The 72089-nt window shown below is 41.3% G+C and overlaps 1 protein-coding gene and 1 pseudogene across 2 annotated transcripts; both read left to right on the top strand.

Moving 5' to 3' along the window:
• Positions 1-40357: 40357 nt before the first annotated feature.
• Positions 40358-48137, top strand: Pmaip1 (phorbol-12-myristate-13-acetate-induced protein 1). Of its 2 annotated transcripts, none has more exons than XM_021239267.2 (3): positions 40358-40602; positions 42783-42935; positions 45221-48137. In XM_021239267.2, exons 1-3 carry the CDS (start codon positions 40548-40550, stop codon positions 45325-45327), a joined length of 315 nt encoding a protein of 104 aa, XP_021094926.1. In that variant the 5' UTR covers positions 40358-40547; the 3' UTR covers positions 45328-48137. The 2 variants fall into 2 exon arrangements, with proteins under 2 accessions (XP_021094926.1, XP_012932685.1); XM_013077231.3 differs by having other exon boundaries at positions 40360-40559.
• A 23885-nt stretch (positions 48138-72022) lies between these two features.
• The window catches only part of LOC101714575 (uncharacterized), a 13000-nt pseudogene continuing 12933 nt past the window's right edge, over positions 72023-72089 (top strand).

Here is a 72089-nt window from a genome sequence, read left to right as displayed (position 1 = left end):
TCCCTGGCCCTGAGATAATTTTTTTTTTAAATAGCTCATGGGTTGAATCAGTGACAAAATGATACTATTATTTGCTTTTGGACTAATAAACTTTGGGATTAATCAGGCCAACAGACAATAACAAAGGAAATATTTAATTGTAACCTGGTGTTCGAGCATTGGCATGACATTTTGTTTTGTTTTGGGACAGGGTCTAGGCTGGTTTCAGACTCTTGCTTCCAAGAGCTGGAACTAGGTGTACGCTACCACAACCAACTTGGCAGTACATTTTTTTTGGTGCCAGGGATTGAACTCAGGACCTTTTGCTTGCGAGGCAGGCATGGCACAGCTGAGCTAAATCCCTGGCCCTTGGCATTACTTTTTTTTTTTTTGGTTCTGGGGATCGAACTCTGAACCTTGCGCCTTCGAGGCAGGTGGTGGAACCACTGAACTAAATTTCCAGCCCAGTCCAGACTCTTGATTAGGTCACTATGATAGTTTGTTATTTTGGGGGGTTTTTTGGTACCAGGGATCGAAACTATGATAGTGTTTGAGACTCCAGTCTCATCAGTCTCATGCTTGACCTCTTCCTGAATGGGTGACAATTTTTTTCTTTTTCTCTAAACTATGTCTTGTCACTTCTACCATAAGCACAATATTCCTGCTGACGTTACTGAGTGGATGAAATCTGCAACACAAATTGAAGATCTTCTGTTAACTAAATTTTAGCTGGAAAAAAATTATTGTTGGTACAACTGCAATAATCCTCAGGGAACTGAGATTATAGGCACTCACCAGCATGCCTGGCTTTTTTCAAGTTCTCATTATAAGCTAATTATCATTTTCTAGGGCACAGCAGTAGACATGCTAAACAATCACACTCACTTTTATTGGCGGGGGGGGGCTGGAGATTGGAGATTAAACCCAGGGCCTTAAGCATGTCAAGCCTTTGCTGTATTCCTAAGTATACCTCCAGCCCCTACACTTGCCTTTTCAAAAGATTTGGGAATACTTAAATAACATTCCTACAGAAAAGCAGAGAAATTGAATGGTAGCAACCAGTAATAAAAAAGGAAGTATCCTTTTAAAAATGTTACTTCCAAGTTACCAAACCTAAAGTGGCAACAAAAACTATAATATAAACAATAGCAACAATAAGAGACCAAGCAACCAGAAAATCTGTGGAAGTATATCATTTACAAAAATTGTACATTGAGACAAGGACATTTCACTGTGTTCAGTGAGAAAACGATTTCTATTTGGATGGGCTAACCTCAGCCCACCAACAAACATATGGAATCAAGGTAGGGTTGGGTGATTTAGCTGACCTTAATGGCTGCTAAGGGAAAATTTTGTCCAGTACAAAGCCCTACTCTAAAAGTCAGCTGTTAAAGAAAACCATAAAACTTTACAGTTCCTTTTGGAGACCTGGCTAAGCCACTAGATAATAAAAGCCAGGTTTATAAGCCAAGTGCCTGTTGGCACCTCAGTAATTCTGAGTTAAGCAGCTTGGATAAGTTCCTAGATCATTATTGGTCTGAGTTATCCTTAGTGGGCCAATCAAAAATAATGAAGGGGTAGGCAGGAAAGCTCTCCATCCTGTGCCTGACCACCTGGGCTATGTCAGCAGCAGCTCTGGTTACAGTGCCTTCCACTTCACTGAAGTGCCTCATTAAACATTTTTGTTTCTTATGTTCTCAAAAATTCTCTTTGAAGCTCCCACAGAACTTTCTACATTTAGTGAAAACAGTAGTAGACACAGAAAGAAACACTGCTTACTGCTTCCCTTCCAGTTAAATGCCAGCTAGTTACAAACTAGAAATTCAGACAGCTGCTGAGCCTGTTTCTTCATCTACAAAATGAAGCAGAGTATTTGTTTATTCACATGACAAAATATCCTTAAAGATATTTAAGGACCCCTCCTTCTCTATCTTCCTAGGGCTCTAGGTCTAGCTCTGAAAACTCACCTGTGGGCTCCCACACCCACCCAGGCAAAACTGAGTTCCTTCCTCATTCCCCAAACGTGGTCTCTTTTTTTTCTTTAGTCCATAGCAACTGGCTGGCTTTCTCCCTATCTTAACTATCTGATCATTTCTCAGTCTCTAAAATTCCCTGTTTCACTCTGCTAGCTTCCATCTAAGGATGGAAGCCCAGTTGCTGACATTTGGATGGTGGCTGCACATTCCAGGTGTCACCCATCTGCCCTTTGGCCTCTAACAGTTCTCCAGCCATCTCTACACTTGGCTAAGCCCTCTGGATATCTTTAGGCTAGATCATCCTGACAGTGGCTGTTACAACCCACCATCTCCTGCCATCTGTGGCACTGACATTTCACCATGATGGTCGCAACAGGAGCTGAGCAAACATTTCAAGATGACGAGGTGGCAAGCTCCTCCACTAGAGGAACTGAGTCCCTGAGTCCTCCAGGTAGCCATGCATAGTCAGGACCTTGGGTGCCAGGAATAGTCATCCAGGTGCTAATGACATTCACTTTTTTTTTTTTGGTACCAGGGATCGAACTCGGGACCTTGTGCTTAAGAGGCAGGTGCCATGCCACTAAGCTAAATCCCCAGCCTGACATTCACTCATTTTATAAGTATTTGCTGAGTGTTTACTGTGTGTCACGTTGTGCTAGGTGCAGTCTATGTAAAATTTCAAGGTCCGTGGTAGAGGAATTTACTGTCAGGAGCTGGGCAAGGCTTTTCCTACCTTGACCTGAACTCCAATCAGCCCGGGGCCGGGGGCCGGTTTCTAAAAATCAGATTCTGTTCTGTAGCTCTGGAATAGGGGCAATTTTGCATTTCTAACCAAATCCCTGAGGATACTGGAGCTAACTAGAGCAGAAAGGGTCCCCTGTAGTCTTCACAGTGCCATCTCTGGACCCAGTAGCTACTAGGACCGCCTGAGACCATGTTAGACAAGAAAATCAGAAAGTCTGGATCTGGAGCTCAGCGCCCTCGCTCTCTGGGAGATTCTGCTGCCTGTAGGGCTGGAACCAGGCTGCACTCCAGGCTGCACATTAGCATCGCCTGGGGGAGCTTTTAAGTGAGCTGGGTTCCAACAAGGACAAATTCAATGAAATCTCAGTAGGTGGGGTCTGGCATCCGGAATTTTTTTTTTTTTAAACCCTTTAGGTGATGTTAAAGAACAGCCAAATTGAAAGTCCCTGAACTAGAAGAAAGCTCCCACGTCTGCAGCCAAATCCAATCCAGATTGTCAGGGCTGCTACGGCCGCCATCAAAACAAGCTGTCTCGGGAAGCAGGGGGCTTTCTCAGAAGAGAAAACACATTTGAGTCTCCCTTGAGTTTAGCCAAATTGTTCGCCTAATATACAATTAGGGACAAAGCATTCTGCAGAGAGCTGTGTAAAAGCAAAGGGGGAAGGGCAGTGGAGGCCGGCAGGAGAAGGGAAGGAATGGGGAGGGTGGGCAGCAGCATTCTGTGTCTTAGGTGCTGAGACTGAAGGCACACTTAGCCTGATGCAAGAGGAGAGAAGGGAACACTTTCCAGAAGTCCAAGAATGTTCTCATTCGTCATAGCCCAGATGGTGGCAAAACCTTCTCACCAGCGCATCCTCTTCCGGCCCCCACCCCATCTTCCACACTGTGGCCCAGCCAGGGACTCTGACCTCATTCCTCCCAGATCTGAAGCATTTGCGCCTCCTAGGAGGGAATGGAGGCTGCGGGAGGTGCAGGCCCTGCTTTCCTCTTCCAGGTCCCTTCTTCCCCTTTCAGCCCGTAGGTCTCTGTAATCAAAAGCTGACAGTTCCCAAAGTGTTCCCACAGGCGTCCTCTTTCATCCCAAATAGGCTCACTCCTTTCTGTCAGGGTTGGCCATTGTTCTAACCCCTTAAAAAGATGGGTCAAAGTGCTAACCTCCAGGACGCCTAATTTGGAAAATGGGTCTTTGCAGAGGTAATCAAGTTAAAATGGGGTCATTAGGATGGCCCCTCATAGGAGATGACGATGTTTTTATTTTAAAAAGGGAGGGATCTGTATACAAAGAGAACAGGGAGAACTCCTTGGGTCAGGATAGAGGCAAAGATCCTGGGTGACTCAGCAGAAGCCATGAAACACCAAAAATGCCAGCAGGTGGTAGGCAGGAGGCCTGGAGCAGATCCTCCCTTGCAGTCCTCAGAGGGAGCCAGCCCTGCCTCGATTGGACTGACACCCTCCAGAACTAGGGGAGGTGAATTTTTATTGTTTAAGCCACCCTCTTTGTGATACTTTACACGGCAGCCCTGGGAAACTAATCTAGCACCCCTGAGTTATTGCTCTGGGTTAGAACCTGTGCTTTTGTCTGTTTCTCCCACCCTTTCTTGTTCCACCCCCGGCACCCAGCTTAGAGCCAGCACAGGAGAAGCAGCCGATGGGCAGCTAAGGATGGAGGAGGGAACAGGTGCCATCTGGCAGGAGAGACGGGATTTCTGTGCCACTTCAACACAGAAACCGTCAGAACTGGGCTGGATGCTGGAGGGGTGGGGCAGTGGAGCCTGGCTGACAAGCTGAGCTGGCAAGTCTCCAGCTGACCAAGTCCTGGGTCTGCTTACTGAGCCTGAGACTCGAGGCTCAGTCTTGGTTTCCTCACCTGTAACATGAAGTGGAGTATTCTTTGCTTGGCCTGGCTCCCCTAAACTTAGTGCTAAAGGAGTATAAGCAGACAGACACATCCTGCATTGGAGGCTGGACAAATCTATATGTGCAGGTCCCTTTAGGATGTTTCAGTGGCCCAGATGTGAAGATTGACTGAAAGGAACAAGTAGAGATCATTGACTGAAGTATGCATATGCATTTGTACCTGTTCTTTTACTTTTTGTCAGTTTGTTAAGTGTTTGTTTGAAGTACCGAGGATTAAACACAGAGTCTCTACACTGAACTACATCCCAGCCCCTCACCTCACCTTTTTTTTAAAAACACAAGTTCTTTGTAAATCACTAAGTTTCCCAGGCTGAGCTTGAACTTGCAATCTTTCTGCCTCAACTTCCCAAAGCTCTGGGATTATAAGCATGGGCCACCACGCCTGGTTAGGGTTTTGTTGTTGTTGTTTCTTTTCAAAATTGAGATACAATTCACATACCGTGAAACTTTTTTTTGTGCTATGGTTTGGCCCAAGGGCCTCCCACATGCTAGCCAAACACTCTACCACTTAGCTACATCTGCAGTGTGAAATTTAGCCTTTTAAACTGTATTGTTTACTTTGTTGCTTTGCTGTTGGTAAACACACACACACAGAAAGTATCCATGAGCATGTGCCCTAAATTGTAATAATAACAATCTGAGTGATCAGTGGTCTTATTTTTAAATTTATGTCTCTGTTTTCCAATTTTCTGATGTAAATGTTCTCTCTGTAATTTAAAAAAAATTCTAAAAAGTAACACATTATGACTTAGAGAAATACTCTTCTGTTCTAAGACTTAAAGACAAGTAATATCTAAACATAATATATAAAACAGTATATTAAGAATGAGATCAATTTGTAAAACAGAGAGAGAGAAGGAAAATGTGCATTTGGTAAACAGATCAGAAAAGTTGGAGCACAGAATTCTTAAAAGGAAAATATCACTTTCCTCTAAAGTCAAATGGCTACAGTTTATGAACAATTTTCTGCCAGGTGTAGTGGCACAAATCTGTAATCCCAGCAAGGTCTAGGCCAGCCTGGACTACATAGTGAGTTCAAGGCCAGCCTGAACTACATAGTGAGACCCTGTCTCTTAAAAAAAAAAAAAAGTAATTTTTGTATAACATGTTTTTTCATATAAAAAAAGGACAGCAACAAATTTTATTTTGTTTACTATGGTGTGGCCGGGCTAAAAGGGGGACTTATTTTCTTTTGCTTTCTTTTTGTATTTTCTAGCTCTTCAGTGAAGGTCTTTACCTTTTCATAATCAGAAAAGGCCAGAGCCAGGCTAGGAGTTGTAATAGAACCTGTGCCTAGCATGTGTGAGGCCTTGGGTTACATCCTCAGCAGGGCAGGAAAAAGTACAGCCAATTATATGGGCGGGGTCTATTCAGATTAGGACGTCTGCCATCCTCCCGAATTGCTAGCATCTCCCCAGGGCTCTTCCCGGCTTCCAGGCCCCTCTGCAGTCAGAAGGAAGCTCTTCTTTAGTACCCCTCTGGCACTCGCAGAAGTTTAGCTCTCACTAGTTTATGTCTCGGTCATCATCAGCCTCTTCCTCTCTTCAAAGCCCCATTTCTTTCCCTTTGAATGGGCCACTTTTCTCCAAATGGCCACCAATGACAATGAATTAGATGTAAACCAAGAATATACCTAGACTCCCTGATTGCAGCCCTTGGGCCTCATCAAGGTAGGGGCTGAAGTTCTCTCCTTTTCCGTCACCAAATCAGACCATGGCATTCCACCCTGAGGGAAGAAATCCCCCCATGGAAAAGAGTCTGGTACACCAAGTCAGAGCAAAATGTCCCTATCTGGAGACCAGGGAATGTGTGAGGCGAATGGGATTCCAGCTTCCTTTACAGCCTCTCCTTTGGGTGAGGTGAGCCAGTTTAGACTTCGCAGCAAAACAGTTGTGATATATTGTTGCTGCCCAGCACAATCTTCTTCAAAGAAGCAATAGTTGATAGTTAATATGCAACCATGGCGGGTAGCTGAGTGAAAGGTACAGGGAATCTCTGTGTACTGTCTTTGCAATTTCCAGTGCATCTGCAAGTATTCAAAACAAAAAGTTAAAGGAAAACAAATATAAAAACAGGTGGCTAGCTGCAGTTTGCAATCCTTAATGTAGGTCATTATTTTGGATTCTATCTTCAATGGCTCGTGTCTGTAATCCCAGCACTTGGGAGGCTGAGGCAGGGGGATTGCCATAAATTCCAGGCCAGCCTGCCCTACAAAATGAGTTCAAGGTCAGCCTGAACTACATAACAAAACCCTGTAAACAACAACAACAAAACAGGAGAGAGACACAAAAGTGCCTGTGTGCATTAGGAAATTGGGTGGTGCATATTATACTTATTTTGGTCTTATTTTTTGCTAGTAGATCTTTTACACAATAAGGGGCCAATAAACAATTCTGCTAAGTCCTGAAAAATGTAGCCTTGCCACAGAAATAAAAAATTACCAGTTGCTTGGGAAGCTAAGGCAGGAAGATCGTAAATTGAAGGCCACCCTGAGCAACTGAGACCCTGTCTCAGAAAAAATCTGGAAATGTAGCTCAGAGGCTGAGAGTCCCCTGGGTTCAAACCCCCGTACAAAACAAACTGGTGTTGCTGATGTCAACATTGCATCATGATGGAAATTTTTTTCTTTTTTTTTTGGTGCTAGGGATCGAACTTGGTTCCTTGTGCTTGCAAGGCAGGCAGTGGAACCACTGAGCTAAATCCCCAGCCCTCCATGATGGAAATATTGATAGAGACACCTTCACAAAATGGAAGCCTGAGAGGGCTGGGGATTTAGCTTGTTGGCACTGTGCCTGCTTCGTAACCTCAAAGTCCTGAATGGAATCCCTGGTACCAAAAAAAAAAAAAAAAAAAAAGGAAGCCTGAGATGGTAACTTTTTCCAACAAAACCAGATGTTGGACCAGGGATTTAGCTAAGTGGCACTGTGCCTACCTTGCAAGCACAAAATCCTGAGTTTGATCCTCAGTACCAAAAACAAAACAAAACTAGATGTTGTCATGAGTTATGGAGCAACTGTGTCACTCAAATCACAAAGCATTGGTCAATGGTTACATTTTACTCAATTCTAAACAAGTGTGGCATGAATAGTTTACAAAGAAAATAACAAGTGCAAAATACCACGGGGAAATTTTCTTAGAGGATTGGGACTGGAACTCATAAATGATTATTTACAGCAGAGGAAAAACAAGACATTTTCTGTCAGAAACTATGCAAAAAAAATGTGGTGCACACTGGTGAGCTGACAGGTGAACAGGCGGGCACAGCATCACAGAGACCTACTACAACAGCAGGAGAACCAAAAAAGATATCAACCGTGCTCTACACAAAAGGACAGGAGGGGCTGGGGATTTACCTCAGTGGTTCCATGGCCTGCCTCACAAGTGCAAGGTCCTGAGTTCGATCCCCAGTACCAAAAAAAAAAAAGGACAGGAAAGCAAAACATACGTGTTACCAGTGTAAGCGATTCCTGTGTATGGAACATGCAGTTTTCATGTGTGAAGATTGTATGGGGTGTGACAGTTGAAGCAAAGATTACTTCCATGATGACTTTTGTTTGTATGTATATTGTAGTTCACATACCATAGGATTGTACTGTAGGATTGTGTTGTAGGATTTTATTTCTGATGCTGTCTTTTAGGTTTTCTAAGCAAGTAAACAGCTGATGTGAAAATGTTGATGTCTATTCTAAGCATTCATTACATATGTGATATTTTATTTTATTGATGTCTTATTTTCCTGCTAAGTGCACATTGTACAATATAGTAGGAAGCTCCTGACAAAACAGGAAGACGAGAGAGGTGACAAGAATGGCCCTCCACACAGGAAAAGAAAGTAAGAACAAATCCTGTCGGTGTGAGACATGGGCATGGAACATTCAGTTGTCATGTGTGAAGACTCCCTTGGGTGTGACGAAACAAAGATTATTTCTGTTGTAGAGTTCTACTGGTATTTTCATTGTAGTTTGTATAGGAATTTTTTTCTGATCTTACCTTTTGGGTTTTATAAACAAGGACATAGCTGATATGAAAATGTTGATGTTTATTCTAAATGTGCAGTACATATTAAGAATTGAATACTTTAATTTATGTTCTCCTTAATTACACATTGTATAATATAATAAGAACCTCCTGACAAAACAGCCAGACCAGTGAGACGTCAAATATGCCCTATGATGGGCTGGGGATTTAGCTCAATGGTTTCACCACCTGCTGCACAAGCGCAAGGACCAGAGTTCGATTCCCGGTACCAAAAAAAAAAAAAAAAGCCCTACAAAGGCTTTCAGAGCAAAACACATGTGCTGTCAGTGTAAGCGATACGTATGTATGGAACAAGATGTTGTCATGTATGAAGACTGCCTTAGGTGTGATAATTGAAGTAAAGTTTTCTTTTTTGCAGAGTTCTATTGGTATTTTCATTGTAGTTCATATAGGAATTTATTTCTGTTGTTATTTCTTAGACTTTGTACACCAAACAACAGTCGATGTTGAAAATTTTGATGCTTTTTTATAACTCAATAAATATTAAAAATTCAATACTTTATTTTCTTCCTTGTAAGTACTCATGTTTAATTTAATAAAACTCATAAAATTAACAATTCATCAATAGAAATATTCTAAAAAATAAATATGGGTATTATACACTCACAATATCCTTTTATGACAAAATTGGTGTTATGCTCCATAATGAGGTGAATCATTTCCAACTTAAAGATGTTGAATTCCTAATCCCCAAGCCCTCTGAATGTGACCTTATTTGGAAATAGATCTTGTAAGTCACTAGGGTGGGATGGAATCCATCGTGATTGGTGTCCTCATGAAAAGGGAGCAGGCATGTACTCACAGAGAATACCCAGTGAAGATGAAGGTAGAGGTTGGAGAATCTAAGCACATCAAGGCTTGCCAGAAAGACTGCAGGAGCTAGGAAAGAGCCTGGAACAGTTCTTGCTCAGAGCCCTCAGAAGGAATAAGTCCTGCTGACCTTTTGATTTTGGAATTTTAGCCTCAGCTTCCAAAACTGTGAGATAATAACTTTCTATTATTTTAACTCATTTAATTGAGGAAATTTGTTCTAGCAGCCCTAGAAAACAGGTACTGCCTGGCCCAAACTGAAAGGCCTAGGCAGATTCCCTTCCTTTCTAACACCATCACTGTCTAGCCCATCTATCTCCTGACATATCTGTGAAGAATAAAAGTGTGTATTATCATGTATCATTTTGAGCACTGGGATACTAATATAAAAATACTTAACAAACCTGGCATGGTGGTGCATACCTATAATCCCATCAACCTTGAAGACTACATAGCAAGGTCAGGGTGGACTATATAAAGATACTCTGCCACACACACACACTTAAGAGGTATATAATTACAGAGCATAAGATAATATGATTTTTTTTTTTGTCAACTGAACCACAACAGAAAAATGGCTAGAAGATGTAGACAGGGGCTGAAGACATAGCTCAGTGAGTAAGCTAACTCAGTAGAGCACCTGTCTAGCACGTAGGAGACACTGAGTTCAATCTCTAGCGCAGAAGGAAAAAAGGTCAAATATTCTTTAAAGAACAAGAATTTCTACTTCAGAGAACTAGGACTGGAAGTCCCATTTGACCCTGCTATTCCCCTGCTGGGGATCTTCCCCAAAGAATTAAAAGAATCATACCACAGTGATATATGTGCGCCCATGTTCATAGCAGCACAGTTTGTGATAGCTAAAACTTGGAAACAGCCCAAATGCCCATCAACTGGAGACTGGATAAAGAAAATGTGCTTTTTTATAAAATGGAGTACTACTCAGCCATAAAAAATGAGAAACTAGAGACATTTATAGCTAAATGGATGCACATTGAGGCCATCCTCTTAAGTGAAATAAATAGGACACACATGTGTAAATACCAAATAGTTTCTCTAGTGTGAGAAACTGAAAGTGTAAATAAGGACTAAAAGGTATAATAGATAATGTGAAATAGGAAGAAAAGGGGCAAAAGGAGGCCGGGGATTTAGCTCAGTGGTTCCAGTGCCTGCCTCACAAGTGCAAGGATCTGAGTTCGATCCCCGGTACCAAAAAAAAGGGGGGGGGGAGGAAAGAAGGGAATGGAATTAATATGAGAAAATGGAAAAATGGAAACAAAGTCTTTGTAAACAGGGAGGGGTGGAGGGGTTGAAGGGAGGGCAGGGGAATGGAGAAAAAATAAGAATCGAGAGATTATGTAAAGGTGCAAATTTGCAATGATGAATGTCATTATATTGTATACCTAAAATGTACCAATAAAATTAAATTTAAAAAAAAAAGAATTTCCACCATACTCCTTTGCAAGATAAGAATTTACAGGGGCCGGGGAAGGATTTAGCTCAGTGGTTCTGCCGTCTGCCTCTCAAGCCAAGGACCTGAGTTCAATCCCCGGTACCAAATAAATAAATAAGTAAAACAAAGAATTTACACAGGACCAATAGTAAAACCTGGCCACTATTGAGCACATACTAGTTGCCTTTAAAAAGTTCACTATGTGCATTTTGCCATTTAATACAGCTACCAGTGGTGTAAGTGATGCTATTTTTCTTCTGTAGAGACAAAGGAAATTCAGATTAAGTAGTCTGTCCAAAGTTGCAGGGCTACATCATGGTTGAGCTGCGATTTGAACCCTCACCTCTGAGGCCACCTTTTAATGACTGTAATGCAGGGCTTGAATCTGAGGAGTAGCAAGTCACACTGTCACCTGCCCTGTCCCACATTCCCCACCCCCTGAATTATCAGCTGGGTTTCTAACAGTCTTGCCTCTCTAGCAGCGAAATGGCTATAGAAGTAGGCAACCGGGTGCTAATAGACTAAAATCGGAGCTGTGAAAATAGTCTGCACACATTGTCACCATTTCCTATACCCCACGTCCCTGCTAACTACACAGGGATGGACCTTTTCCCAGGCTGAAAGCCTTAAACACCTATGCCAGTGCAGGACTGAGTCATATCAGGGTGAGGGGTTTGAGGCTGAAGGGCAGAGAGCAATTGAGAAATTTTGTGCTTTGCAGAGACAGGTAGGAACAAGGACATTCTAGGTTTTAGATCATTCTAGGGACACAGCAGAGACCCCTACATTTCCCAGTGATTGAAGAAAAACCAAAGCCAGTCACAGGTCTGAGCAACAACTCCTGATAGTTCTGCAGACTTTGAGGGCATCTAAGATCAAGGCAGAGTTGGGAGGAACATGACTGTCAATTTCTTGGCTCAGAGGGATTGATTTTGAGTTTCAATGAGCACAAATAAGTTTGTTCTCAAGTAATATCAATACTTGTGTGACTGCTATCTATTATCTATCTTTCATCTATCTATCTATCTATCTATCTATCTGTCTATCTATCTATCTATCTATCGAAGTACTGGGGATTGAACCCAGGACATTCACACTGAGCTATATCCTTAGCCCTTTTAAATTTTGAGACAGTGTCTCTCTAAGTCACAAAGTTGCCCACGCTGGGCTCCAACTTGCAATCCTTTTGCCTCTGCCCCCCCAAATCCTGGGATTATAGGTGTGGGCTACCATGTCTGTTTTTTTTGTTTTTTTTTTTTGGTACCGGGGATCAAACCTGGGTCCTTGCGCTTTCCAGACAGGCAGTGTAACCACTGAGCTAAATTCCCGGCCCTACCATGTCTGGTTTGTGTGAATGCTTTTTAGAGCTCCTCAGCAAGAGCCAGGCAAGGAGGTGCTAGCACTCCTGGAGACCCCTGTTGTTCAAACACTGTCAAGGGTCCAGTGTCTGATAAGGGAAGATAGCCAGCCAAGACCTGCCCTCCCACTCCACAGAGCTGTGCAGCAGCTTTTAGAACAAGGGACACACATGCATGCACGCTTCCCCTCAACCTTTAAAAAAATCTCTGCACGGCCTGTTTTACTAGGCAGGCCTCAGACTGAGCCATCCCTACTACCATCTCATTTTCTATATGTCTAACAACTTTGGAGAGTTGGGTTGGTGTCTGGGAATGGTGTCTGAGAGCCTTCAGCACAAACGATCCCCCTGGCCCTGCCACTCATGGCTGTGTGGCTCTAAGTAAATTCCCTAATATCTCCAAATAGCTTTCTTTTTCTGTGTAGAAAGAAGGCCTTGTATTTATCTTGAAAGGTAAGTGTGTGGACCAGAGAAATTTATCTATTCTTGTACTTTGTTGGAGACCAAGAAAGTGGTAACATTCTTTATCCAATAATTGGAGGGACTGAGTCAGTTCTGTTTGACCATCCTCTTCAACATCTCGTAATGTTTTCACAGTACTCACATACATTTCACTTGACCCATACAAATTTATTTTAGTACTGGGCATTGAAACTAGGGCTTTCAAACTGAGTTACGTACTCAGCCCATTTTTATTTTGAGACATGATCTTGCTAAGTTGTTAAACTGCCCAAGCTGGGCTTGAAGCTACAATCTTCCTGCCTTGGCCTCCCAGAGTGCCAATGATATAGGGGAAATAGTATAACTTCCAACTTGCTAGATGTCAGATACACCAAGTTCATGTTCCCTCAAATTGAAGAATGAATTCTAGGGAACCATGGAGGTTAAGAGTAGGAAAAATTTATTGAGAGAGATAGCTCCTGAGAGACAGGAGGGGATCTGAAAGTGAGTTGCCAATGAGTCCACTTCTCAAAGGAAGCTTTTTTGGTACTGGGTATCGAACTTGGGTCCTTGTGCTTGCACAGCAGGCGGCAAAACCACTGAGCTAAATCCCCAGCCCCCTCAAAGAAGTTTTTTAGAGCAAAATCACGAGGTGGGTACCAAATCACAAGGTGGGTACAACGTAGGTGTAGGTCAAAACGATGATCAACCAATACGATTACAAGTATAGCCACTTAATATTGATCCAGTGGGGAAGCAGGTCACATAGCAAGTGTACATGGAAAGAACAAGGACCTTTGAACGAAGGGATATTGGGAGTCTCCTGGGTGACTGATGTCCATCTAGAGTTTATTGGACCAGGTGATATCAATTATGGTATAATCTTCAGTTTATTGCTTATCTCTTGGGGAGGGATGTAGGGCCTGGTCATTCCATCTTTATCTTGAGGCCTGGGCTTCAATAGATACTTCTCCAGCCACAGATGTGTTCTCCACTTCTGCACTGACTCTCTTGAGGGCCTAGCCCTGTCTGACTGCCTATAATATTTCTACCTAACTCAGCTGTCTATAATACTTAGAGTACAGATGTGTGCTACCCTGGCATATCCAATAAATATTGAATACTTTCTCTGGATACTGGGAGCTCTAAAGATTTGGGCATGGTCCCTCCTGCAGGGAGCTGAAGTCTCCAGCAGAGATAAGACTTGTACTGCAGGGCTATAAATCAAGGAAGAGATGAGTGTCTGCTTTCAGTAGATAAGGTGGTTGGTAAACAGGCTTCCAGGTCTGGCTCTTGCAGATCTAAGGTCCTAAAGATCACTAATTAGGAAACAAAGACTAGGGAACAGGGCCTCTTCATCACTGGAGTGCTGACAGACAGACTCCTGGCACAAGTGATATAGAACAACCCTGGAGTTCTCTGGTCCCTGGGGCATATTTGGCCTGGCTGGGTGAAATTAGCCTTAGGACAGAGACCTCTTTAGGACCACAGTGGCTATTGCAGCTTCTACTTGTCTCCCTAGCTGGTGGACACCAACTCTTGTCTGGAAAAAAGCAAGCATCCTTCCTAAATATGCTAGCAAGAAGCCCCTCCTCTCAATGAGAAAGACCCCCTCCCCAGTTCAAACCTCTTTTCCAGTACCACAAGGCAAGGGATTCACACTAGGCTCTCTCCTTCTAAAGGTTTCAGATCCCAGAGGGTTTTTAGGGCTGTGAAAATAGTGGGCACACCACAGTGGCGGAACGTGCCATGATACATTTTTCCAGACCCCCAGAATACCCTACAGCAAAAATGAGTTGGACTTCGAGTGATAATGATGTATCAACATCACTTCACCAGTGGTCACAAATGTGAAACTCTTGTGCCACCTGGGAGTAGGCTGTGCAGGGCAGGGGCAACAGATGGAATGCAAATTTCTGTACTTTTCTCCCAACTTTGTTGTGAAACTGAAATTCTCTAAAAAATACAGTATTCTTTAAGAAAAATGCCAGCCCTCCTGGGGAAGAGGAGGAGATGTCCCTGACAAAAGTGACTTCTGTCCACAAAGACTGATGAAATGTCCACTGTGGAAAGTCCTAACCAGCTGGAAGCAAATTTCACAAAGCCAGGAGTCTTTCTGCATATTCCTGAGGCTCTGGCACCTGCAGTGATCCTCAACACAAGTGCAGTACATAACAATGAACCAAGGCCCTGGAAGCTCCTGGGCGTGGTGGTGCTTTGTTTGTGATTCACCCTCAGTCCTGTGGGAAGTGTTTTTCTAATGGGGCTGACCCTCTGGTAAACAACGTTTGCATCACAGATTAGATTTCTCTCTCCTTGTCTTTCAAAAGCAGCTCAGGAAAGATATGTGTTATCTGGTGATGATTTACTGACTTTATAACACATATCACACAAATCTGAACAAAGGCTGGAACAAGAGTTAAACACAAGCATGTTAGTAGGCAAAAACACAAGAACAAAACTCCAAAATAAAGTTTTGATTTCTAAGAGTGTTGCTAGGGGAAACACTAAATTTTAAAATCATTCAAGTGAAATTAAGCAGATAAAAACTCTAATCATGTGTTATTTATAAAGTGATTATGTGTCTGCTTAGTTGCCTATGAATAAGAGGAATTTAAAATACTATTAGTAAACATAGTTATTATGACAATATTGTTGTTATTAGAAAAGGAAATGGAATTTGGAGGTGGGGTGCAGCTTAAAATAGAGAATTAGGCATCATTGAAGTTCTGAAATTATAAAAGATAGCCTGAGTTGGTTAAGTTACACAAACCTTCACCAGTTGAGAGTTATATGGATGGGCCGGGGATTTAGCTCAGTGGCACCGAGCCTGCCTTGTAAGCGCAAGGTCCTGGATTCAATTCCAGATACCACCAAAAAAAAAAAAAGGTCTTAACAGATAGGTACACAGGATGGAATGTTGGGTTGCTGCTTTATATGCAAGACAGGCCAGCCTCGGGGGATAGTCCAAGCTAAATGTCTATTAACACTCTTTTTGGCTGGTCCAAAAAAGTTGTTTTTATCTTCAGCAATAGTTTTCCACAACCACCCTCTTCTACCCTCTTAGAGTCCCTAGTTTTCCTACCTATCAGCCCCTGACCTCATTTTGGCTAATGAAAGTCAGGCAAGTGTGATTAAGTGTGGCAGTGTTTCCCTTATGTGCACAAACCTATGCCTCCCAGAATTTACAACCCTATCTTCAGGTGATTCACCATTCATACTATGCAGTGGTGCTTTCTATCATAGTGATGGTACACAGGAATGAAGACTCCTCTGTCCTGTGTTGCTTTATGTAGAATTAGAGCTCTTCTGAGTGTTTGCAGAAGGTTATATGATGTTGATACCGTCCAGCAAGCCTGTCTCCTTTCCTGCCACACAACCTCTGTTTCTCCTCAGTCTCTCCCCACTTCTTCTGCCCTCTTTCTTTTCCTTGACTTGACTATACTATTAAACAAGACCAATTGCAATTCTGCACCAAGAAAAAAATGGCCAGTAAAACAGACAACAAAAGGAACATATATGCTCCCCTCAAACTGCTTAGAGGATCGACCACACTTTTCTAAAAACTGCTTGATCTGTTGATGTCACTCCTTTCCTCTGGGGTAGAGGAAACCTCTCAAGCAGCACTGTAGTTTACTTAATCAGCTTATGTAATATAGACTGTTGTTAGAAGTTCTGAGGTTCAGGAATGAGGAAAAGACATCAGTCCTGACCACTGAACTCCAGTGGATTTGCTGTTGCTGCCAATGTTTGCAGTGGGGATTGTAGGGGGCTTTGATTGACAGCAGGGATGCTCTGAGATGAAATAAGAAGAGAGGTGAATGAACACACATTGGTGATGGCCATGCAGAAAGATGTTTAACTGTTGTACTATAATGATCAGGAAACGTTAGATAAAAGTGTCATTAGTAGGCTCATGACAAACAAAAGTGCCTCACATGATGACAAAGGTCAAATCCGGAGTCTTTATCTGGCCTGAATAGATTGAGGCCATGTACCTGCAGCAAGTGCAAAAAGGAGGTATTTCCTGGTATGCCTGCCTAGCAGTGAGATAATGTGCAGATATCCACGGAAATATGTGCAGTAGCATGGGAAACATTGTGTTCTTAATATTTCATGTACCTACATTTTAATGAGATATAGAAGAATAGTGATGATGTCACATATAGCTAAGTGTAGCTGTGAAGCTACAGGATTCCACAGCCAGGCCTTGAATACAGTAAGACGCCAACTTACAAGTTTTGACACTTTGAGCCTTATAGACAAAGTTTATCTTATCATATAAAAATAATTTAATGTTCTGAGTTGACTTGATTCTATTATGGGGATGAAATTATGTTTGGAGCTAAAAACTTCTTTATGACTCTAGAACTTTGGCTTAAGGAAGAAAGCACCTTTCTGTTACACTGTGCAGTATTTTCCGTACTTAATTCTCTGTACTTATCCATGTGCCACATGGGTAAATTAAAGCAGAAACAACTCATACACTCCCAGTTTATGGGAATCTTCCATTGTTCCCAAAGAATATTTTATGAAGCATCATGGCTTTGAAGACCTTTAGGCCTGTGGGTTTCCTAGTTTCCATAATAACATTTTAGTTTTGTTTTGCTGCAGTACTGGGAATCTGGTACAAGACCTTGTGTGCTCTACTGTTCAGCTACATTCCCAGGCCTCTCATAGACTCTTGAGCCCAGAAACCCCAGCCTTGAAGATACCTGAGGATATTACTACAAGTAGAAGAATATTAGCATTAGAGTCAGTTTTGTTTTGTGGTGGCTTGGTTTGCTATTCACAGGGCTTTGTTTTGTCTCAGTATTTACCATAAAATGAAAGTTTTCTCCACCTCCACACTCACTCTTTCTTTTTTTTTCTTTTGGTACCAGGGATCAAACTCGGGTCCTTGTGCTTGCACAACAGGCGGTGGAACCACTGAGCTAACTCTCCGGCCCAACTCACTCTTTTATTTTTGAGACAGGGCCTTGCTAAGTTGTCCAAACTGGTTTGAACTTGTGATCTTCCTGCCTCATCCTTCTCTGTAGCTGGGCTTACAGGCATATGTGCCCTTATACCCTCTGTGTATGTGTGTGTGTGTGTGTTTGTGTGTGTGTAGAACATGTAAGAGAATTCCTCGGTGAAGAATTACAAGTCATACTTGGCATGGTGGTACATGGCTATAACCCCAGCACTTGGGAGGCTGATGCAGGGAGAGCTGAGCTACACAGTGAGATCCTGTCTAAAAAAATAGCAAATTAGGGCCCAGGATCTAGCTCAGTGGTTCTGCCACCTGCCTTGCAAGTGCAAGGTCCCGAGTTTGATCCCCAGTACCCCTCCCCAAATTGCAAATTATCCATTCTCAAATGCCATTAGAGAGGATCTAAATGAGTATAGAAACTTTCTATAGAGTTTTATATGAAAAATTAAAATGTATTTGATTCTATAATCCCACTTAGACTTACTTATTCAGATTTATGTTTTGAAGTATATAAAGATATGTATGTTTAAGGATTTTCTCTGAAGTATGTATATAACAGCAAAATATTGAACATAAACAGAATGTTCATCATTAATAGATTAGCTATTAATAATTTCATGTTCTGTTATGCTATTTAATGTGATAGGTATGTGGAATAATTTTTAACCTGATCTTGGAGTATAAAAAGGAGATGACAAAATACATAGTGTAATCTATTATAAATATGTGTACCCATATTTATATACTGATATAAACAAATCTAAAAAGCATACACTAAAGATAAAAGTTATCTCTTGCTGAATGGGGCCAACATGGAATTTACTTGTAATTCTTACATTTCTATGCTTTTGAGCTTTTTGCAATGAATAGATATATATTCCTTACATAAAGAAAAAATATATTTACATTTTAATAGAAAAAATAGAAGATATGATTATATTTCCCCCTATTCTTACCTATTTTATATTTTCCAAATTCTGTACAAGTGTTCCTAACAATATTGTGACATTATAAGCACAGTAAATGGTTTTGCCTAAATCTCACTTAAAAAGAAAAATATTGTAAAGCGAGGCATTGTGAAGCATGCCTATAATGCCAGCTACTCTGGAGGTTGAGGCAGGAGGGTGTTATGTTTGAGGTCATCCTAATAAACTTTGTGAGACTCTGTCTTAAAAATAAAAATAAAACAGGGTAGGGATGTAATTCAGTGCTGGAGTGCTTTCCTAGCATGTTGGAAGGCCTGGATTCAATCCCCATCACTACCAAGCAAAAATCCAATTTAATGTTTGTGGTTTGTGTTTAAATTTATTAGAAAAAGGTTAGAGGATGTAGCTCAGTGATAGAATGCCCTTGAGTTCAATTCCCAGCACCACAAAAAACAAAACAAAACCTCAAACCCCTGTAATTTAAAGATTATAAGCAAGAGGACAAAACCTATATCACCAACATGTCGGGATTGGAGTAATAAAAGAGTTATTGATATAAATCTTGTTAATCTTTTATCATATATTTTATTGTTTTTATTTTTAAAACCAACACTGATGTTAAGGAAAGAAAACATGTTTTCAAATAGATAGGACATGTAGAAATAAAAAGAATTTCACCACTGTAGAACTGGGTTAAAAGTTTATCAATATGACTAAGTAATAGCTGATTTATGACTTGGAAGGAGGGTGAGGTAATTAATTTTAAGTCAAGAAGAAAGCCATATGGGCATATATCCAAGGTACATTTCTTTTGTTTTTAAGTGTGTGTGTGTGTGTGCGCGCGCGCGTATGTGTGTTGAGGGGGTGGAAATGTCTGTGTCTTGTTTGGAAGGTAGCTAAACAGTTGTATATATTTGTTTTTTTCCTTGCTGGGGATCAAACCCAGGGCTTCCTGTGTGCTAAAGTACATATTCTACCTACTGCTGTAATATCCTTTCAGCCCCTAAGTCTGACATTTATAAAGGATATAAAGATTTATTTTTCTTGAAACATTGCTGAGGACTTCTTTTTTACATATCATTTAAAAAAATCTAGAATGGGGCCAGGGATTTAGCTCAGTGGGTCTACCACCTGCCTCTCAAGAACACGATCCCAGTGTTCGATTTCCGGTACCAAAAAAAAAAATCTAGAATGGTTAATAATTTCTGCCCCTCCCCCCATACTGGGGATTGAACGAGGGTCTTTCCACACACCTATCCACCTTTTAAAGGTTTTTTTTTGGGGGGGTACAGGGACAGAACCACTGAGCTAAATCCTGGGCCCTCACCATTTTAAATTTTGAGACAGGGTCTGTCTAAGTCACTATCTTGAGGCTGGGCTTGAATTTGTGATCCTCCTACTTCAGCCTTCCAGAGTGCCGGAATCATAAGAATTTACTTTTGTTGAATAATTAATTATATTGCTTCTTACCATTTCTTTGAATGCTCTTGTTAAAGTTTAAAAATAGAGTTCAAAGCCTGGGGATGTAGCTTAGTTGATAAGAACTGCTTGCCTAGCATGCATGGGGTCTTGAGTTCAGATCCCCAGTATTGCTAAAATACCTAGATACTTTCAAGATACTTGCTTAAATAAGCCACATCCAACTGGAAGCTCAATCCGAATTTTTTTTGGGGGGGGGCTACCGGGGGTCGAACGCCGGACATGGCGCTTGCATGGCAGGCGCCGGAACCACTGAGCTAAATCCCCAGCCCTCAATCCTAATATTGAGCCTTATGTCATGAAGCCTTCATAATAACATTTTTAAATTTCATCTTCAACTCTTAAAACAAGCTCAATTTTTTCTTTTTCTTTTTTCTTTTTGGTACCAGAGATCGAACTCAGGACCTTGTGCTTGGGAGGCAGGGGGCAGAACCACTGAGCTAAATCCCCAGTCCCACAAACCCAATTTTCTGAGTTTAGTCTTTGCATCTGGGCAGGACAAGAAATGACTATATCAGATGCTGGTCTGAAACCAAGGAGACCATGGCCTCATAATTGTATGAACATGTTGAAATGAGAATATGTGGCCATAATAGAACCTTTAATCTGTTAGAATTTAGAATAAAGTCTAGATTTTATTCCAAGGTTATGTTTTCTATCTTCCACAAAGAATCCTAGATAACAACTGAAAACAGCCTGGGCATTTTTTGAACAGAGGCAGAAGTAGCCACAAGAATGCTTCCTACTTTAGAGGCTACTCAGATAATTCTGCTTTTATGTGATATAAAACCTTTTTGTCAAAACTCTAAATGCATAGTGATTATAATCTTTTTATTCCCATATCTACTTGAAATGATACTTTTCTAGAAAAGCTTCAATTTAAGACTGAATACACAAGTAACTAATAACCAAAGTATAGCTACAATAAACCTTCTTCTTTTAACAAAGTTGGTTCAGGGTTTACAAAGTGATTTTACACATAATAAAACAATCAAGGGAGAAATCACATCATTGGCTCATTTTCAAATGGCTTACACTTATGATATGAAATTTATAAACTACCTATGTCATTATCAAGGAATTTATCCTTTCTTATATACTCAGAACACACCAATAATTGTCTTGGACTTTGACATTCAAGTTCAGATGCACATATCCTTTTAAAACCTGCTTCATAGGGTCCAGGGATTTAGCTCAGTGGTTCTGCCACCTGCCTTGCAAGTGCAAGGTCCAGAGTTTGACCCCTGGTACCAAACAAAAAAACAAAAAAAAAACCTGTTCCATGAAAACAGGCTGGAGAGGTGGTGTGAACTAGTATAAAGAGCCATACATTGGCCTAAATTTATTTTCCTTTTTTTTTTTGGTAACACACTAGTTACTATTTTCTCAGTGTATGTATTGTGACATTTAAGATCTATGGTTTTAAAAGAACTTCAAATAAACAATAGCATCAGTAACTTTAGTCACTATGATGTACATTAGGTCTCCAGAACTTATTCATCCTAAAATTGAAGCTATTTTTTTTTTTTTTTGAGACAGGGACTTGTTATGTAATTCAGGCTGGCCTCAAACTCAAGGCAGTCCTCCTGCTTCAATTTCCCAAGTGCTGGAATTATAGGCATGGGCTACTGTGCCAGTTTAAAACTGAATTTTTTACACTTTGGCCAACACCTCCCACCAAACCCATCATCATTGCTTGTATAAGTTCTACTTTTTAGATTCCATATGTAAGAGATCCGTGCTCTATTTGTCTTTCTGTGTCTGTCTTTCCTCACTTAGCATAATGCCCGCCAAGTTCATTTGTGTTTATTTGAATCCCAACTCTGTCCCACTTTTTCTGATTATACAGTCAAAGGCAGTTTTCATGTCTAGTAAAATTGAAATAATACTTATTTTACAGGGTGGCAGTGACAATTAAATAAGACATGATGTAAAATTTTGTTCCTGAAATTACAAACTAATCCATTGCCACTATTCTAGTTATTCAAGAGGCAACACAGGAGACACATTTCCTGAAAACTTGTGACTTAAAAACAAAAACAAATGCTCAGTTAAAAACATCGTCTCAGAGAAATTCCCCCTCTACTGGAAAGTGACATCAGAAACCACAGCCACAAGATAGGGGAATTGATGGGATACAAGGGTGGTTCCAGAAATGTCAAAATGAATTGTATTACTTTTTAGGATAGCCATCACTTCCTGGTCTCAGTTGCTTTGATTCTGTGCTTCAGAGGCAAAGTTCCTTTCAGATATTACACAGTCTTTTGGGTCCATCAGAAATTCTTAACATTTATACATACAGATTATGGGACCGAAGTAAAAAAGAATCCTAATCAAAGAAAATGTAGGGACAGCATATTAACTTTATCGACTTGTCCTAAGGTAAAGCCACACTTTTTTGGGGGAGGCTTTTTTTCCCCACTTCCTCTTTTACAGAGGCGGATATCTAAGGCACTAAGAATAGATGACTTCCTCTTTTCACTACATCTTGCCTAATTAAGCCATCCAATTACACAAGCATTCCTGGGCCTCTTGGATGTCATTCTTCTGCTTTTATTTTTTCTTGACTTTGGCTAGAAATATACTAATTTGTTAAAAATTCCGGGCCGGGGATTTAGCTCAGGGGTTCCAGTGCCTGCCTTGCAAGCGCAAGGACTGGAGTTCGATCCCTGGTACCAAAAAACAAACAAACAAACTAAAAAAAGTTTGGGCCGGGGATTTAGCTCAGTGGTTCCACCACCTGCCTCACAAATGCAAGGACTGGAGTTCGATCCCCGGTACCAAAAAAAAAAAAAAAAAAAATTGCTTCTAGCATAGCAGTATATACTGTTTCCTCTTTTCACTTAGAAGATATTACTTAACTCAGAAATCGGGACTCATTCTCTTTCATACCTGTTTCCCTTTGATGTGGTTATTCTCTCTCTCTCTCCCTCCCTCCCTTCCTCTCTCTCTCTCTCTCTCCCCCTTGTGTGTGTGTGTGTGTGTGTATGTGTGTGTGTGTATGTGTGTGTAAAAATGATCTTGGACATTGTGTCCAACTTGTCATGTAAAACCACAGCTCCGTCCCAAACCCAATCAACCCAATCAGACACATTTTATCATTGAGGGTTATATTGTCCTGAGGTTGGAAGTTTATGAAAAATGAATTCAGGTGAGATGGAAAGCTCGTGTACAAATCTTTAGATCCAAAGAAATGTAAAATCAGGAGAACAACCACGTGGGAACTACAGATGCTGGTGAGCAGAAGAATATGACATAAAATATCACAAGAGGCTATGGGACCTCAACTTACAAATCCCTGTTCCAGGCTATAAACAAGGTTCAATCTGGGTATCTGATGAGAACCTTACATTCCAGCCTCCAAAATTGTGTGGCAAGGCAACCCCCAAATTTGTGTAGTTTGAAAAGATACTTTCCTTGACTGTGTTTGGTTTTTTGAGGCATAGTGTTGAGGCGGAGTTCAGGCTATCCTCCATCTTGGAATCTTGCTGCCTCACCCCGCCCCCCCGGGAGCTGGGATTACAGACATGCCTCACCATATCTGAAACCTTTGGGGTTTTCTGAAGTTTTTTTTGTGGGGGGGTGCTAGGGTTGACCCAGGGTCTCAGGCATACTTAAAAAAGTGCTGTACCACTGAGATGCACCTTCAAAACCCCACCACTCCTGGGGATCAAACTCAGGACTTGGAGCTTGCCAGGCAGGCGTGGCACCACTGAGCTATACATCCTCAGCCCTCAAACTTTCTTATTTTATTTTGACATAAAGTCTTGCTAAGTTACTTAGGCTGGCCTCAAACTTGCAATCTTCCTGCTTCAGCCACCCAAGTAGCTGTGATTATACGTATTTGCCACCGTATCTGGTTTACGTTTTATTTTTAATTAAAAAATTGCAAACAGGGCCGGGGATTTAGCTCAGTGGTTTCGCCACCTGCTGTGCAAGCGCAAGGACCCAAGGTCGATCCCCGGTACCAAAAAAAAAAAAAATGCAAACGTCACTTTCGAATTCATTTATCTGTAGATGGACACTTAGATTGTTTCCATATCTTAGTTACTGTAAATACTGCTGCGATGAATGTGGGAGTGCAGATATCTCATTAGCAGCTATATTTCAGTCCCTTCCGGTACATACCCAGTAGTGGAATTACTGGATTATATAGCAATTCTATTTTCAGTTGTTAGGGAAGCTCCATACTATTTTCTAACATAGCTGTAATAATTTCCAATACTGCAAAGAGTCCACAAGGGTTCTTTCCCTTTTTTTCTTGTCCTCACCATTATTTATCTGTCCTCTTTTTGATAATAGTCAATCTAACAGGAGTGAAGTAGTATCTCATTGTGATTTTAACGTGCTTTTCTCTCTTTGTCCCCTCCACTTCCCTCCCTCTCTCTCCCACTCTCTTTCTTTTTTCCTTTCTTCCTTCTTTCCTTCTTTCTTCCATCTTTTTCTATTGATGCTGGGGAATGAACACAGGGCCTTAGGCAAACACCCTATTACTGACGTACACCCCCACACCCTTTTATCTATTCTTATGGTGCTAGAAATGAAACCCCAAACCTTGCAACTTGAAGGCAAGCACTTTCCCACTGAGCTACATCCCAAGTGCCTATTTTAAAATTTCAAGACATTCTTACTAATTTGCCTAGTTGGCCTTGAACTTACAATTCTCTTGCCTTAGTTTCATAAATAGCTGGGATCACAGCATGTGTCACTAAGCCTAGCGTCATAGCTCATCTTTTGAGAAAAGTCTGTTCAGATCGTTTGCTCATTTTCTTTTCCTTTCTTCTCTTTTCCTCTCCTCTTCTCTCTTTTCCCCTTTCTTCTTTTCTCTGTTCTCCCCTTCCCTCCTTTTCTGGTCTTCTCTTTTTCTCTTCATTTTCTCTTACACAGTACTGGGGATTAAACACAGGGTCTCTGGAATGTGAGGCCAAATCTTTAAATAGGATTATTTTTCTTGTTACTGAGTAATTTGAATTCCTTATGTTTTTAGATATCAATCCCTTATCAATGTATGATACAAATGTTTTCTTCCACTCTGTGGGTTGATCCTTTATTCTGTTTTATTTGTATGTTTGTTTGTTTGTTTGGTTTTTGAGACAGGGTCTCCCTATGTAGGTCAGGCTGGCCTTGAACTCACTATTTAGTCCAAGCTGGCCTCTCCTACCACAGCCTCCCCAGTGCTGGGACTACAGGTATGCTCCACCATGCCCAGTTTACAAAAACTCTTAAAATTTGTCAAATATTTTTACTATTCGTGGATTTTTTGTTTTGTTTTATTTTTGTGAGACATTTTTACTATTCGTGGATTTTTTGTTTTGTTTTATTTTTGTGAGACAGAGTCTCACTATGCAGTTCAGGATGGCCTTGAACTCACTCTGTAGCACAGGCTGGCCTTGATTTTGCAGTGGTCCTCCTGCCTTAGCCTCCCGAGTATTGGGATTACAAGTGTGTGCCGCCACACCTGACCTGTTTGTGGATTTTGTTAGGAATGGGAGGAAATCATGCTTCCTATTCATTTCTTCCATAAAAATGACAAAATAAAACATTCAAAAATCTTCCTTTTACAAACAAGACCAAACAAATCATTAAGAAAAGCATGAGAAAATAGAAGTTCTCTGTATCTCAACAAGGTGTCACCAGGCTTTTTGTTTGTTTTTAATTACTAAATGCATGGAGATCAGAATGCATTTTTCTGTTTCCAACTACTCTGTACAGGATCTGGCCTCAGCATGTTATACGGACAAGACCACATAGATTCTCTTAGATTGCATGGCACTAGGTTTAAGAGTTAATAGCAGGAGAGGACAGTGATGAGACAGCCCTCCTAGAACTCTTAGATGACTAGACATCACTTAGGAATCTTGCTAAAAGGCAGATTTTGACTCAATGGGGCTGGGGCACAGCCTCAGATTCTGCCTTTCTAGAATGTTTCCAGAAGATGCAGAAGTTCTTGGTCCCCTAACATCATCTTGAGTCGCAAGGAGGTCAGCAGTAATTTAGATCAGCCCAAAAACAGAGTTTAGTTTCAGTCTGGAAGCAGAAATGTATAAGACAAACTGGCAAGAAAGGTAAATGTGTTCTGTGTATGGGATTTTCCTTTCTTAAAGAACATTTGAGGAGAGCTGAAATTTTCCCCAAAGTCCCACGACACCGATGAATTTCTTTTATATTTAAAATTTTCATCTTTTCTTGTATCTTTGTCATTCCATGTATTAATGGTGATTGCATTGGAGATTGCCTAGTAGCCTTGAATTTGGGAAACAAAAGGATTCTATCCCTAAGGTAGGATCCAGTAAAATTTGGTCTAGCAGCTGTTTATTTAAATAAACTCCTCTGGCAATAAATCTTTAATGTAGGGAGGCTGAGTTATGAGTCTAAGATGAAAGAAATTGCTGCTGAAGAAACAATGGCCAAAGTCATTCCATTGTCACTGCAGTGCTAGTGAGCTTGGATGGAGATGCTTAGCAGGGTTTGACAGCAACAGCCCTCAGGTTAGTTACCACCCAGTCATCAAAGAAAGCTATCGGCCAGCTGGGGAGGAAAGTGATAGCCACAGGGAAAAACAAGGGTGGGGCCACATAGAGAGACAAAATGTACCCTCGCTTTCATCAGGAGCTAGGATCAGCTGGGCAAATGTCAGAGCCCTTGGCTGGAGTTCTGGACCATTCAGATTAGGGGTGTGTGTGTGTACACTTGCTCAAGGGTGAGAACAGAAAAGGGAACCCCCCTGGAGATTTTATAACAGCTACATCAAAACACCTAAAGAAAAGATTGTGCACAGAGCCATTCTGGGAACCCAGGGCAAATTCTACTTTATGCTGTTATGGTTGAGTGTTCCTCTCTGATCTTCTGAATCAGGGTTTGTCCCTGCTGTCCAGACACTAATTTTCCTGGTTGGACACTTTGAGTTCTGGGGGGTAATGAGATAAATAACTGGAGGCTTAGGGAGAGATAATTATTGCTTCATTTTCAAAACCACAAGGTCTGGCTGCCAGGGAGAGTTCCACAGTTGAAAACAGAAACTCACAATCCTGAAGTTTCCAGAAACCAAACCCCACTGGGAACATCCGTGGGGCTGCTGCCTTCCTGGGGCCCAACTTAGAGCTTTCTAACACTGAAAGGGGCTGAAGTCCCATGGCCATTCTTACTGCAGCAGCTGGGGAGAGGGACTAGGAAGTAGTTTTTTAAAAAAAATCCACTGCTTTTGAAGTCTGAGTTGTAAGGAGAGAGGAAGAAGCTGAGAAAAGCAGGAACCATTAGAGGAGGTGACTCACAGAGGAGTAAACTCAGGTTCAAATGCCCTCCACACAAAATTATCTCTGTATGATCAGTCCCACTGTTTTCACTTCTCCTGCTGCCTAATAGCCTAAAATAGAGCTTACTGAACATTATCTTTTAAAAATGCAACCCCCTCTGGTAAAGGTAATAAGCCATCAGCCATTCATATGTTGCTGTTGTTGTTGCTGTGAATTAGTTGAATTTAGCAAGTAGGAATTGGGATGGAGAACATTTAGAGAGTATGTCATCAGTCCTAGCTTCATTTCACACATGAGGAAACTGGCCCAGAGAAGGAGAGCTTTGTGCTGGAGGTCACACAGAGGCAAACGGCATAGTTAGGCTGTGGCTGCCACTAACTTGGTCTCTTCTGTACTCAGACCATTGGTGTTCTCCTGGGATGATGAGGACTCACTTATTTAACTCAGCCATGGGGTTGAGGATCTCCTGCATGTCAGGTACAGGAGGAAAGAGCTGGAGATACCATGAAGGTGACCTTCACTTCAAAGAGTTTACAGTCCAGTTTGGGAGAATGGCAAATGAATTCAGAGTCAAGCCCTAACCCCCAACAAATGAAGCGAGTACAGCTTTTGTTTCTTTTTTCTTTTTTTTTGGTACTGGGGATTGAACTCAGCTTTTGTATGTGATGAAGAAAGGAAACAAAGAACAGAGATCAGAGGGGGAATTATTCTAGAGGAACACTGAGGGGTATTTCAGCTGGGGTCTGGAGGATGAGGGGTCAACTTCTCCAGACTCTGAGGCAATGGCAAATAAGTGCAAAAGCTTGAAGAGGAAAGCTGCATGCGGTCCCTTAACTGACAAAAGGTCAAGGTGCTGGGATATTGGACTTCGGAGATCTGCATTCAAACCCTGGCTCTACCACCTACCAGCTCTGCTGTCTATGCAGCTGAGCCCTGAAAGTCTGAGGTCCCTACGATACAGTCTTTAGATATATTGTTTTCACCTAATTGCCCTGGAGATCAGAATTCATCAATTTATATTTTGCTTACATTTGTCAATTCTAAGAAATATAAAAATGTCTTTTACTCTCAGACTGACTTTCTGAAATCTAATTCTTATTACCTTTGTGACCTCCTTTCAAGATCTGGATGCGGTTTCCAATCACACCTCGTATCTTTATTTTATGAGTATTATCGGGTCTGGGGGTGATGGAGCCTCCTTCTAAAGGTTTCTAGGTTCTTCCTGCCCTAAGCAAAGAATTGGTCAGGACAAGCACAAAAGGTAACAAGTTCTTACATTTCTTAAAGACAGGAAAAGAAACAGGCTCTGCAGAGTGAGTTGGGTCAAGTAGGAAAAGAGTACCCTCCATAGGGTGCGAGTAGGCTGTGAAGGGACACAGTAGCCCTGAGCACAGGCCGGCTGTCCTCTTATATATTCCCTACCCCGGAGGGTGGCGTTAGGTCCTGGCTGTCTTACCAGAAACCTGATGGAGTTCTCCAGAAGTCCACTTGCAGAGCTGTGGGAACTGTTCTGCGAATGTTTCCTAGGATTTTGTAATTAACAGGTCACACCTACTTTCCCAGCCAGTCTTCCCCATGCCCTCATCTCCTGCCTCCAGAGTACTCAAAAAGGTATTAATTCACCTGTCTCTGATTTTGTTTCTTTTTTTTGGTACCGGGGATTGAACTTGGGTCCTTGTGCTTGTGCAGCAGGTGGTGAAACCACTGAGCTAAATCCCCAGCCCACCTCTCCCTGATTTTAATAGCACACTTAAGTTCTATTTATTTATTAGTCTGTTTTCGTCTTTTGACAGTCTTACTATGGAGTCCAGGTTGGTCGGTCTCAAATTCAATACGTAGCCCAGGCTGACCTCCAACTCTAGACAGTCCTCCTTCCACAGCCTCCCAAGTGCTGGGATTACAGGTGTGTGCCACCTGTCTACTGCTGCTCTATATTTAAATTCCTGCTTCCGTAAAAAATGCTAGGCTCTGAATTTGTTAAACTGCCACAAAGAGATGGAATGAAATGGGTGCCATTTAGAGATAATTTATTTTATTATTCTGTTGTTTCTTTGTGGGCTCCATTAGGATGACTCCTATCCCTTATGCAATCTTTCTTATCTATGTATTTATTTTAACCTTGAATTGATGTGTAACACCGAGAGCAGAGCGTGATAAATTTTAAAATTGAATACATCCACCCAAATATCACCCAGATCAAGAAATGAATATTATCAACACCCCCAAAACCCACCTATGACTTTTAGTTATTAGTCTTTCTAAAGAGAATGACTTTGAACTTTATATCAATGAAACAATGCCGTATGTACTCTTTTGTAACTGGCTTACTTCTCTCCACATTGCTTGCCATATTTATTCAGGTTGGTACTTGTGATTGTACATCACTTATTGCAGCTAGTATATAGTATTTTATTGTGAGAAGAGACTGCAATTTATTTATCCATTTTACATCTATCCATTTAGGCAGCTTCCAGTTTGGGACCACTACAATTAGTGCTGCTATGAACATTCTTGTACATGTCTCTTGGCAAACATGTACATTCATTTTTTGGTACATTCATTTTTATTTCATGTATACCTGGAAGAAAAATTTCTCAGCCCATTTCATTTGCATATTCTTTTTGTTTCTTCACTTACTTGTTTTTTTAGTAAATTTTTTCTTTTTTTTTCTTTTTGGTACCGGGGATTGAACTTGGGTCCTTGCGCTTGCACAGCAGGCGGTGAAACCACTGAACTAAATCCCTGGCCATTTGTTTGTTTTTTGAGAAAGGGTCTCTCTATGTAGTTCAGGCTATCCTTGAACTCACTGTGTAGCCCAGGCTGGCCTGGAACTTGCAGTGATCCTCCTGCCTCAGCTTTCCAAGTGATGGGATCACAGGTGTGCGCCATCACACCTGAGTTATTTGCATATTCTTTAAGCAATTAAATACATTTTAAAAGATTCAAAGGTTGCAAAAGAACTGTCCACTAATCACTTTATTTCCCCTCCCTCTCCTGCCTTCTGCCTCTTCTCTTCCTCCTTCTTCCTCTTCTTCTGTAGTACTGGAAATTGAAACCAGGGTCTTCACACTGAATTACATATCCTCCATCCTTTAAAAATTTCTTTATTTAGAGAAAGGGTCTCCATAAGTTGCTAAGTTGTCCAGGAGGATCCTTAGCAGCATTGAAAGTTGGAGCCCAGTCAGGGCAACTTTAAGACTGAATCACTGTCCTAATATTACTAAGAGATCACTTATGTGGATTACAGCTTATAACATAATTCTACATCTACTCTCTCACTGTCAACCCTCTCCCAAACAAAGGAGACAGGCCTAGAGTTAAGACAATCACCCAGCCTAGGAAATAACTGGGGCCTAGGAATGTCAATCCTTTGCTTAAGAACATACTGAGTTTTACGTGGCTGAGTTGGAAGTAAAACTGGATTCTGATTTTAAAACCAGGCATTGCTGTACATTAAGGAATCAAAGTCAGTGTTTGACAGTGGCATTGTGAAAACTGTGCATCTGGGCTGCTCTGTCCCCTGAGAACCACAGTCTAGAGAAGGCTTTGCAGCTGAGCCAAGGCCTCTGTCAGCACAGAGCCCCGCAGCACAGAATTCCTGGGGCCTTGAAAGGAGGGAGTGAGACTCTGATGTTTCCCAACAAAAGTTTGGGATCCCATGCTCCTTTTCATCTAGAATTCTATTTAGTAAGAAAAATTTGGGTATTTGGTCTTGCATGTTTCTCAACAGACTTTTCTTTTCTTTTTTTGGTCCTGGAGATTGAACCTAGGGTCTTTTAAAATTTTTATTTTGACCCGAGTTCGATCCCCGGTACCAAACCAAACAAAACAAAACAAAATTTTTATTTTGAGACAGAGTCTTGCTAAGTCCCTAAATTGCCTAGGTTGAGCTCAAACTTGGCAATCTTCCGGCCTCAGCCTCTAGGGTTCTGAGATTATAGGTGTGCACCAGCATGCCTGGCTGCTAAGAGACACCTTTAAAAAAAAAGTCCCTTACTGATGCTGACCAGCTAACCCACCCCTGCCTATTCCTAGCCTGTTTGTGAGCTTGAGGTCTAAGGCCCAGAAAGTGATTCATTTCCTCTTTTTCTTCTAGTTTCCTTTCTCTGTCTGTTACCTCTTTCCTTTTTCTAAGAACCTCAGCATATGTGGCCTTGTTTATAATCTCAGAAATGCAGTTGCAATTTTGTTTGTCTTGTTTGTTTACCAGTATATCGGCCTGTGACTATTCCAAGCTGGGCTTCTGTGCTTGGGATGAAGGGAGAACCCATCTCTAAATTTATTCTGAATGGGCTGGGGATTTAGCTCAATGGTTCCGCCACCTGCCTTGCAAGCACAAGGTCCCGATCCCACGTACCAAAAAAAAAATTATTCTGAAGACTTTCAGGATGGATCACCAGACTTTACTCACTATGCTCCCCTCACTCTGGGTATGGTGGGGCCCCAGGGTTGGGGGTGAAGAGGAGGGGCCCGGCTTCAGCCTCAACATGTGACAGACCCTCTGGAGCTGGCTTGCCTGTATTACTCTTTTTCTGGATCAAAAAGGCCCTGAAAGGAAGGAATTATTATACTACCTTTCCAAATTAGGAAACAGGCTCAGCACAGTCAGGTACTTTGCCTAAGTTCACAAATCCAGTAAATGGGGAAGCTGGAATACAAACAAAATGGGAAACATTTTTCTAAATTTCCTCCATGGATCTGACTTTTGTCTATATATTGTAATTCTTTGAGAGTTGAATTATTTCAAGTGATTATTATTTTCAAAGGAGTCAAAGTAATAAAGCAAGTAACATAATGGGGGTAATAGAAGTAGCTAAGCTGGTTTGGAGGGAAGGCAGCCATGAGGGGGGAAAGGAAGTTCCTGCCCTCAAGGAAGGTGTGGCTTATCCTAGAAGTCAGTTCGTGACAAGCAGAAAAGGTGGTGAGCAGACCTGCCTGGGTACGCAATGGCACTGGAGACTGCTATAAATACCTCAATAAGGGAACAACTCCTGAGGAATTAGGGTCTCATGGGCAGAGGGAAAGACGAGGGCTATGTTGACAGAGAACGAAGGCGTCCAGGTGAACGTTCGCAATAATGCTGGAGTGGCAGAGGCATTTGAAAAGTAAGGCTAACCCAAAGGCTGCATTAAAGGAAGATGTGTACAGACCTGACAGCTTGGAAACAGGGTTAAAGAAGATGTGACAAGCCAATGATGGACAGTGTTTTTAATGTTTGAGTCTGGGGCTGGAATAATTATGTCTCAGGTTTCTGCAAAAATAGACTTGAAAGGGCCGGAATCTGTGTCCCAGGACTAGCTCTCTCTTCCCTGGGCCTTGCAGCATACCCCGTAGAGAGGAGAGGGCCAGGATGACGCTAGGCATGATACACATGCCTGTAATCCCAGGCAGGAGGATTGCAAGTATGAGACCAGCCTGGATTACAGAGAAAGACCATGTCTGAAAAAAAAGGAAAGAGTTGGTGAATGAGGGCTGTGTGCCTGAGAAGCCTGCTCCGCCCCTGCCCTTGCTTCAGCTGAGTGGGCTGTGCTGTAGAACGGTGGCTGGCAGAGGGCGTGAACTTGGCCTTTGCTATTCAGGATTTCTGTCCTTTGCCTTCTGACTTTGTTCATAGTGTTATTTCACTCACTCCAACTTTGACATTTCTAGGAAGCCAGATGTGCCCTTGGGATTTGGTTTTCACAGCAGATTTTCAAAAATCAGACCTAAGTCTACGATTATGAAAATACTCACCAATAATTGCTTCGATCACTATTTTATGTGCTTGGTATTTACATTTAAAAATAACTCTTTGACTTTGTTTTAATGCAGAAAACAAAGTAGGGACCAGATATTAGTTTTAAATTTAAAAATTTTTTGAACGCTTACTCGATCATCTTAAACTACTTATAGAACAATTCCTCTTGTCTCCACTGAATTGAAATGCCACCTCACACACTTTATTCCTATGTCTTGAGATCTGTTTCTGTAACTCTGCTCTGTTGAAGTACTTATCTTTATAATATTGTCTTTATATTTGCTTCATAATATTTCCCAAGTGGCAGGGCTAGTTCACTAATTTTGGGGGGGGTGGTGGTACCGGGGATTGAACTCAGGACCTTGCGCTTTCAAGGCAGGTGGTGGAACCACTGAGCTAAATCCTCAGCCCTTGTTCACTAATTTTTTACATTCCTAAAGAAATGTGCATGGGTGCTGGCTATGATGGCACACACCTGTAATCCAAGCACTTGAGAGGCTGTGGCAGGAGGATTGCTTTCAGTTTGAGGCCAGCCTGGGCTACATAGTGAGTTCAAGGCCAGCCTGAACTAATAGTGAGACCCTGTCTCAAAAAACAAATAAAACAAAGCAAAACAAAATTTCCATGGGGTTCTGTTTGGAATTGCACTGCATTATTCAATTAGCTGGTAGAACACCCCTCCCTTCCAGTAACTCACCCATTATGTCCTTTAGGATACAACCAAGATTTTTCATTCAGGCTTCATAGATGCCTGGTAAGTATATATGTATATATGTGTGTGTGTGTGTGTGTGTGTGTATATATATATAATATATATGTTATGTATATTTTTGCTGTTACATATAGAATATTTTTTAAAAATTACATTTTCTAATTGATTATTGCCGGACTATAATCAGTTATTGTTGGGCAATTTCTGGTTAAGAAATCTATTTTAAAAAGCTGCTTTAGGGGGCTGGGGATTTAGCTCAGTGGTTCTGCCACTTGCCTCGAAAGCACAAGGTCCCGAGTTCAATCGCCGGTACCAAAAAAAAAAAAAAAAAAAAAAGCTGCTTTAAAATATCACTGTGTAGGGCCAGGGTTGTAACTCAGTGGTGCTGCTGCCTGCCTGCCTTGCAAGCCCGAAGGCCCAAGTTCCATTCCCCTGGCCCCCCCGAAAAAAAATCACTGTGTAATATAGCCTAAGTTAAAACTCTTATGATTTGTTTTGAGAGGGGGTATTGGGGTTTAAATCCAAGAAGCACTGAACATCCCCAGTACTCCCTTCTCCTTTCTTTAACTTAATTTTGAGATAGGATCTAAGTTGCACAGGCTGGCCTTGAATTTGTGATCCTCCTGCTTCAGCCTCCCAAGTAGCTACGATTACAGGCCTGGGCCACCATGCCTGGCTGAAATCTCTTATGATATCTAATGTATCTTTCTTAGTTTTTGTTTTTCCTGTCAGGAGTGTTGGAGTGGTGGAGCTGCCAGTTACGTTCATCTGGCCTTTCTACCTCATTCTCCCATGTCTGTCTTCTTCTCCATGTGGACAGCTTGGGGAGGAAGATGGCTCAGTTCCTTTTGGCCACTGCCCCCTCCTTTACCCTGTGGGGAATAAGAACAAAGTCTCATTTTTCCCCCTCAGCTCTGGAAGGTGGGTTTCCATACTCAGTTTGCCTCTTGAGGCAAATGGAGATGTGCCTCCTCAAAACCTTTAAGTCTTTTAATAAAAACTGACTCAATCTGGAGGTGGTGTGGACAATGGAGGGCAGGGTTTTTCAAACAGACCTTGGAAAATTTGTATTAAAGGCTGCAGTTCGAATAGGTGGAAGAGAGGCGGATGTGCATCCAGCAGAGCTGGGTGGGAGGCACCTGCAGTGGCCTAGGAAAGAAAGGGGGGTACCCTAGACTGGAGAGAGAGAAACAGCGCCAAGGGATGCCAAGGACACCTTCGTACTGATTGGCTGTGAGGTACAGAAGAGGGGCAGGGAAGAAGTCCTGGGCCTCTGCCTGGAGCAGCTGGAGGGGCTTGGGGCAGATGGGGCTGGTGCTGGCTGAGGAGGATGAGGGAACATTCTCAGAGGTCTGAGTTCACTTTTGAATTACACAAGTCGAAGTGCCTATAACATCCACCACATGGAGGTGGGGAATTCCAAGCTAAGATTTGAAAGGTGAATGGAATAGAAGAGTCTCATGAGCTGTGAGGTTCTTCTCAAAAACTGTTTTAAAGTAGAAAGTCTTTAACAGGCCCTGTGATGGCCTTACTTTTATTCAACACATATTTGTTGAGTCTCTGCTACGTGCCTGGTGCTGCTGTTCTAAGCACTGACAATAGCAGAGACCAAGACCCAACAGGTCTGAGCTTCCACAGGCTTAATTTCAAAAGGAGATGTAGCCAGGAAACAAGTTAGCCAATTCAATAAACTAGATTTCATGGCAGATAGTCATTTAGAGGGTAAGACAAGCAAGTTTTTGTTGTTGTTTTTTTGTTTTGGTACCGGGGATTGAACTCAGGTCCTTGTGCTTGTGAGACAAGCGGCAGAACCACTGAGCTAAATCCCTGGCCCAAGACAAGCAATTTGAAACAAGGCTGTCTGGAAAGGGCCTTCTGAGAAAGTAGTATTTGTTCGGAGTGATCAGAAGTGTGCAGACATGGCAAGACTGGGAGGAAGAGCATCCCTGGCAGAGGCAGCATCGTGGGCAAAGGCCCGGAAGTGGGAAGGAGCTCTGTGAGCGTGGAAGAAAGCCCAGGAGGCCGATGTGGGAGGCGTCTGTCTCCAAGGCTTTGCCCAAGTCCACAGATGCAGTTCCTAGTGATCCTCCACCCACATTATGGGTTTCGTTGGAGCAGATAAACATAAATGCCGTGGGCAAGAACTCAGCCTCTCTCCCTCAATCTCCAAGTCAACCTGCCTGAGTGAGGCTGTATCTCCTTCCAAAGGCTATAGCTGCCAATTATCCACACAGCAGGATTATAATTTCGCATAGCAGTGGTAACACTGGAAGCTTCCAGACACACAAAGCAGCATCTAATTCCCTCTTCCCTTCTTCTCCTTCATCTGTGTCCTGTCCCCAGAGCCTCAAGTAGATCAGGCGCCTATCACCAATTTCAGCTCTGCCTTTCCCCACAGGTAAGTCCCCAGGGGCAACTGCATTTTCCAGTGTGTGTTTTTACAGCTGACAGGAGGCTCAGGCTTCTTTTATGGGCTGGAGGTACATACTTGTAATCCCAGCTACTGGGAAGTCTAAGGCAGGAGGATGGCAAGTTCAAAGCCGGTCTGGGCAATTTTAACCTTTTCTCAAAATAAATAAGAATAAAAGGGTGGGACTGGGGATTAGGTCAGTGATAGAGAGCCCCTGGGTTCAATTCCCAGTCCTGCAAAGAAAGGGGGGAAGGTAGGCTAAAGCCACAGGAGGAGGCCTTGAGAAGCCTGAGGCACTGCAGGAACACACACACAAGTCCAGGATGCCAAGGAGGGCCGGCAGCCACCAGAGGCAGGTGAGGAAAGACTGTCCCCTTAGGGCCTTCAGAGAGAGCACGGCCCTGTTGATACCTTCATTTTGGACTTGTAGCTTCTAGAACTGTGAAAGCAAATTTTTCTATTGCTTTAAAACACTAGTTTGTGGTACTCTGATACCACAGCCCTGGAAAGCTAGCATAGCATAAAATATGACTTACTTTTATGATGAAAAAAAATCATAATGGACTCTAATAGAATTTGCAGTCTTACCCTAGTCAGGAAATACGGGAAGTTGAGTAAAACAAGTGCAAACAATTTCTCTGCTGGCATTATCAGCTTGTATGGAAATTGCCATTTATCTTCACAAGGCACATTGTCTCAGGTCTCAGCCCAACTAATCTCATCACAATGCAGCCATGCCAAATTTTCTAGAATCTGATCATATCGCCTATCTGCTTAAAACCTTCAGTGGCTTCTTCCGAGTTCCCCCACAACAATATCCAAACTTCTGCAGCTTCTCCCCACTCACCTCCCATACTCTGCTTCACACTGCTGCTCAGTCTCTGCCTGTGTTTTGTATCTTCCCTTCTGCCTCACTGCTTGGCCAACTCCTGTTCTAGCATCAGTTCTCTATCCAGATGCCCTTTCCTGTGGCTGGGCTGCCCTCCCAGGCAGTCCCATTGTCTGCCATAATTGCTCTGGCTTGGCACTGGCTCAGTACTGACGCATAACTTCACACAATTTCCTGGCTCAGCACTTGTGGCCCCCTCTAGGGTTGTAACTCAGAAGTCATCCACAGACAAGAAGCATCAGGATCACCAGAGTTCATTAAAGATGCAGAATCTCCATCCAAGGAAAGCTCCGGAACCAGATGGGCAATGAACCAGGTTTTCTAGATCCCACCTGGGGCACGGAATGCTCTTTTCATAACATAGCACACTGTACTGTCTGTCCTATGACAGAGATTTAAGTGATCAAAGCATCAGACAAATTTGCTGTTAACAAACATGGTACAGAGGGAAAAAAATTCTCCTTATTAGAACAAATAGAATTAGGTCTAAAGCCGGCATATTTCATCATAGGTTTGCTTTAAATACCTCTTTATTCATATTTTATACCATCTTTAGTTGTCAAATTCCATTTTCTGCTTGAAATATATGAATGACTATTACTAATCATGTTTGTTGTGCTGTTCATATATTATATTAGGTTTATATAATATATAAAACTCTAAGTGACAACATACACTTGCACTGCCATTTTTTAACTTGGTTCATGCAGATGAATTAGCTGATAACAGTTTTAAAAATTATCATCCTCAGTCCTATTTTTTTTTTTTTTTTGTACCAGGGATTGAACTCGGGACCTTGTACTTGAGAGGCAGGCGGCAGCACCACTGAGCTAAATCTCCGGCCCCTCAGTCCTATTTTTTAACAGATTGTAGGAAATTATAATACATCAGGATAAATTTTTATTCATTATTTTGTTAGCTCCAAAGGCCAAAATTTCCCCATGTTTGTATTTCTTGAAGCCTAACATTAAATTATCCATATTTCCAGAGAGAGAGGCACAGGTAAGAGAAGCTTGTCACATTCTGTTTCTAATTTCCCTATAGAATATTAGATACAAAAGCGAATTCATGGACTATTTCAAATTCAGTCTTAAAAAGTCCTTTTTCATCCAGCTGCTTTGGACTCATTTCTGAAGCTCACCTCCCCCAACTTGTTTCCTATTCTTTCCAGCAAGTTGAATTTGCAATCCATTTAAAGGTTTGTATCCAGACCAGGTCAACAACCTTTTATAATGATAATGTTAGCGGATAGGATTGACATACCCTTTGTAGGTAAACAATTTTATAATTTGCTTTACTCTCTCAGTGTGCACTGCATTTCACTGTGCAAGGTTTGAAGTTTACTAGTCTACGTAATCAGGAAATTAAAGGTGTTCTTATGCATTAAGGAAGCCAAAATGAGCCTTGAGATGGTCACAACAGTTTTGATTTACCAGGTTTGCAGTAACAGATTTTAGGGCCATATCACCACATTGCTTTCTGTGTCATGTGGAGGTATCTCTTGAGTTTGGCCCACTCTTGTCCCTATGTATTTATTGTACTCAAAACAAAAATAAAAACAAAAATTTAAATTTAAGAGTAGTTTTGTCCTACACTTACTGTCTGTACCTTTTGCAGGGCAAAGCCATAAATAAATATTTGCTGGTTTGTGTTGATTGAGTGATTTAAGGTAAATAAACAAGCTCAAATGCCTACTGGGGGAAGATAATGTAAAGGAGAAAAGCTAACAGCAGGGATTGTAAGTGAACCAGAGTCCCAGCCTCTGAAGGGCGTGGCTTCTACCATGCTTCTAGTTTACTTTGCACTTTGGAAAGTGCGTCCTAGGTTGCTAGAGCGGCTGATTTTCCGAGGGATGCTGCAAAAACAGGCTTTTAATGCAATCTTTTTCTAAGTGCTGGGAATCAATTCAAATTTTTACCAAGTCATTTTGCAGACTAATACTGTGAACCCAAACAAATACTTCTAGGAAGTCCATTTACTTGCCAGGAACCAATTCGGAAGTTCTGCTTTAAATAGAACAGATAATATAAAAACACACATTTTGGGCCGGGGATTTAGCTCAGTGGTTCTGCCTCCTGCCACTCAAGCCCAAGGTCCCGAGTTCGATCCCTAGTACCAAAATAAATAAATAAATAAATAAAAACACATTTTCTAAGACACTGTGATTGTTAGGAAGGACCTGACGGGTAAGAGATCTGGCTTCCTGTGGGGCTCCTTGGGTTTAGATGAGGCAGGGCATTGCTCTCTGCTCACGTGAACTTGGGCAATTTAATCTTTATAAATCTCAGCTGCTGCACCCGTAAAGTGGTCTTGACGGTAAGACTACCAGCTTCCCGGGGTTATTCTAAGGACGACATGAGAAAATTTAAGCCACAGCCCGTGGCATTTAATGGCCCCATACCTGTTAACGATTCCTAATTCAGTACTCTTCTAAATAACACAGTTATTCATGCTCCTGCCAAATACTGCACAAATAATATCACGTTCCCAGATATCTCAACATTCCGCCACAAGAAATTGTACATTTTCTATATGATGTCTCATTCTTTACTCAACATCAGAATAAGCAACATCGACACAGACAGGAAATATGCGCTGCTTATTTCCAGGCCAGACCGGGGGCAGAGAATCAGCCCTCTTAGACTGCCGATGCCTAATCACACAAACCCACACTCTTCCCGAACGCTATAATACTCTGACTTACGTCAGGGGATCAATTCTGCAGCAACTTCACAACAATTCCTACGTTTAATTTATTCTCGGACCTAGTACTTTCCTCTAGTGGCGTCTGACACCGTCTCTACCGTTATTAAAGTTCATTTCTCTGCAAGTATCCATCCACACTCTGAGTTTGAAGTTTTCTTTTTTCTAACTCCTTTCGAGGTTTGTTTACAAAAGTCTCTAATTGACAATTTCTGATAAGGACTAGGCGTTTGGCCACTCCCCGCACTCAACTTTCCTTCCAGGGAAAACCTCTGTCGGCGCTCCTAAACCTCACACCACAGCTGATTCGACTTGACTTGGGGTGTTCGCAGATTCTCGAAGCCGACCCCTTTGTTCTGCCACCCCGCTTTTTAAGGAAGTCATTTAGGGCCGGGCGGTGTGCCGCGCCCCTCGGCTGGTCTGCGCCCCGGCGCGTCTACGGCGATTCCCGGCGGGTTACGCTCGCCAGAGTCCGAGACTCTCTCCAGAGGGCTTCTCGCGGGGGCGGGGACAGGGGCGGGCCCGGCGTCAAGTTTCCCTACGTCACCTGGGAAGTCCCCATATGACCCGACGGGGTGCGCGGGCACTTTAGAGGATTCCCGGCTCCCGCGAGTTAGCTCTGCACCTCCGCGCGCCGCGCCACTTGTTCCTGCCCGCTCCCCGCGCAGCCCGCTCCCTACCGAACCCCAGGTGCTCAACTGGGCACTGCGTCTTCCGGAGTGCAGCAGAGATCGTGGCGGCGCCTAGAGAGATGCCTGGAAAGGTGTGTAAGGGCACGCAACCGAACTCCAAGCGGGCACTGGCAGGTAACCACCAGCTTCGGCCACGGAAACCCAAACCCGGCGGGGTAAGAGTGGAGTTTGGAGGTCGCGCTGGGCCCAGATCCCGGTCCTTCTGGGTTCGGGGTCGAAAGCACAAAGCCTCCAGGTCGGGCCCGTCCCCGACCTGGCGCGCGCCTAGGAACGCATCCAGGAGTTGCAGACCCACGCGCGGAGCTCAGCCAGTCTTGAGTTAGGGATGCCGCTGCATTTTGGCCAGGTCACAAAGCTTCTGCTTTCCCCTTCGCACTAATTGCTCTTTCTTGGGGCCACCGGGAGAAGTGCAAATGCAGGCTGCTCCCCCATAGTCATTGTTTTGGCTGGCGGGGGCGGAAGAGGGCTCCGGCCATACTGGTATTACATCAGACAACTTTAGGCCCCCAGTTTTCTTCACTTTCATTTTATAGTCCCGCCTAGTGGGGCATGCACGGGAAGTGGTACATTGCAAATATGACCATGGCTAAATTGGCACCAGGCTGCTTGCCCTGGTCATAGCTTGGGATGGAGAAACTGTGCTCACCTTTTGTGATGTTCAAGAGTTCTGATCATGTTTTTGAAAGGTCTATTCTGTGCATAGCCCTCTCTGGACCTAGTTCCCAACAGTAAGAGACCAGCAAAGGTCCTCTCAAATTTAACTAGATATTAAAACATTTACAGGTGTGTAACTGTAGTAAAAAAATGAAGGAAACAAGGCTGGAGGTGTAGCTCAGTGGTAGAGCCCTTGCCCAGCATGTGCAAGACTTTGGGTTCCATCTCTGTACCCCCATAACAGGAAGCAACCAGAGTCTATTTTCTGAGATTTTGTTGTTGCTGCTGCTGTTGCTGTTGTTGTTAAAAGAGGTAATTTTTCCTCATAGATACAGAACTTTCGAAAATCATATGATCTGGGCCGGGGATTTAGCTCAGTGCTTTCGCCGCCTGCTGCGCAAGCGCAAGGACCCGAGTTCATCCCTGGTACCAAAAAAAAAAAAAATCGTATGATCAGTGATATTTTATACGGACTGTATGCTAGTCTGTTACTGCCTTTGTAAATAATCAAAATATTTGTTTGACCCTGGAGCCTATAAAAATTGTATATAAAAATTGCATATGATGTGATTTATTAGGTTTCCTAGTAGGGGTTAGGAAAGATTTCACTCAGCTCTTGTAGAGAGAAAAATTGGCTGGAATGTAAGTTTTAGAGTTTGCTTTTACTACATATTTACATGTCTCATTCATTTTGAGCCTGAGTGTGGGGACTTACAAAATACTGGGTTGTTAATTTGTATTTGTGATTACTTTTAACATTCGTAGTCATGAACTTTAAGAGGACCAAAAGACCATGAATTGTTCTATGAAATATTAAAAAAATAGCAATATATGGATTTTGTACTAATTTTATTTAGGACAAAGTTTAATTGGAAATTGTAAGATTGATTTTCTTAAAATAATATTTCATTAATTATAGTACCTAAATTCTAAATAGTAGTAAACATGTGAATTATGAATTATGAAGCTTATTTTCTGCTTCTTTCTTTTCTATATAGGCAAGGCACTGATACAGAATGGGGTTGTAGGAAGAGGCTAGTTTAGGTTAACATGTAAATTTTAAGTTACTTTAGGGAGTATATTTAATTTAGAGTAACATTTTTTTCTTTTTTTGGTATCAGGGTTCGAACTCAGGTCCTTGCGCCTTGGGCTGTTGGGGGGAGGTGGCGGAACCACTAAGCTCAATCCCCAGCCCCATGGAGTAACATTTTTATGAGAAAATATCAAGGAGTTTTTAAAGGAGGGCATAACTGAACTATGAAATTGCTATTTGAAGACCAAATCTACTTATAAACAATACATAGGTTTAGAATCTGACTTCTGTTCCCTGTCCAACCTTAAAGTGAGATCCTGATGTCTCCCGGGGGTGTTAAAGGCATAATAATGGTATTGTTCATAGTGTTGGACATATTTCTATATTTCAAAGTAAGATAACACATGCTTCAGCCAGCATTTTTTTAAAAAGATTTCAAATAACTGAGTATATTCTTACTTGAAGTCTCACATTTGGGAAACAGGTGCACATGAAGCTAAAGTTAAGAGAAATATTTCTGGGACTCTGCTTGTCATTTGAAAGGGGGTGTTCACTTGGCCTACAGCATGGACTGTTGTCACTATTCATTTCGATGTTTCCTTTTCAGAGCTGGAAGTTGAGTGCGCCGCCCAGCTCAGGAGAATTGGCAACAAACTGAATCCCCTGGGCTGTGCCACGGAGATCCGGGCGATACTTGGAGAGATGCCTGGGAAGAAGGCTCGGAAGAGCGCACAGCAGGGTCCACCACGGGCCCCGGCAGGTGCGGAGTCCCCGGGCCTGCAGTGGGGCCTGGTTAGTCTGAGGGGACTCCAGGCTGCCTAAGGGTGCACCAGGGTCCGACAGGCGTCAAGGCCGGGTCTGGTCAGTGCCCTGGCGTGTGCCTTTGCGACGCTTCCAGGAAGCTGTTCAGGCAATTCTCTTTGAACTGCAGGCCTCGATCCCTCCGGGCCTTGGTTTGCGATTGGCCTGTAGAGGCTCGTTGTCCTTGCCCTGGCCAGGAAGCTGCTTCCCCTCTACTTTTCCCTTCCTTCTCCTCTTCACTTGTCTTGCCTGAGGTCAAGGATGGGAAAAGTGCAAGTTCAGGCCCCGCCCCTAGTCTTTGTCTTGGCGAGCCTCAGAGCTTTCCTAAGCCCCACTCTTTCTTCCTCGTCCTCCACTTGGGAGAGTCCCAGGTCCCCTAGAGGGGACAGTGGTAACTGAGACTGCCCCACCCCCAGCTCCAACAAAAGCAGTGTTTAAGCTTGATACTGTCCCAGGCCCTCCCTTCCCACCCTGCCGTGAGCGCGACCGAGGGCTTTACGGAGGCCTGCCTGGACTCCTGAGTTCAGGAGCCTGGGAGGTCTTCCTCCTTAGTTAACATTTTAACAGGCCTTTTAGAAAGGAGTGGGGGTGGGATCCCGAAGAAGAGTTGGTCGACCACCGCCTTTTTTTTTTCCATTCATGCCCACCCCCTCCATCACAGGTCTGCTCACTCTGTCTCCTTATCCCTTCCCATTTCGTAAATCTTATCAAAGGCTGCGGTCACCTGCCAAGGGGTTTTTAACTAGGCAGGACGTAAAGGCTCCTGCCTGGAAACCCCTTTGGGCCATACTGTGATTACATCAGGCTACATACCCCCCCCCCTTTCCCTTTTATAGCCCTGCTGGTGAGGAACGCACAGGAAGTGGTATATTGCAAATGCGACCAGGGCTAAGTTGACACCAGGCTGCTCTCCCTGGTCATAGCTTGGGGTGGAAAAACTTTGTCCAGCTTTTATGATATCCAAGGGCTTTGACCATGCTTCTGAAACACTCAATCTGAGCAAAACACTTTGGATGGATTTACTCCATTCCCAAGTAACAAGGCACAGCAGACAGCCCCCCTTAAAATATATTATTAGTACCTGTATAGATGAGTAATCTCAAAATATTAAACTGGGAGCTATTTTCTGCCTTTTTTTGGGAAAGGGATGATTTTTCTTCATAGAGTTCAAGGCTCCTCAGATTGTATGGTACATGATGTTTTGGGAGGTGGTGAGTGAGGATCCAACCCAGGGATCTAGAGCACCAGGGAATCCTGTATTAGCCCATAAAAATGGCATCTTGAAAGAATATTAGGTCTCTTCTTAACCCTTAAGAAAAATTTCACTCACTCTTTTTGGCTGAAATGTAGGTTTAAATATTTACTATTTATTTATAGTTCTCATTTCTTTTTAGCCTAAATAGGATCTTTGCAAGGTCTTTTTAAAAGAAAAAAATTTAAATTTGTAATCTGCTTATCATTTTCTTGAAATGGACCAAAGTGGAACAAAACAACCCTTGAGTTCTCATAGTTTGAGTTAGTTGTATTTAAAGTGTGGACTTAATTTTGTGAATAATTTTTTATGAGAAAATATTAGTGGTTTAATGTGAGAAAGAGTAAAGTTTTTATTTATTAAGAAGGCAGGAATAATTTGAACTGTAAATTACTATTTGAAAACCAAATCTACTTGAAAACAACACAAGTGTTTAGAAACAGACATCTCTTTTCTGGCCAATCTTTTAAAAAATTTTTCTTTCTGGGGGATTGAACTCAGGACCTTGCACTTGTGAGACTGATGCGGCGCCACTGAGCTACATCCCCAACCCTCTTTCTGGATGATTTTATTTATTTTATTTTATTTTATTTTTTTTGTTACCAAGGATCGACCTTGGATTCTTGCGCTTGTGCAGCAGGTGGTGAAACCACTGAGCTAAATCCCTGGCCCTTCAGGATGATTTTAAAGAAAGATTTGAAAGTAAATGTTTACATACTTAAAAATGGGTCAGTGTCTGTGTAGGTTGTAAATGGTCTTTTACTTTGAGAAAACAGGTGCATATAATGCTGAAATTTTTTTTTTTTTTGGTACCGGGGATCGAACCTGGGTCCTTGTGCTTGCGCAGCAGGCGGTGAAACCTCTGAGCTAAATCCCCGGCCCTATTGCTGAAATTTTAAAAAATGTTTCCTAGGATGAGAATGTTAACTTTTGCTGTTTACAGTTGGGACTATTGTCAATGTTAACTTTGATGTTTTGCTTTCTATTTTTAGAGCTGGAAGTCGAGTGTGCTGCTCAGTTTAGGAGAATTGGAGATAAACTGAATTTTCGGCAGAAACTTATGAATTTGATTTCTAAACTCTTCAGTTTGATAACCTGACTCCTTCAAAAGCTTTTGCATGAAGGGACTTCTTTCAAAAGAAAGTATCCCCAGTAGGTGCCAATCTTATTGATTAGAGGGAAGATTACATTGTAATTGAGAGAAATGTGAAAGAACATTCACTTGCTTCAGGCTGGCTGCCTTTGGAAAGGAAAGATGGAATATAAAGGGCTTTGAACAGAGGGGAACAGAGGGAAGTAATCAATACTCCCACCCTTCCCTGTACTAGGGATTGAACACAGCATCTTTGCACTGATCTACATCCCTAGCTCCCCACTTTTTTTTTCAATTTTGAGAAAGGTTCTTAAGTAGCCGAAGTTGGCCTCAGACATGCAGTCCTCCTGTGTCAGTCTCCCAGTGCACTGCGATTATAGGCATGTACCACCATGGCTCTCTTTTTTGATTAGAGAATTGTTCTTGTATTTTTGCTGTAGGTTTTTGGCGAGTGTAGTGTAAAAGATGATGGCGAATGATTACACTGGGCAGAGGGGAAGAAATAGTTCACTGTTTTCTTTTCAGTGACCACTCCAGAACTACATAAAATACAGAATTTGGTTTATACATATAATCTTAGTAAGAGGAAGAATTTCCTTCTGATAACACTGAAAGCCATAGTGAATGTTGGTTTCATAAGTCACTGCAAAATAATTTTTTTAAAAATTTGGATTGTATTCTTTCTGTTCAGATCATTTTTAAGTATGTTCCTGTGGGCATTGACTGGAAAGTATGGAAAGCTAGAAAATACCTTAAAAATTGAATAGAAGTATAGGAAGATTACTTGGTACCGGTAAAACATTTTTGGTACTGGAGATTGAGCCCAGGCCCTTCACACTGAGTTGCATTCTCGGCCCTTTATTTTGAATGAGGATGCTCAGTCACTAACTTGCCTGGGTTGGGCTTCAATTTAGGATCCTCCTGCCTCAGCCTCCTAGAGTGCTGGAATTAGAGGAGTGTACTACCACACTGGCTAGTGTCAGTAAAACTCTTACAGATTGAATATTAAATGGTAAAGACCTTGAAGTTTTTGTTTTGTTTTTTTTTTGAGACAGGGTTTTCATATATATTCAACAAACTCAAACTCACAGTGATCCTCCTGCCTCAGCCTTCTGAGTTCTACAATTATAGGTGTGCGCCACCATGCCTGGCTTTATTTTGATTTTTGGTTAAGAGCTTGGGGATTTTTATATAGAGAAGGATAATGAAAAAAAGAGAACTTGACTTTTTAATTGATGTAATTAAAACTTAGTAAAACATAATTTTCTAGAAATTTCTGTGGTGCTCTTTCACACTAGTTATACATACTATAGAAAGTGATCTTTTAAAAGAAACCTGAATATTTTCATAATTGGAATGTATTTTTAAAAAGAACAGATATTTCTCATCAAGAATGAAAATCTCATAATTATGTATATGTATATAAAGACATGTGCATACCTGTATAGGTAATATACATTAGAGTATTATGTAGATTCTTAGAAGAGTTTCATTTAGTTTCATGGGCTATAAACATGAAACAAACTATTCAATAGCAAAACAAATCTTATTAAAAATAGGCTCAAAGAAGAAAGAAATGGCTTACAGATACATGATTCAGAGAAATCCAAATGAAAAGCACAATTAGGTATCACCTAATACCTGCTAACTTGGCCATTTTAAAAAACAATAATTACAAATGTTGAGGATGTGGAAAAAAGGGAAGGAACACTTATATATATCCATGATGGTGGTGTGAATTAGTAAAACCATTTTGGAAAACAGTATAAAGGTTCCTTGAAAAAGTAGAAGCGACCGTGTGACTCACCCGTCCCACTAATGGGTATACACTTAAAGGAATTGAGAGCAGTATTCCGAGAGATGGCTGTGCTCTTGTGTTCACTGCAGTATTTGTTTTTTTAGTATTATTTGTAATAGTTATGGGATAGAAACAACCTGTGTCATAATGGTATACTATTCAGTCTTTTCTAAAAACAGGAAATGCTGTCATTTGTTAAAACCTAGAGGACATTATGGTAGGTGAAATAAACCAGCTACAGAGACAAACATGGTTTTAAATATATATATATATATGGTAATCTATAAAAGTCAAATTTGACAGTAGAGAGTAGGATGGTGGTTACCAGAGCCTGGTTAGAAGTGGGGCGGGGGGGATAGGCAAAGGGGGAAAGGGAGACACTGGTCAATTAGAAATGAGTTCTGATGTTTTCCTATATAGCAGGGTGATTGTAGTTACTGTATATTTCAAAAAAAACTCAAAGGATTTGAAATGTTCTCACCACAAGAAATAAATATTTGAGGCAATGAACATACTAATTACTCTGATTTGATTATTCCACAATGTACCCGTGTATTGAAAAATTTTACCCCATAAAAGTACAATTTATCATTTAAAGTAAAATTTAAAAATACCAAAAAGAGGAAATAATATCATGTTTGAATTTCACTAGGAATATTATTTATTTTACCTATTTATAATTAAAATATTTTTTTGTTTTAGTTTGAAAACATGTATTAGTTGCATTTTTGCTGTAAGACAAAGGTTGCGTAACTACTTGAGGTTTTTTTGGGTTTTTTTACTACTTGAGTTCTTAACAGTAAGAATATAGGCTAGTCACTTTGGATGAAAAATTATACCTCAGCATCTGGCTGTTTTTAGTATTTCTTAAGATTGTTGCAAAGATTGTGGGCTTTTTTTTTCTTTTTTCCTAGGGGTGATATTTTGTCATGAGTATTTATGGCCTGTAACTGTATTTATATGTATGTACATATGAAAGTTGATCACTGTAGTGAACAATTAAAATTTATCACAATTCTTCTGTGTGTGTTTATTTTTTCACCCTGTAAGCCGCTAAGTGTTCCTTATTGAACCAAAATATTTTAACTGACTTACATCAGCTGACATCTTTTGACTGTATCTCCAGCCCAGTGCTGTGCTAGGAACAGGAAATACAGGGGCACTTGGCTTGATTTCAGCTGTCAAGGGACTTCACACTTTAATTGGGAAGGGAAGTAGTAAAAAATAGGAAGTTAATGCCAGGTATAGGACTTGAGCTGAGAGTGATTTAAAGTAGCCTAGAGATTCATGATCAAATTAGAGCTGTTTAGTCAACATCCTTGCCTGCCTTTGAGAGGGCAGGAGCTGCTATGCAGTTCCCATTTAGGTGACCTCAGGCTTCTCCTCTGCCTTCAGCACTAGGGCAGCAAGGATTGCTTCATTGAAGCTAGTCATGTGGAGAAGTAGGCGGAACTTTGTGGCCTTCCTGTTTGAGTGTGAGAACTAAGGCGCTCCTGGTTTGTAACTTTGTCTAGGAGCCACATCTTTACTCCACCCCTGCCTTCAAAAGAAGTCGGCTGACCTCGTGAAATGTAAATTACTTTCCTTAAATGGAAGTTGGGAGGAAGAGTTAGAGGTGAGGATGCTAGACCAAGCCTATCCCTCCCAGTTAGGAAGGACTGTACTGCAGGAGGGGGAGGTTGGCTTCACAAAGGGTGGGTCAACTTGCATTTCATTTGAAAGACTGCAAGAGTAACTCCTCTCCTACTACAGCCAAAATTATTTTGCTGAAAGAACTCTGTATGCTTTTTTATTTTTTAAAGATAGGAATAACGCATAAAGGCTTAGACACAGATTTCATAGTCTGAAGATAGGAAGAAAGTATATATGCTTGAGAACCATATTTTATTTTACTTTTTGGTATTAGTGATCGAACCCTGGTCCTTCCCCTTGCGAGGCAGGCGGTGGAACCACTGAGCTAAATCCCTGGCCGGAGAACCATATTTTAATATTAAAAATAGCCCAAGTTGTCCACGTAGTTGTTATCTGTTAGCCGACAAATTAGCATTTTTACTTGCATTCATGTTTCTAAACATCGATATTTGAAAAGTACAATGAATGAGTGTTGGTGAGGTAAGTTATTCTTTAGTCAAAAGGCCCAGTGTTCTGTGATTTGGGGTTTAGAAAACTTCTGATTTAACTTCAAACATATACTCCCAGCCTCCTCCTCTCTGGGCAGGAACAGCATTAATGGTGAAAATCTGTCAAACTTCAAGCCTTTGTTAGAGGGGACAATCCATTAGGACAGTATCAATCCAAACAGAGTGGTGACTGGTAGTGATATGACACAATACTCTGCAATCTTGAAGCTTGACTTTCAGGGCAAAACCAAATGTGTCCATGGTCACTTTTGGTCGTACCAGGGATTGAACTTGGGACCTTGTGCTTTTGAGGCAGGCGGTGAAACCACTGAGCTAAATCCCCAGCCCTCCATAGTCACTTTCATCGAGCTGTGTGACCATGGGCACAATAACTCTGTGAACCAGAGTTATTCTAAAACCAAGAGACCTTGATCATCCTGAAGATCTTTGTGGTTTTCAGAAAATACCATGGCGAAGGGATCTGAAGGCCTCTCCTCAACAGTTCTAGCTATTCAATAGTGTGAGAAGGAACTGAAGAGCTTGCAAGAAGAGGGAAGGGAGCAGCGTTTAGAAAAGAAATCCATTTTCTAACATCTTTTTCCCTGTGTTTCTAAGGAAGATTAGATGGGAGTGGCTTGGACTTGTGGGTATTTTCTTGGAATGAGAATTCCCAGTGCATGTCTGTTTTCCTGATGATGGTGACACTGGCAGAGCAATTTACATGCAGCTAAAAATAGATGTGGCAACCTGGTAGGACACACCCTACTTTGTAATCATGTGAACATTCTCTAGTAATGGGTCATGATTAAAGAGAAAAACCTTTGTCCATACAACCCATGCACTAACTTTAGGTTCTCTTTTATAGATTTTCAAAAATTAGTTTGACACATTTAAAGTGAAATGTTCCAACTCACCTACACTTTATTCTTTTATGATCTTATTCCCAAATATGTTATTCTTCAAAACTGCAGAGGAATGGGAGATAGGGTAAAAATTGTAGATGGGGATTTCAGATCCCCTTACTTGGTTATTGTTGGCATGTTCTGGTCCCTTCCCTTCATGCATCCATGAGGTCTCCTTTCTGGGATTGGAAATCGCACAGCACAAGGAGCTTGGGCTTGGATTTGTGCAACAAAACAGAACAGAACAACACAGAACATGCAAATTACTCCTTGATATTTCTTGTTTTAGGAAAGGCTTCTATCCTTTTAGTCATGCTCTTTCACTGTGATTTCTAATAGAGCTAAGGAGTTTACCCATTTCCAACCTTACATTTTTACTCGGCTATTGTCAAAACCACACAGCATTCTCTCCACAATTGTCATTGCTTCTGGCTTTGGAATCAGAGCTGTCATTTTGTCATTAGTGTTTGTATGGTTCTAGACAAATGCTTGGTCTGTTTTCTTATAAAGTGGTGTAAAATATGTTTTTCTAACCATCTGGACAGTGAGATGAGAGTGTGCATCGTGTCTGGCCTATAGTGTCAGTCCCCAGAAAATGTCAGTTCCCTTCAATATGGAGGGTTGGAGATTAGATTTTTACAAAGCTATGGAGGATTTTGTCCATTTTGAGGTTGAAATGAAACCTGTCGAAGAACATGATAGGGCTGTGTAGCAGAGCTCAGGGGAAGGGGCAGTTTTTCCCTTGAGTTTTGCCATCACTAGGAGTTTACAAATTAAAAGCACATGACCCATCTGCTTTTAATTTGTAAACTCTTAGTGATGGCAAATCATTTATTTTCATCCTGTATATAATGGGTTTCACAAAGGCTATTTAAATGACCAAAGTCTCTTGTCTATATTTATATAAAAATTCAAGTCTTGATTTCTGTAATATCTCTTCAAGAAATAGAAAAAAAAAGTTTCTGTCAACTTGTTCTGGATTTGGGTAAATTTAGTTTGGATAAGGCAGTTTTTCAGCAGGGGGTCTTACAGAGCTCTTCCCTGAGATGAGACTGAGCTTTTCTTAACTTGGAGAACAGTGGTCATATCAAAGCTGGTTTTGTCTTTTTTTGTTTGTTTGTTCTGGTACCAGGGATCGAACTCAGGACCTCGTGCTTGTGAGGCAGGTGGCGGCACCACTGAGCTAAATCCTGTACCCCTGGTTTTGTTTTTTGGTTTTGAGGAGGCTGAGTTATATTCATCCGTTCACACAGTGTGAGACTGCTCTTTTGAGTCTGTATTCATAGGAACAAAACTTCTATAATATAAATATTACTTACTAATTACCTATGATGTGCCAGGTACTTTAGAAACATACATTTATTATTTCACCTACTGCTCAGAACACTCCTGTTCAGAAAGCGCAGTTGGCCATCTTTCTCATTTTATAGTCAAAGAAGCTGAGATGCCTCAGGAAATCAGCAGCCTCCCTAAAATCAGCTGGGAAATGAGTGGGAGACACAAGATTTGAACTTGGGTCTTTCTGCCCTCAAAACTATCTTGTCTTACCCACAATAGCTACTGTGAGGCTGGGGGAAGAGTCCCTGTTCCAGAACAGGGCTGGTTTATTTTTTAGCCCAGCACTTCATTAAATGCAGCCAAATTTTACACTTCTGGATTTTTCTGAGGATGGAAAGTTGATTTTTAAGCTAGGCTAATGTGTGACAAAAACTCATAAGCATAGTGCCTGTTTGCACCCACCACCTCCACCCCGAATATGTGTGCTTTCCAATTTTCAGGAATAAAAGGGATCTCCATAAATTGTCTCACATCATTTGAAGAAGCCAGAGTGAATCAGCCAGGGAAGATAATGTCTGACCTTATCCCCAGGAGAGATTTTGTGGTGGAAGAGAATAGAATTAATTCTAAAAGATACCCTGCTCATTGGCTTGCTTTTATCAGCTAAAGCCAAACCACACACACTGGGACAAGACCTGCTGGAGCTATTTGTAAGTGCAGAAAAGCGATTAAGGCGAGCCAGTCAAACAGTAATTGGTGCGCTTTGTCATTTTCCCACTGTACTTTCCTGATTTCACCAAGTCCAGACAGAAGGTAGGAAGAAAGAAAAATGTGTTAACACTAACTTTTTTAAAAACTCAAACAATAGAGAACATCTGAATTAAGGCTTCTTTATTCTTTTTGAAAGTTTTACTGGGGTCACATTAGAAAGAACAGCTTTCTGAGAATCAGCAACTTAAGACTAAAACTTTAACTTTCAAAACACAGTTAGAAAAAATATAAGGAAGTCAGGCTAATTTTTCACAGCTAACTCCTTAGCTGCCATAGGAGCCAGGGACCTTCCTACAGGCCTGGAAAGTACCCAGCTGGGATGATCAATCTTTAAATTAACTTCAACAAATACGAAGGGCATGTTTATATTATTGCAAACCACATGACTTTTGGAATGAGATAGGTAAATTAAAAAGTATATATACCTATTTAGAAGCATACTCTACTATCATTTATTTTCTACCCAAATCACCCTACATTTATGTTAGATTCTCTTTATAAAAAATATTGCAAGTGGACCACTGGCCTCTGTCTTTATGGCAGCAATTTTTGTATCATCTTTTTTTTTTTTTTTAATGGTATTAGGGATTAAACCAAGGGCCTTCACACTGAGACCACATCCCCAGCCCTTTATTAAAAAAAATCGTATTAGGAGACAGAGTCTTACTAAGTTCCCTGGGGTGGGCTCTTGCATCAGCCCCTCAGAGTGCTGTCATTGTCAGCACTGGTATTGTGCTGCCACGTCCAATTATTGTTTCATCTTTGAAGCATGTGGAAAGTTCATTGGTTCTGGTTTGCCCGGGATTGTCCTAGGTTAAAAACTGAAACTCCCATGTCTTAGAAATGCTCTGCTGGGCATTGTGGTGCATGCTCTGTAATCTTAGCACTTGGGAGGCTGAGGCAGGAGAATCTCTGCAAGTTTGAGGCCAGCCAGGGCTACATAGTGAGTTGAAGGCCAGCCTGAACAAATAGCGAGAACCTGTCTTAAAAAAACAAAACAAAACAAATAAAAAAATTGCTGAGTTCTTAACATCCTTATAGGGTTGTAGTGTAATTTTTTCCATGTATACTTTTTTTTTTTGGTGCCGGGGATTGAACTCTGGTCCTTGTGTTTGCAAGTCAGGCGGCAGAACCACTGAGCTAAATCCCCGGCCCCCATGTATACCTTTAACAGATTTATCTTTAAAGATCTCTGTCCAAAGAAACTGTGTCCTGTGTCCTGTGTTCTTTGTTTCCCCTTTGTTGATTTTTTGTTTGTTTGTTTTTTAAGGCAGGGTCTCACTAAATAATTCAGGGTGGCCTTGAACTTATTATGTAAAAGGCAAGAGATTTATATGATCAGAAGAGAAACCATAGTATTGAACTCAGGATGTAGACCAGGCTGGCCTCAAGTTTGCTGCGATCCTCTTGCTTCAGCCTCGAAAATGCTGGGATTGTAGGCAAGAGCTACCATGCCTGCCTACATTGTTGGTTCATTTGTGAAAAGTGGGTAATTCCTCGGTACTGTCCTTATCACAAGGTTCACAGGGGACTGAAAGATTTCATGGAGGCCAAAGTCTTAGCTTAGGCCTTGGTAGCTAGTAATCCCTTATACATGGTTGCTGAAAAAATACTTTGAAAGTTTACAAAGAATTTACAAAATGCAGATGTTTGTTTGTTTTTTGGTACCCGGGATCGATCTCAGGTCTTTGCGCTTGCGCAGCAGGCTGCGGAAACCACCGAGTTAAATCCTCGGCCCATTTTTTTTTTTTTTTTTTGGTATTGGGGATTGAACTCGTGTCCTTGCGCTTGCACAGCAGGCGGCCAAACCACTGAGCTAAATCCCCACAAAATGCAGATGTTGTCATGTTTTTTTCTTAGGATTATTAAATCCCTACTGAATGATGTGATTAAAAAAAAGTGCCCCATTGAGTTACCAACTTGACTTTGGTGGTGAGGAGGATGATGATAATCACAACCAGAAGAAACAGCTGCAAATTGTCCAGAATGAACAGTGATCAACTAAGAAGGTGTTCACTGGAAACAAGGTCAGGTAGGGTCAGTTATTTTTTAATTTAAAAAATGTGTTGCTTTCACTATCACATTAGTTATTTCACCATCAAAATTGCCAATAGTGACTCAGAAATCTTAATGAACAGTGAGCCAAATTACTGGGACTGTTTTTTCAAAAGTTGATTTTCTTGGTTGACTTCCTCAAACATATTGTATTTTTATTATTTGTAAACTGTCATCTTCTATCCTCATTTTTAAAACAGTTACTGTTTTCTTAAAGGTTACTAGTGGTTTTATTGCCACATCCTTTTTTTCCTTTGTTGCATCTTGTTAGTCCTCTAAGCAGCACCTCTTTTTCCAAACTCACATTAGAAGAGATTAGCACAGGACTTTGCTCCTTGAGTCTTCTTACTCTTCTTGGCAAGTTCCTCTTCCTTCTTCTTTTATTTTTTTTTGGTACCAGGGATCGAACTCGGGTCCTTACGCTTGTTCAGCAGGCGGCGAAACCACTGAGCTAAATCCCTGGCCCCCTCTTCTTTCTTCTTTAAATGTCAGTTTCACAAAGTTTTGCTTTCAACCATGTTATCTAAGAGTAATGACTTCACATGTCCTCTCTAAGCTAAGTGATTTCCAATTTACACCTACATCTGACTACCCTCTCCAAATGTCTCCCTGCTAGATTTCTTCATGCTATTCTTCAACTTTGGATCTCTTTCCTTCTCATTTTTGCTTTATTAAGCTGTTACCCTTCATGGCCCGTGGCACAGTCCTTTTTCTCTCAGAAGTGTTTTCACATTGCCTAGATCAGAAAGTGAATTCTATCTTTTAGGGTCTCACAGCACATTTCTGTCATTATCCAACACTTAATTCATTCACACTTATATTCATCTATTTTATATCTGTTTCTCTAACTTGATTATAAGTTCCTATATTCATAAAGTAAATGTGATTTATTTTTTACTCTCTGCTTCATTTAGCAAAATGGCATTGATTCATTTTTTACTTATTCATTCATCCATAAAATAATTTTTGACCATTTGTGACAGGGTAGAGAGACTAAGAAAAACCAAGAAGACATGCTATAGTCCCAAATGTCTGAAAACCTAGTGGAGACACCGACTCAAAAACATAATTAGTGTGGTGCTAAGAGGTGAGCACAAAGCACTGTGGGAGCTCTGAAGAGACTCACAGTGTGTGTGTGTGAGGAAGTATTGATGTCTTTATGGAATAGATGTTGCCAGAGATGATTTTATTAGTTCTATGTTATTGTAACAAATTACCCCCAAATTTAGCAGCTTGGATGAACATGTATTTATTATTCTATAGTTTCTGTGAATCAGGATTACAGGATGGAGTAGCTGGATCTTTTGCTTCAGTCTCTCACAAGGCTGCAATCAATGTATCAGCCAGAGCATGGTTCCATCTGAAGGCTCCAATGGACGGGGATCCACTTCCAAGCTCTTTGGTGTTTGTTGGAAGGAACTCAATTCCTGCAGCATTGTTGATCTGAAGGCCTTAGTTCCTAGCTGGTGATTGTATAGCGGGTACCCTCAATTTCTTGACACTTAGGTCTCCTCCAGTTTGCTTCATCAAAGCAAGCATTTAAGAACAGGAGAGAGAGAGAGAGAGAGAGAGAGAGAGAGAACAAATAAGATGAAAGTCACCTGAAAGTAGCGTCTTATCACTTTCACTGTGTTTTGTTTGGTAGAAATGATTCACTAGGTCCAACCCAAGGGGAAAGGATCACATAGGATGCGAACTAGGACCTGGAGATTCTGAGGATTACTGGGATCCATTTATGAAGACTCTTCAGTACCACAATGAATGTTAAAAAATAAATTGACTAGTACATTTCTCTCAGAAGCCAGATTGAGCAAACACATGATGAGAAGAGCAGACGTGAGATATTTAGGTACTGCTGGACCTAATGTTTAAAGCAAGACAGCTAAGAATTGAGGATAGAAAGATAAGCAGGGCTTGGTTTGTCAACCAAAGGGCTTGGACTTTATTCTGTAGTGTTATTGTGCCAGAATAAGCTGAGAGTAACTGAAAAGATGATATCTTAGATGTTTTGCTTTAGTGTCTATATAGAGGATGGATACTTCTAAAATCTGAGAAACTAAGAGTTGTCTCTTTTCATGGTGCTAGAATTAAGCCCAGGGCCCTTATATGCTAGGCAAGTGTTCTACCACTGAGCTACCTCCCTAGCTCCTTAAGAGATTTTTGTAAAAAGATGAGAGTTATAATGTTGGCAGTTGTTTAAGGTTGGAGAAGAGGGAATAGATTTGAGATACAAGAAAGAGGTAAAGTTGCTTGACTTTTGTTTACTATGTCCATGAACTCTCAGAAATGACCACCAGACAATGTGGATATATAACTGTGAGGTTCCGGAAGTAACCTACCCCAGGGTTTGGGAATCATATGAATATTTGTGATTGTTACAACTAGAATAATTGAATAGAGACAGATGAAAATGAACCCAGGGAACACAAATTTGAAGTATGTGTAGAGTGAGAGGCCTATAAAAGAGAATTAAGAAAGGACAATCGGGGCGGGGGATTTAGCTCGGTGGTTCCACTGCCTGCCTCGCAAGCGCAAGGTCCTGAGTTCGATGCCCGGTACCAAAAAAAAAAAAAAAGAAAGAACAATCAGAAAATTTCCAGGGAAAGCCTGGTATGGTGGTACACAGCTATAATCCCAGCTACTCATGAGGCTGAGGAAGGAGAATCCCAAGTTCAAGACCAGCCCGAGAAACTTGGTGAAACCCTGTCTCAAAATAAAATAAAATGGTCTGAAGATGTAGCTCAGTGGTAGATCTGGATTTGACCTTCAAAAAAAAGGGAGGTGAGAAAAGAAATGGTTCTCGAATATTTGGCTTCACTGAAGTCAAAGGAGAAAAGGTAGTGTCAATAAGGTCAGATGTAGCAGAGAAATTTATCAAGATAAAAATAAACAACACACAAATACCAACACATTCATTCCCTCCCTTAAGCATTCATTCACAAATGGATGCTAGATAGGTATAGGGTATGAACAAAATAGACATTTTTCCTTCCCTCTAAAGCTACGATCCAGTTGGTAGGTGGACATCAGAGAGTTACAGATGCCCAAAGGAAATTAGAGTGAAAATTGACAGGGAACAAAATATTCAAGTAGAATATCTCTGTAAAGCCAACTTGGAAACAGCTTGGGAGGTGGCATCAAGGAAATCTCTTTGCCAAGCCAGGCAGAACACCTATACTACAGACCCTAGCAACTCTCTTCTGTGACTTTTGCATTCCAGCATGCTGTTTGTATTTATAAAACAATTAGGACATATATTAATTTTCAAAATGCCACAAACTGGGTGGCTTAAAACAGCAGGAATTTCTTTTCTCACAGTTGTAGAGACTAGAGTATGAAATCAAGGTGTCAGCAGTGCCCTCTTCCTTCTGAAACCTGTAGGGAAGAGTCAGTCTTTGTTATTTCTGGATTCAGGTGGTTGCTGGCAATGCTTGGTGTTCCCTGGTCTATAGGTGGATCACTCCCATCTGTGCTTATGTAATCACATGGCCACTTCTTGTATATCTGAGTTTTCATATGGGAATGTCCTTTTCTCATAAGGACATCACTCATAATGTATTAGGACCCACTTTAATGCTTTCATGTTAACTTGATTGCATCTATAAAAAACTAATTTCAAATTTTGGTCACATTTGGAAGTATTATGAATTAAGACTTTTTATTAGTACATATTTGCAATACATAATGTTTATATTCATTGTAGGGATAGGTAGTTACCACATCTTAATTCTTTTTATTCCCCTTCTTTCCTTCCCATTCCCTCCACCTCTAGGTCTCCTTCCCATTTGCAAAAGCTATATCTCCTAATTTCCTATTGTCTGTCTTGTATTTTTCCCTGTAAGTTATTCATACTTTGGGTTTCTCAAACTTCAGTATTTAAGTGTGTGTGTCTAATTTGTTTTACTTAACATTAAGATCTGAAGGTCCATCCATTTTTCTACAGATGTCTCAACTTCATCTCTATGGCAGAGTAGTACATCACTATGTATAAATACAGCATTTTCTTTATACATTCATCTACTGGATAATAGGCTGCTTCTAAGGTTTAGCTATTATGAGTTGTGCTGCTATAAACATGGGTATGGATGTACCACTATGATATGATTTTGGCAGTGTCCACTGTGATTTAGCCTTTTAGGTTTCTAATTGCATTGATATGAGTCTTCTTTCCTTGTAAGTTTGGCTAAGGGTTTGCTTGTTTTTTCAGAGAAACAGCTGTTCAATTAATCTATTCTTAGTATTCTTTTACTGTCAATTTCATTAGTTCCTACTCTGATTTCCTTTCTTGTATTAGGTTTGGGTTTGTACTGCTGTTGTTTTTCTAGGATCATGAGGTGGTACATCATTATGTTATTTATTTGAGCTCACTCTTTTTTTCTAATGTGAACATTCTTAGCAATAAACTTTACTCTTAGGTTCCCATAGGTTCTGGTATGTTGTGCTGGCAATATCATTTGATACTAGGAATTGTTATATTTCTTCCTTAATTTTTTCTGATTCATTGAGTAATCAGAAGTGTGTTATTTAATGTCCAAGGGTTTGTAAAATTTCTGTGATTTCCTTTGACATTGACTTCTAGTTTCAGCATGCTTTAATCTGATAGTACACATGATATACTTTTGATTCTTTTATATTTATTTAAACAGGATTTATGGGCTAATCTGTGGTCTGTTTTGGAGAAATTTCCATGTGCTACTGAAAAGAATGTGTATTCTGTTGTAGTAGGATAGAACAGAACACATTTGTTAGATATTGATTAAGTCTATTTGTCTGAAAGTATGGCTCAGTTCTGATATTCTTTGGGTAGTTGATCTATTTGAGAAAGTTGGGTATTAAGGTTACCCAGTATGGTTGTGTTGGTGTTTATTTGATCTTTTGTATCCTATTTGTCTTATGAAGTTAGGTGCTCTGATATTTCCTACATGTATGTTTACAATTGTTTTCTCTCCCTGTTGAAATGTTAACATATGTAGTGACCTTCTTTGCTTCTTCTGATCAGTGTTTTTGGGGGGGTTTTACTGGAGATCAAACTCAGGACCTTGCGCTTGTGAGGCAGGCAGCAGAACCACTGAGCTAAATCCCTGGCCCTCTTCTGATCTAACTTGAAGAACATTTTGTCCGACAGTAAGATTGCTACCCCTGCTTGCTTTTATGATCCTGATGCATGGAATATTGTTTTAGATCCTTTGATTTTTTTTTTAGTGTATGAATTTCTTTTTGGATTAGATGTATTTCTTTTAGGCAGTAGTAGGTCTTTATTTTTTAACAGGGTCTCCCTATATCACCCAGGTGGGCCTCAGCCTCCCTACTTAGTGCTGGAATTACTGGCATGCACCACCCTGCCTGATGAGTCTTGTTTTTTTTAATCTGGTCTGCCAATTTGTGTCTTTTAATTGAGGAGTTGGAGACATTTATATTGAGAATTATTACTGAAAAGTATTGACTTATTCCTGCCATTGGATTATTTTTCTGTTGTTGATTCCTTTATTTTTCCCTTTTTGCTTAACTGCTCACCTTGCTGAATGTATTCATTCTATCATTCTTTTTCTCATTGTTAGCTTCATTGTCTCTGTCTTGGATATCCTCAGGAATTTTTTAGAGTGCTGGTTTGGTGGTCATGAATTTCTGAAGGTGTTCTTTGTCATGGAACATCTTTATTTCTCTGTCCATTTTGAAGGATAATTTTGCATGATATATTAGTCTGCATTGAAAGTTGTTTTGTTTAAGGGCTTGAGTTATTTCATTCTAAACTCTCCTAGCCTTTAACGTGTGTGTTGAAAAGTGTGGGGTCATCTCAATGGGTTTGCCTTTATAAGTGATTGTTTGCTTTTCTCTAACAGCTTTTAAGATTCTGTCCTTATGTTGGACTTCTGGGATTGTGACTATGATGTGTCATTGAAAATTTCTTTTCTAATCATCCTTTTGGTGGGGGTGGTGGTGGTGGTTCTGTATGTCTTGCTTACCTATACAGTAAGTTCTTTCCCTATACTTGGGAAGTGTTCCGCCATGATTTTTTTTATTGTAAACCCTGTTTTTATTCCATGTGTGGTGCCTTCTAATTTTTCTCTTACTTCACTTAGTCTTAGGTTAATCTTATTGCCATCTAGTAGTTGCTGGATCAGTTTTCCTTGCTCTCTTATGGTTTTTAAGGTATCTCTAAGTATATGGTCTTATGCTTCTGATCTGTCCTTGAGGTCTGACACTCTCTCCTCAATTGGCCACTTCTGCTGTTCATGTAGTCAATAGAATTTTTTATCTCTGAGATTTATGTTTGACACTTTTTCATGGACTCTATTTCTTTGGTAAATTTTCATTCATGCTTTGAATGGTTTTGGGTAGGTGCTCTTCCTAATTCTCTTCTTTACATTGGTCAATTTGTTTTTTAATTACACTGTCTGTATGGTTATATCATCTTTGAACTTGCTGAGTTTCCTTGTTTCCTCTCTAATCATTTCATACAATTCACCTATTTGGTGTTTGATTTCCTTTCCATTGGTACCCCTTGGATCTGCTTTAGGGGAGCTGAGATTCTTTGGAGGCATCTTATTGTCTTGTTTTTTCATGTTCCTTTTGTGTGTGTGTGTGTGTGTGTGTGTGTGTGTGCCTGTGTTTGTGTGTGTGCTAAAGTTTGCAGGCAAATACAGTGAAAAGATTTTGTTGTAGGCATGAAGATCTCTTTAGTTAGGTTCTGTTTTCCAGTGATGTGATCTTGGCTTTATTTTTCAAGAAATATTGTTTACCACTTTGACCTATTCAATTTAATTGGGTTAGGCCCAGACACTGTGTTGTAAGGAGAGATTTCCTCATGATTGTAATAGTGTCCACAGATACAACCACACATCAATATTGAACCTCAAAACTTGAAAAAAGGAAGGCGAAAACAAAAGGGGTAAGTCTGTAAGAAGAGAGGGAAATAAAAGAAATATATTGGTAGGTCAAAAATAGATAGGAAGTCAGACTCTGTTGGAGTTATTTTTATAGCTGGAGTAAATGGATAGAGTTGTGGGAGTTTAAGAGAATATTTGTGGAGGCAGGAGGAGGGATGCAGAGGGTGGAAAGTGTAATTAGAGATTGAGGGAAGCTGTGAAGTTGTTGGAACCTGTTAATACATTTGTATTTACTTTTGTTTGGATCCTCTATGCACAGTTCTGTTAAGGGTTACCCCGATAAGGCCATGAAGAGCACTATTCAAGTTAAAGCACTGGTCGATTCTTACTCTCTTTTGGGTATATATAGGTTCCTTCTATATATATGCTATATATAGGAGAGGAAAAGAGGTAAGATAAAAGGATAGGGAAAATGAGGAAGAGTGAAGAAAAAGGAATATGTAGGAAAGATGATTTCAAAAAAAGGAAAGAGAGGGGCTAGGGATTTAGCTGAGTGGTGCTGCACCTGCCTCATAAGTGCAAGGTCCTGAGTTCGATCCCTGGTACCAGAAAAAAAGAAAAAGGAAAGAGAAAAAGTAGAATGAAGGATAAAGACTTAAAAATAAAAATAAAAATAAAAATATAATATTAATAAAGAAGAAAAGTCAGAGAAGAAAAGAAAAGGAAAAAAAGCCAAAGAAAGCCCAGAATAGACAAACAAAACCCCCTCACACAGTTGCTATAGCATAGAGCCAGAGTGTCCACACAGTTCCCTTTATGCTTTAGTTGTAGTCTGAGTGTAGACAGCCAAGTTGGTTTCCCCCATCTGGACTGCTTAATTTTCTGCTTGAGAGCAGTGATGGCTGTCATCTTTCTGAATCTACCTCCTGGCTACAAGCTGTGCTTGAGGTGTGGCTAACTGCAGACCTTTCACTTTGTTCTAATATCCAACGACCTCAATTAATTTGGGAAGAATAAGATGTGATGTAGTTTGTCTGATGTCTAGTTCCTCTGTCAGCTTCCACCAGGGATCTCCCAATCTTGCTACCTTTGCTGCAAGAGAAATCCCATGCTCTCGCTCCAGGAGCCTTCTGTCCGGTGTATCACCAGAAACTCTCTGATCCAGGTGCTACTTTTTGTCCCTTTGCCCTCAGGCCTTTGTCTGTGCCTAGTTCCTGTCTCAAGAGCTTTGCTTTCCAACTTTGGAAATTTGCCCAGGTGCTAGGCTTGGCACAAAGCCTCATTTGGCCATGTGGGATGGTTAGTGGTAAGTAGGATTTCACGCTGTCTCAGATCTTTCTGGTGTTTGGGGAAATAATAGCAGAGTATCTGTTCTGGTCCAACCCCACTGATTCTCTCCCCCTCTAATGTGTCTCCAGGGATCCAATCTGTGGCTTCCTATGAACAAGTTCTAGCCTTTCTCCCTAGGACAGGGGGCTTCCCTTGGCAATGCCAAGTGGTGGGCAGTGGGCAGGATGCTGCAGGGACACAGTGTTCCCTAGTGCTTGGGGGGATAGTGGGGAGACAGGATTATCTGTTTTTGTGCTCTCCCTATCTCTGGTTGCAGTTGGTGGCTTCCTTGGGGCCATGATTTGTCTAAGATCTACCAGTAAATACATTTGATAACACCTTTTTTTTTTTTTTTTTTGTACCGGGGGATCAAACTTGGGTCCAAGCACTTTCGAGGCAGGCGGCAGAACCACTGACCCAGCCAACATTTGATAACATAAATGGGAATCATTGCTTTTTTCATTATTTGTGGTCAGAGAGAATGGTTTCTAACTAGTGTTTACCACAAGAAGAGAAAGAACATTGACCTGGCTTCCTGTTAGCTCATGGTCCTTATTAAGGGCTGAGGCTCCTTACTCAGTCTCACTTATTATTTGCTGGAAGAAAAAACTGATTAGCTAAGTGTGGTGGCACAGGCCTGTAATCCCAGCTCTCTGGGAGGGTGAGGCAAGACAATCACAAGTTTGAGCCTAACCAAGAAAGCTTAGTGACTTCGCACGACCCTGTCTCAAAATAAATTAAAAAAAACCCTGGAGATGTGCAAAGGCCCTGGCTTTAATCCCCAGTACCATGGTGGAGGAGGGTAAAGATTTACCAGATAATGTTAGGATATTAATAACTCCCCTGAAATGTATAAGTCTGTCTGTCTTTCTTTCTTTCTTTCTTTCTTTCTTTCTTTCTTTCTTTCTTTCTTTCTTTCTTTCTTTCTCTTTCTTTCTTTCATACTACCAGGGGAAGGAAGCTATGCTAATAATATTACAGAGTCATTATACTAGATTTCCATTTAGCTGCACATTGGAACTACCTGTAGAGATTTTTTTCTCTGTACCAGGGATTGAACTCTTTCCAAATCTGAGAGGTTTTTTTCAGTTGGCCTGAGGAGGGGCCTGAGCATCAGGGGTTTTTTTTGTCTTACTCAAAGTTCAATAAAAATAAATTATTTCTTTTTCAATATCTAGATTTGGAAATATGTTTTTTGATATAACAGTCTAAAAATTATTTTGTATATTGAAGAAGAGTGAATGATATTAAAGCTGAGCAACAAATTCATCAGACATATCTTTTCCTATATAGATCACTTTTGTGAAAACAATTATTCTCTGTTAATCCTTTAAATCTGCTGCTTTATTCTTATCAGATAAAATTATACTTCCTGAACTTCAGTCCATAATCAGCTGGCTCCAACTCTGGGTGTTGTGGCAGAGGGGCATCACAGAGGAGAAACAGTTCATGACAAATAGAGGGCAGCAAAAGCAACAAGCAACAAGTGACCACAGCAGGCCCCTTCCCGACCCTTATATTCTATCCAGGCTACCCACCCTTGGGGCAGGTAGCACTCATGTCCAGGGAGGGCCTTCCCATTATCCACAGGCAGAACTACACCAAACCGATCAGTGGGCTAATTTAGTATTCACACACCCTTGATCCCAGCATCACATCCTCTAGATCCAGCTACCTCTGAAAAACCCCCACCTATGACCGCATGAGGCTTGGAAGGGACATCTAGACAGAAGTCATAAGAGACCATATGTAATATTATTTCTATGTGTACACTTTGAAGATCAGATGTTTGTAACAATATTTTTAGGAAAATCCTCAGAAGGAGTGGAACTTAGCATGTAAAATTCTTCAGGTGTTCATGACTGCCAAATAGACCATGAAATGAAATGAAATTCCCAGCAAGAACGTATCTTTCTACATTTCCCTTCATTCTACTAGGGCCTGGTGAGTTGTTCCAGCAGTTGTTTCTGGCATGTGCCACATACTGTACATAGCCTCTTCTAAACCACTGTCAGCTTTATTTGTTGTCTGTCAGGATATTGTAAATAATTTCTTCATAGGACCCATAGGTCACCATGAAGTCCAAGTTCTAGTCAACCAAACAAGTGACTATCAGAACCATTTAAGAATGCAAGGTTTCTTGGCTAGTTGTGTAGCTCAGTGGTAGAATGCTTACATAGCATGCCTGAGGCCCTGGGTTCAAGCCCCACTTCTTGAACTCATGACATATAACCTGATCTCTCAGAGTGAGTGATTTGATCTAGCTCAGTGCTTGCTCCATTGGCTTTTGCCACTGCTGTGACAATACATTGTATTTTTTCTGTTTTTTTTTTTTGCCCCTGGGATCAAACTCGGAACCTTGCCCTTGAAGAGGCAGGTGGCAGAACCACTGAGCTAAATCTCCAGCCCAATACATTGTATTTTTTAAGCTCCCAGGAGAACATGGAGTGCAGCTGAATAGGAACTCCAGCACCAGATGATCTCTACATATCTCCTTGTGGCACTAACCTTCAGATTTTGATGCCTCTGCTCTTTATAAGCAATATAGTGCATCCATCGGAACTAATGTCAGTGTTACAAGATGGGACTTGTTTAAACTCATGAGTACTGTAATTGGTCCTCCTGATGGACATTACAAGACATTCCCTTAGGGTTTGATGGAACTTTTTAGTTATTTCCAGGTAGCTAGCTAGATCCTGGGATGATTTTCTGTCTTGCATTTGCTATACCACTGTGCATTGAGGAAGAATCAGGTTGACAGAGGAAGGCACTGACTAGCTCCGAAGGGAGTGCAGAGGGAGGCTCCCAAGTGGGTATAGGGATGCCAAAGGGAAAGGCAGTGCCACACTAGAGGTGCTGAGGACCAGACAGACTTATGTGACTCTCAACAGTGAGCCGGTTTCTGAGAATGGGCAGAGTTGCCCTTGTAGGGTGATTCAGGTAAATATTTAAGAATTTTCTTAAATGAGACAGTGAAGGGGATCAAATGAAGTGGTAAATTAGGAGAACTGAAAAATATTTTAGTTTCTTAGTGAAATATGCAAATAGCTTTAATTGTTTAATTAATTAGTTAATTGTTTAAATAGCTACCCACAAAAATGATCTAACAACCCACACTTGTCTACTTTTCTTTGCAGACTGGTGTGGTATAAGCCAATCTTTGGCACCAATACAAGCCCAGGCTGGGAGGGTCTCAGCTGAGATGAGCAGCTGCAGCTGATTGCGCAGACCCCAGAAACACACATGGCCTCTCACTCTCCATTTAACTCTCCACAGACAGGAAAGCTAGATGTGGGTGTGTTGTGGATCTGGTCAGAAACATGGCCCTGTGGGACTTAAAATTTCCCTGCTGGCAGCTGGGATGACTCAGCCTGCGTTCCTCAGCCAACACAGCAGGCCTGGCAGGCCTGCCCAGGGTGGTGAGAGAAATCAGTGTCTGAAGTGATTCTATTTTAAACTACAGGGTCTTCTAACTGGTTTGGTAGGAAGTTATGTTGGTTGAGGAGTGAGGAGAGATTAAATAGTCTCTGGGACCTTGTTTAAATAATAGATGAAACATTGTGATTACCTGAAGTGTGCCAGCTCTTGGATTAAAAGCTTTGTAAATACTATTTCATTTAATTCTTCTAAAAACTCTGAGGGTCGAGTGTGATTATCCTCATGCTTTTTTGTTTCTTTTTTTTCCTTCTCATCTCTTCTTTTCTCTTTTTGATTGCAATTGCAAAGACTATGTCCTGCAGCTTCACAATAGAGTTGTCCATGGGGACTTCAGAAAGCATTTGTTGAGGGCCCACAGTATGCCAGGTGCTTTGCAGGGCATGGTGAAGAATACAGCACTGAATCATGTGGCCTCTGTTATCTAGGGGTCAGCAGCCTCCAGAGCTACCTAGCTAAGCTGAAAAATATTCAAGTCAGTCTCAGTTCTATCCTTCATCAGTGCTGTGGTCATGGCTGCTTTACTTAGTCTGGGATTCCATTTCTTTCAGTAAAATGCAGATGGTAAGACTATTGTGAATTCTGACAAGAGAAAGGACAGGACAGTGTGTTGAAGGTGCTGCAGAAGTGAAGCTTCATCATTCACCTTTCACAAGCCACCTGGATTTCAGCAGGATGGACTCTGAAGCCAAGTAGGCCAAGGTGAAACTCTTTTTCTATACATCTCATATTTTGTTACTCCATTGGCAGATCCAGATAGCTGTATCTTCCAGTATGGACAGAATGTGATCCTTCTTGTTCATTCCACTCAAAGCCACCAAGATCCCTTGCCAGGACTGGATAACAGCTTCCTAACTGGTCTTTTGCTCTGCCCTGGCTCCTGTCTTGAGGCTCTGATTTGCCTTCTCAGAGAAGGCTTCTTTGAGTACTGCTTTAAAAATTGTGCCCCCACCGTCAGGTGTAGTGGTGCATGCCTGAAAAACCAGCACGCTGGGAAGCTGAGGCAGGAAGATTACAAGTTTGATCCCAGCCTGGGCAATTTAGGGAGAGTCTGTTTAAAAAAAAAATGTGGACCAAGCTGGAAATGTAGCTCAATGTAGGTAGAAATGTAGCCCTGGGTTCAATCCTCAGTATTGACAAAAAAATTGTGTCCTTGCTCTTTGCCATCACTCACTGCACTCCAGCCTGCTTTATTCTTCCTCACAACTTGCTGCTGATTTGTTAGTAGTCTGATCCCCGCTCCAGAATGCGGTGCTCTCGGGCAGGAGCTGTGGCTCATGCTGTGCTGTATTCCCAGGATTCAGAGTCTGGCACACGACCAGCGCTGCCACATACTAGACTCCTTAAATTCCTTCTCAATTCAGTCTGCCTTTCTCCAATTTTATTTTTAATATTAAAAGATTCAAAATACAGAGAAGGATAGAAAATACGAGGAGAAATTCATCTATGATGGCAGTTCCAGTTGACAATCACTGTCAACACATTTTGATATAAATTATTTATATATATGTATATATATATATTTTTTGGTACTGGGGATCAAACTCAGGACCTTGCACTTGCAAGGCAGGCAGTGGCACCATTGAGCTAAATCCCCAGCCCTATTTTGATATTTTAATATAATCCTCTAAGAGTGGTAATTATGAAAGTTAACCAGCTTTCATTTCATAGTATTTTTCATTTGTTTTGGTTTTTTAGGACAAGGTCTCTGTAGTTCAGGCTGGCCTTGAACTTATTAACAGTAACAGGAAGCTGGCTAATACTTGCTAAGAGACCTTAGAGTCATTCATTCTCCAGATGCCAATTTCCACATGTGGAAAATGTTAGGATGATTGAGGGACATAACTGTTTGATTCTCATTCATGATTAGTGATCTTCACTAATTTTCTTTTTCCCTCCCTCCCTCCTTTTTTTTTGTACCAGGGATTGAACTCAGGACCTTGCACTTGGGAGGCAGGCGATGGAACCACTGAGCTAAATCCCCGGCCCCCTCCCTCTTTTCCTTCTTCCTTCCTTTCTTCCTTTCTTCCTTCCTCCTTCCTTCCCTCCTCTCCTTCCTGCCTTCCTCCCTTTCTTCTTTCTTTATAGTTCTGGGGACTGAACCCAAGCTCTCACACATAGGCAAGTGCTCTACTACTGAGCTACACACTCAGCCCTTGGGAAATCTTCTTGTGATTTGTCACCTTCTATATTAATGAATGCAGGAAAAAGTTAAACCAAACCCCTTGCCTACTGACCAACCCAATCAACCCGACCAAGTTTATCTCAGCAGCATTTCCTGTCCGCTCTTCACATTCCCTGATACTCCAGCAGTGAAAAACCACCCTTAGTGTTGCTTTGTGTATACTCATGCCAACCTCTTCCTACTTCTGAATTTGAAGAAGATTCTCTGGTCTTTTCCCAAGCCTTCTATTTGTAGAAGAAGGGTAAAAAATCTGAGGATTCAACAACCCTAAATAATTCTGTAAACTGGGGTCAAATATTGATGATTGCTTGATGGGTTCTTGATGTATCAAATGGAAAATGTCTTGAAATTATAAGAGCCTTTTAGTATATTTTGGTCTTGAAGCTTGGCCAGTTATTATCAATTACATATCATTAACTTTTTAATGCTTTCAATATACCATGAGGTAGCTCAGTGGCAGAGCACATGCTTAGCATGCACAAGGCCCTGGAATTGATCCCCAAAACCAACAAAATAAAACAAACAAACAGGTGTTGATTTTTCTCTAGTTCAACCTCCTCCTCCTCCTTCTCCTTCTTCTTCTTCCTTCTTCCTTTTTTTTGTGATACTGAGGATTGAACCCAAGGACTTTGTACTGAGGTACATCCCCATTTTGAGTCAGGGTCTTGCTAAGTTGCTTAGGCTGGGCTTCAATTTGCAATCCTCCTGCCCCACCCTCCCAGAGTGCTGAAAGTTCAAGACTGTCCCACAATGTCCAGCTAGTTCAACTTTCTATGAAACAGGGAAATGACTACTTTAGACTAGCTAATATTTAATTCTGTATCAAATGTTTATTTCTAAACCTTGCTTGATATTGCCTTGTATGTAATCTACCCAGGAGAACCCTTCTTCATAGTTGTAGCTCTGACCTGAACACCCGAGAGGACATATGCTTCTGGAATGCCACCAAACATGACCACACTTTGTTTGTAAGAGGACACTGGTACCCACCTGGTAACCCATAAACCTCATTTGTCTCTGAGGGGAGTTTCATTTTACCTGATAGCAGGCAACCTCTCTGTCATGTACAGTATGACTACATGATCCTATCTGATTCTTTGCCAACAAGTCCCACAGGAGGACAGATTGCCTTTAGCTGTACATTGTTTCTTAGATAACATACAGTTTTTCAAATTGCTTTCTCCCCCAAACACATAAAATGAGGATGACAATTTTCCAGGTTTTTATTTTGATAGTGTGGCAGGAAGATACCTTGATGTATTAACTGAGTTTTTGCTGTGTGTGACATTCCTGCCACTCCATGAACCTCCTATTGTGGGGCAGATAGAAACCAAGCTGTTGTCTCAAGAGAGAATTGACATAGCAGAATCAGAGAAACAGGAATCAAGCTCTTGGTTTCTAGTTTCAAACGCCAACATCCAGGTGTAAGATGCAAAAGATTTGGAAGAATAGGTGGTCATGCAGAGTCAGTTTTCCCATCATGGAGGACTACGTAAAGACTTTCAAGATCTGAAAGACATGAAGAAGGAAGAGAGGGGGACAAGTGAAGCAGGGAGATTAATTGAAGCAATCCCCAACCCTGTCAGTCTCCAGTACTAGGAAGCTGTGAGTGAGCTGCATGGAGCCTACAGGCACTGCAGGATCTGTTTGGGTCCTTCTGGGGAGGTTGCCCCTGAGCAAAACTTGCTTGTAATCCAAGTCTTTGCTTGGTATCTTCTCATTGCTCACTGTGAGGGATCCTTTCATCAGCTGAGCATGTTTAGGTGGTCAGGAAGGTGGATTTCTGGTTCCTTTTGTTCTTCCCTTAAAATCTTAATTTCCTGAGCAGAAGGATATTGGGTGCTGCCAGGCCTCTGCCTCTAGGAGTTCTGGGAAGACAGACCTAGGAGAGAGTGTAGACCTGTCAGAAAATGGGGCTTTGTCAGTTTGCCAAACTGCAAATTAACTACTTCAGATATTAATTCTGAAATCCTTTCAAGACTGAGAAGAACTGGAGCTATTTATTTACTGGATTTAAAGAAAATTTAATTCAGCCTGGTGTGGTGGTGCACACAAGCCTCTATTCCCAGCAGTGGAGAAGATCAGTTCAAAGCTGTGAGTTCAAGACCATCCTGTGGTACACAATGGGTTCAAGGTCAGCCCGAACTACAGTGAGGCTCTGTCTCAGAAACAAAAACAAAACCCAAAAATTTTAATGCTTATTGTTCATACCACTTAGCATTAATTAATGTGTCAATTCATTATAGAACATCAAGTACCACCAAATCACTCTCAGAGGAAAAAACTTTGGAATCATTTTTCTTTATCTGTACTCTTTTTTTTATCACTCGAAGTTAGTATATTAAACTTGATTTAATTAGATGCACTGAGTAATAGATGATTGAGTATTCTTTCACTTGATTTGGTCAGTGTAGAATACTACTTTATTTTATTTTAATCTAGGGAGTTCTGGGCTACATCCCTAGCCCTTTGGATTTTTTTTGTTTTTTTAAAATTTTGAGACAAGGTCTCATTAGGTCGTCCAAGCTGGCCTCTGACTTGCAGTCCACCCACCACGGCCCCCTCAGCAGTTGGGATTATAGGTGTGCACCACTATACCTGGCTAGTGTAGACTAACTTGTGCAGGATCTGACCCAGAGCACCAGACCTGCCAGTGGGAAGGACTGGTGTTGTAATTCCCTTCTGAGTGAGAGTAGTATGGTTTTTTATTTTTAGAGTGGTATTGTTTTAACCAGAGAAAGGAAGCTGTAATTGGCACAAAGACTGACTGCATCTCTGAGTAGCTAAGTCTGGAGGTTGATGCCAAGACTTGCCAAGTATGTGTGGGAGTGTCTAGGACTTTGGTTCTAGGACTGAGTCAGAGTAAAACTTGTTCCTGGAGGCAGGTAACTGGGATTGGGGCCAGGGGGACAAGGGAGGTCACAAGGTGACCTTTTTCTTCCTTGACTTTCCACAAGTAATTGTTTTTTGTTTTTGTTTGTGGTGCTGGGGATGGAACCCAGGACCTCACCCCTGATAACAAATACTATCACTGAGCTATGTCCCCAGCCATCCACAGAGAATTCTCCTGGAGTCTGCTAGACACACCCAGGAGACTGAAAGCTTAATAACACTTTGTCCTTTCGAACCTCTTGGTTCTGGCTTCATGCTCAGGGGAAGGTTTCCTGTCCTGTGGCTGTCTCCCTTCTCCTCTACTCTAGCATCACTTCTTACCAACCTCCTCAATGAAACACTGAACCATGGGGACTTTCCAAATGTGGGAAACTGAGGAATTGATATGTGTGTGCAGGAATCGATGGGGGTGATTAGGTAGTGATCTGCTAAAGCAGAAATCCCTGCACAAAACATGCTGATTGAATTTAGCTGCATGGAGAGCAGTCAGGGAACTGTGACAGTGTGCTTCTGTTTTAGGTCTTGATGCTGCATTGCTGTGTGAGTCATGCATGCGCAGATTCATTTATAATTTCAAAGCCTCAGTGTTCTCTCTTGAAATATTTACTGATCTAGTTGGATGAAAAACAAATTTTCTGGTTCCGGAGGTGGAAATAGTAACAAGTTCTTTTTCTTCTGAGCAAATGGGCCCTCACATAGGGAAGCCAGCTGTGTGGGGTGTGGGTGACACAGAAAGAAAGCTCCAACGCTGCCTCTAGTCTTTTCCAGCCCAGTAGTGAAGACACAGGAGAGGAAAGAGGTTGAGCGTCTCTCCTCCTCAGATGGGTACTGCACAAACGACCAGTGGAGATGGAGGTGCCATGGTTCTGGCAGAGCTTCCTGATGTCTGAGGTGTCTGGCTTCTCAACTGTTTCCTCACTACACTTCTCACTTTAAATTTGTATTTGTCTATTTATTTTCCCCGTTTCAAACAATTCTCTAATTCTCTGGGCACCAGTTGGTCTCCACCACTTAGGGGAAAACGAAGGACATTTACGTTTTTCTTCTCAGTGGAACAGAAGGCAAGGCCACGGGCTGAGGAGGAGGAGCAAGGAGAGGGTAAAGAAGAGATGCAGTGGCTAGAGGAGGGTGAGGATGCAAAGGCAGGAGATTGTTCTCGGAAGGCCATGTTCCTTC

The sequence above is a fragment of the Heterocephalus glaber genome, unplaced genomic scaffold, assembly GCF_053883595.1.
Source record: "Heterocephalus glaber isolate CG9 unplaced genomic scaffold, H.glaber_assembly_v1.0 deba00000331, whole genome shotgun sequence".
NCBI lineage: Eukaryota > Metazoa > Chordata > Mammalia > Rodentia > Bathyergidae > Heterocephalus > Heterocephalus glaber.
Note: the sequence above shows the minus strand (reverse complement) of the source record. Positions and strands in the feature narration are given on the sequence as shown.

Excerpts from the sequence above, each read along its gene's own strand:
- Pmaip1 (XM_021239267.2), top strand. The coding sequence starts at position 40,548 with ATGCCTGGAAAGGTGTGTAAGGGCACGCAACCGAACTCCAAGCGGGCA. Across the intron at positions 40,603-42,782 it reads CTCCAAGCGGGCACTGGCAG|AGCTGGAAGTTGAGTGCGCC; the intron begins GTAACCACCAGC and ends TTTCCTTTTCAG. Across the intron at positions 42,936-45,220 it reads TCCACCACGGGCCCCGGCAG|AGCTGGAAGTCGAGTGTGCT; the intron begins GTGCGGAGTCCC and ends TTCTATTTTTAG.